The sequence below is a fragment of the Ruditapes philippinarum genome, unplaced genomic scaffold (genome assembly GCF_026571515.1).
Source record: "Ruditapes philippinarum isolate M1 unplaced genomic scaffold, ASM2657151v2 ctg1347_1_1_1_1, whole genome shotgun sequence".
NCBI classification, from domain to species: domain Eukaryota; kingdom Metazoa; phylum Mollusca; class Bivalvia; order Venerida; family Veneridae; genus Ruditapes; species Ruditapes philippinarum.
In genome coordinates this window covers 208,622-276,045 of record NW_026861002.1, presented here as the reverse complement: position 1 = coordinate 276,045, position 67,424 = coordinate 208,622, and the positions used below count along the sequence as shown (strand labels likewise).

Here is a 67,424-nt window from a genome sequence, read left to right as displayed (position 1 = left end):
AAAATCGTGTCCGGTCCCATAACTTCATTATTTAAAGTTGGATTTTAAAAATATTTCACAGAAATGATCACCATATTGAGATGACGTGTCGCGCGCAACATTTGGGTCGCTACCTTGAAGGTCAAGGTCACAACATGACCTTGCAGCAAAATCGTGTCCGGTCCATAACTTCATTATTTGAAGTCGGATTTTAAAAATATTTCACAGAAATGATCACCATATTGAGACGACGTGTCGCGCGCAACATTTGGGTCGCTACCTTGAAGGTCAAGGTCACAGCATGACCTTGCAGCAAAATCGTGTCCGGTCTATAACTTTGTTATTTGAAGTTGGATTTTAAAAATATTTCACAGAAATGATCACCATATTGAGACGATGTGTCGCGTGCAACATGTGGGTCGCTTCCTTGAAGGTCAAGGTCACAGCATGACCTTGCAGCAAAATCGTGTCCGGCCCATAACTTCCCTATTTGAAGTTAGATTTAAAAATATTTCACAGAAATGATCATCATATTAAGATGACGTGTCATGCACAACATTTAAGTCGCTACCTTGAAGGTCAAGGTCACAGCATGACCTTGCAGCAAAATCGTGTCCGGCCCATAACTTCCTTATTTGAAGTCAGATTTGTAAACTATTTCACAGAAATGATGACCATATTAAAACGGCGTGTCATGCGCAACATTTGGCTCGCTACCTTGAAGGTCAAGGTCACAGCATGACCTTGAAGCAAAATTGTGTCCGGCACATAACTTCATTACTTGAAGTCGGATTTTACAACTATTTCACAGAAATGATCACCACAATGAGACATTGTGTCGCGCGCAACATTAGGGTCGCTACCTTGAAGGTCAAGGTCACGGTATGACCTTGCAGCAAAATCGTGTCCGGCCCATAACTTTGTTACTGGAAGTTGGATTGAACAACTATTTCACAGAGATGATCACCATATTGAATCGACGTGTCGCATGCAACATTTAGGTCACTACGTTGAAGGTCAAGGTCACAACATGACCTTGCAGCAAAATAATGTCAGGCGCATAACTTTGTTATTTGAAATCGGATTTTACAACTATTTCACAAAAATGATCACCATATTTAGACAATGTGTCGTGCACAATATTTGGGTTGTTTTTACACTTTGAACTTTGTCTGTGACATAACTCTGACACAACAAGAGGTATACCTTCCTGTGTCCAAAACCTATTCGGGGAGCATCACCCGGTTCAACCGGCTCTTGTTGTTTGTTCTTTAAATTGTGACCTGTTCTTTGTTCTGAATATTAAATTTGATCCATGTATTTTAGTTTATTTATACTTGCCATCGGTTGCCCATTATGGGCAAGTCTTTCACAAGAGTATTAGACATTTTATATTTTGGTGGATAGTGCAAGACTATGCAACATTTCTAGAACCTTCTCTTGGTTCTTTAGGGTGCCAAGTGTTTAAGCACTCATACCCCGGGTGTAAAAAGTCCATGCTTTTCCAGGGATTTCCATGGAAAATAAGAGGCTGGAGTATTGGAACAAAATTTTCCAGCCTTTTCCAGCCTGAAGCTGAGAAAAAATGGGCTGGAAAAACAGGGAACATTTTCATGCTGCATGGAATATTTTCCATGTTTTCCATGGAAAAGCATGGACTTTATTCCATGCTTTTCCATGTACATGGAGTATTGGAACAAAAGTATGGATTTTTTTCCAGGGTATTCCATGTGACTGCCAACCATAGAGGCTGGACTTTTTACCATGGTAAATAGTCCAGCCTAGATGGAATAACATGGAAAAAAATCCAGCCTAATTCCAGCATCCCTGAATGTTCTTAAAATTTAAAATTCTCTGACGGAATTCAGCACAGGTTTATTTGGGGTGGAATTTTTATTGTTTAACATTGATCACATATTTCTTTCACAAAATTTAATACATATCCTTTTTATAATAGTCCAAATACAGAATAGAACATCCTACATTCACTATAGCACAAACAGTTTTTTTTTCTAGCTGCAGGTTTGGTAGCTAGGTTCTCAGGTTGTCTTATAAATTTTAGCAATTATTTTGCTCTTAATCTGTCAATGAGAAACTGTTTTAATCTTAAATTTGTTTCAAGTGCTTCTGATTATTTAAATTACTATTTCTTTTATTGATGTCCATTTTCAGTCCTCTGCCTGTGTTTCCTAGAACTTCTTGAGGTTGTGCTCACCTTTAAAGATAAAATTCATAATAAATTTAACACAGATGTGGTAATGACTTATGTTTTATTGCATATAAATTTTATGCAGTTATATTTCGTATCTTTTAATAACATCAAATCTAATGTATCAAATGTATTAACCATTAAATATTAACTATGCTTATGCATATTCAAAAATACTAAAGCAATGCAGTATATCTTATTTCAAAGTGCACAAGTGTTTAAGAATTTCTCTGTACATGTATAAGAATTAAGTAAATATGTGTGACAATATTTATCACCCAGTATGTATTTTTTCAAGAAAAGACATGGAATAAAAAAGTACACGTATTGAGATTTAAAAATATACCTTTTCAGGATTAATACTGCACATCATTATTAAACACTGTTGGTAATTCTCACAGTCACCACTTATGTCCCAGCCTGCAAGTTATGTAATTGTATAATGTAAAATGTTATTTTAGATTGTTCCATTGAAAACACAACACATACATGTAAATATAACAAATGATTATGATGACCCTGTTCAGCTGTACAAAACTACTGATTGTACCATTTAGTCCTATTTAATCAAATTGATTTAATTTGTTTTATTTGTAGGAAATGAAAAAGATCTACTAACAATTGTCATTTTAACAATATACATTATAAAGAAATCATTGAATAATTTATATTTTACATATTATACATGTATAGATTAAAAACAATTATCAGAAAAAACAAATGCATGAAGTTGAAAATATAAAAACAACCTTGATCTTGTGTTACAAATGTTGATAGTTTGATATATAACCTGTTTCTGCATTGATGTAACTTAAGGTTTATAAATACCTGATTCTGTTCTATATCTCTTTGTCCCAGGTGATTCTAATTGTTATCATACCAATACATGTACTTAAACACTTTAAAGTCTTAAACAAAACAATATCTCCAAAACTGCTAAAATATCAAGTACATCCTCTGTAATTTGCACTCTTTCTGACCCAGATATCTTAGAATTCAAAATTTACAACAGTTACTGGACAGGTCTATCATTATGTAAAGCAGGGTTAATCTGCTCATCATTTTAACTTTTATTCTTTGAGCGTAAAAGAAAATATCAAATAGCTAATAGATATATAGATTTTAAAGATCATTACAAATTTTTGTACAAAAAAGATTGCAATGTCCTTCTAGACACATTCTTCATATGAAATTTATAATGTTATCTCTCCCCAAAATAATCACATGGAACAGCCTGATCTGAAATGACCAGTGGAGTAAATTAGTCATGCACAGATGGTTAGAAAATGCTGGTCAATGAGTTTTATCAGAGCTCTGATCTGTGTAGCGTAAAATCTCAGTGGATGTAGTATTTATTTTCCTAAATACATTGTATTGGTCAATTTAATATAGAATATATATGAGATTCTTTCATGCACTGTTATTGTTTTGTTTATTTATTTATTGTTATCCAAAAACATGAATTCTTACAATTTAAAAATGGCAAGCAATGCAATCCCATCTTGATTATTATAGTGTCTGAATGATTTAATCACAGACTTTAATTAATTTATAGTTAAACTTAAAGCCTGTAATTAAATGGATATTATTTCATTGTACATAACTTCATGTAGATTTATTTAAATAATAATATGTATTTTGAACAATCAATTCATGAATTTTATGTCTTTAGCATTATAAGACATTTTTTCTGAGATACCCTTTTCCAACTACATAAAAAGTATAAAGTGTCAAATTTCAAATCATTTACAGTAACTTGCATTAAAATAAATGATGATTGTATATTTTCTTCGTAAATTTACAATATTGTGCTGAATATATAAAGTAAGATTTCTTATAATTTTTACAAGTTTTTTCCAGCATACTTAGAGAAAGTTTAACTCATTTCCAGCATCAAAAAAATCTAAGTTCCACTTTCCATGCTACATGGAAGTAAAGTCCATGGTTTTCCAGGCTTTTACCACAAATGTCCAGCCAATTTCCAGCCTATTTCAGCAATGCTGGAAATGGCTGGACAAAAAAAGTCCACATAGCATGGAAAAAATACCAATTTTCCATGAATTTCCATGAAATTCCATGCTTTTCCATAGTTTTCCAGGGTTTACCCTGGAAAATCTACACCCGGGACAGGAGACCTCAATTTAATGTCTCAGAAAGGTGCAGTATTATTGTCTTCACATATCTCTGCAGACGAATATTGCACCTTTGGTTTTCCTATATTAATGTTATGCTGTTAAAATATAATGATAATTTTTGGAATCTTTGCAGTTCTAGTATAATTTATGAATTTATGATATCAAAAAAATTATACATATTTATGATTTACTTTAGTTTGTAAAGCAGACCCTCGGCTAGCTGACTGTAACACAAAACAATGTAGCAATAAAATAAACAAATTAATTCATATTGAAAAACAATGCATCATAATAAACAAACAATTGTTAATCAATGCTTTAATGAAAGTAAACAAAATAAATCATATAATGTTAAATCATATTAATATCTATTATAAAATAGATACCAATTGGGTTGTTGTAGAATCATGGATTGGTGCAGTAATAAAACACAAATGCTGAGCCTGAGTAATTGATTACGAAGCTTGTATTTTTAGCTCACCTGACTACGAAGTGGTCAAGGTGAGGTATAATGATGGGACTATGTCCTGCGTCGTGCCTGGTCAATATTTGGGTTGTTAACACTCAAGCAGTCACAGTTTTAATATGATTATAATCAAACTTTGTCAGAATGTTTGTCTCAATTAAATACAGGTTAAGTTTGAAGATGGATCATCTTGGGTCAAAAACAAGGTCACAAGAGCTAAAAATAGAAAAAGCTTGTTAACACTCTATTTGCTACAGTTTTGATCCAAATATTCTTGAAATTTGTCAGGAAGGTTGTTTTGATGATTTCTAGGTAAATTTCGAATATGGGTCATCTCTGGTTAAAAACTAGGTCACAGGAGCTAAAAATAGAAAAATCTCGTTAACACTCTAGTGGCTGCAGTTTCAATCAAAATATTTTGGAAAGTCAGGAAGGTTGTTTTGAAGATTTCTAGGACAAGTTTCAATATGGATCGTGTCCGGTCAAAAACTAGGTCACACGGCTAAAATAGAAAAATCTTGTTAACACTAGTGGCTGCAGTTTTGATCCAAGTATCCTGGAAATTGGTCAAGAAGGTTGCTTTGATGATTTCTTGGTCAAGTTTGAATATGGGTAATCTCCAGTAAAAAACTGGTTCACAGGAGCTAAAATAGAAAAATCTTGTTAACACTCTAGTGGCTGCAGTTTTGATTCAAATATTTGGGAAATTTGTTAGAAAAAGTGTTTGTATGATTTCTGGGTCAAGTTTGAATATGGGTTGTCTCCGGTCAAAAACTAGGTCACAGGGTCTTAAAATAGAAAAATCTTATTAACACTCTAGTGGCTGCAGTTTTGAATAAAATATCCTGGAAATTGATCAGGAAGGTTGTTTTGATGATTTCTAGGTCAAGTTTGAATATGGGTCATCTCTGGTCAAAAACTAGGTCACAGAAGCTAAAAATAGAAAAAATCTTTTTTAACACTCTTGTGGCTACTGCTTTGATCCAAAATATCATGGAAATTGATCTGAAGCTTCTTTGAATGATTTCTAGGTCAAGTTTGATTATGGATCACCTGGGGTCAAAAACTAGGTCACAATGCCCAAATATGGAAAAACCTTGTTAATACTCTTATGGTAACATTTTTGACTCAATTCTCATCAAACTGGGTCAGGATATTTTTCTAGTTAATTGCATGGAGAAGTTTGAATATGGGTATCTCTGATGAAAAACTAGGTCACAGGAGCTTAAAATAGAAAATCTTGTGAACTTTCTAGTGGCTACTGTTGTAATTCAGATATCCTGGAAATTGGTCTGCAAGTATGTTTTGATGATTTGTAGGTGAAGTTTGAATATGTGTCACCTGGGGTCAAAAGCTAGGTCACACTGGTCAAATATGAAAAAACCTTGTTAACACACTAGAGGACACATTTTTGACTCAATTGTCATCAAACTTTGTCAGGATGCTTGTCTTAGACATTGCTCGGATGTGGTTGATGGGTCAGGGGCGTGATCTAGGGCCATCTTGGTCCTCTTGTTATGTACCACAACACAAACAACAAAAATGAATTTCTTTGTTAGAACGGGAAATGATCAAAATATGTTGAACCTCATTGAGCGGAGAAGTATAGTATACATGACGTTTATGATGTTGATAATATAATAATTATTCTAACATGACCCACATTTTTCCCTATTGAACATAGAAGAAACGAAAGTGTGTGTCATTATGCAACAGAGTCACAGTTTGACGTTCTATATTTAGACATGTGACGTAAACATTATACACGCGACGTAACCACCAAAAATCCAACGCGCTGAAAATAAGTACAGAAACAAATCAGGCGCAATTTTGCTTAATATCAGGTACGGCAGCATTTATTTGTTGATGTCGTGTTGGAATCGAAATAATATATCCAAAGCAGTGATTTTATCCCTTGATAACATCACTGTTTGTCGTTCAGAATGATGCGCTCGTGATATAATTCCTCGCATCCGAACTCCAAACAGTGATGTTATTGAGCAATAAAATCACTGTTTGGGATATATTATTTCTTAAATAAATTGTTTCATACAGTTTGTTTGCATTTAAAATTATTTCTCTGTAATTTTGCTCAGTATAATTATTTTTTAAATGTACATTTAATTTTTACATTGTAATGTTATGCGTGTCCTTCAAAATCTGAACATGTATATTTATAACACTTGACTGCCCTATGTCTGGTTAAATTATGGGTGTGTAAGAATAATTATTAGAAACAGAATCATTCATAATTGTTCAACAGACCAAACAAAATATCTTGGTGACATTATTCTAATTCAATCAAATTGCTTCATATTTAAATATTCAAAAAAACTCATAACTCACTAGTTCAACAGTTTATCATAATGGTAATTTAATAAGAAAATAATAATTCCAAATAAGAGGTAATTAAAGCTATATTGAATATTTAACAAATAAATTTTATAATTAAAGTAATGAAGTAACTTGCGAAATATTTTCAAAATCTCCAAAATGTGATAAGATGGTAAATGTTTCATCATGAGAAAATTAAACGGTGTTTGCATGGGAATGTATGTATATAACTGTGGTTGTACAGTTTACTATATGTACCATCTTTAAATAATTTTATCAAGATGTCTGTGTAACGAATACTTAAACGTACATCATAAAACTTTTGTTTAACAGAAATAAGGAAAATGAATGGTACGTCTTTTGATAACTTTCTGTTTCTTAAGTTTCATTTGTAATTATGTATTTTGTTGTATATAATTTAATTATCTAATGATATTTCTCACCAATTCTTGCTATTTTATTCAATTGTTAATTGTTTGAGTCGCTGGATAGATTAATTACTCTTAGTGTTAATTATCTGCATTATTTATATATGTACAATAATATAATATTTTTATTCCTTTATTTTATATTTTTCTTACATTGCCGTTTATAACGTCTTGAAATATTGTGAATGGAAATCTATTATGTGTCTATAGTCTTATATCATTTCTCACAATCAAACTTAAATAACTGACTGTATAAATTAAAAAAAAATCTGCCCACTTAGCTCAATATAGAGAGCATGGGATTTGTGATCCAGTCTAAGGTTGCTCCGGTTAGATCATTGGGCTAGGCAAAATATCTCCGTGATAATTGATCTCTGCCATCACATTTTACAATCATTTCACTCTTAGTTTTGATTTAGAAATTTAGTAATCATGTGAGATTAAAAAGTCCTTTGCTTGAGTTACTGATTAATCATCGAGTAATTTTGCCAGGTAGTTGGACCCACCATGGAGATATACATGGCCAAAAATGAGTTAAAATCTACACCCAACAAAGTATAAACTAAACAGTTCAGTATAATTTCTTGAGTTTTGGGTGACAATATTTCAGTGCACATTTTACTTTATGACCAAGTGTATTTCTGATGATTATAAAAATGAATATAACCTTTTCACTAGCATTCATAAGTACATGTAGGTTTGCTGTTTAGAATTTATATTTTGATAATTTTCACTATATATAATTATCAAAATATAATTTCATTGCCTTATTATATATATTATTATTTTTTTTTTATTTCAATTTATTTACAAAATGCACAAGTCCCACAACAGCGGGAAACATCAGCAGTATATACATACATAAACACAATACAAATACATAATGGTAAACGGCTATATTACATTCTTAGGATAATAGTAATATATTAAGTTACAATTTGGTGAGAAGAAATATATATTAAGTTAACAAATTTAGTATGATAAATTGATCAAATAGAATGTTTACACCTTTCATAATAACCTGAACAATACGAAACAAAAGCATATCGTAAAAACAAACACGAAATATATCCAGGTTATAAACAGGTTCTAACAATTTAACATGAGTGTAGGACAAAAGCCCTCCCGGACAAAAACCCTCCCGTCAAAAAGTGACAAGGCGGACAAAAGCCCTCCCGTGAAAATGACAAGGCGGACAAAAGCCCTCCCGTGAAAATGACAAGGCGGACAAAAGCCCTCCCGTGAAAATGACAGGGCGGACAAAAGCCCTCCCCTAAAAATGACTTGGCGGACAAAATCCGTCCCGCAGCAAAAACATATCTGTACGTTAAATACTTTATATTGACTCAACATATTAAAATTGTAATCATGAATGTTTTTGTTTTCCATTGGCATAACCGTGTTTGTAAAAAAATATTGAGCTTGAGCACATTTAATTTGCTAGTGAATACTGCATTTGAATAATTAGTGCTAAAATCTGTAAGTGCATATTTATTCACGTAGATATGAAGGATTACTCCTATGTGATGTTAGTATTAATTGAGAAATAAATGATGAAAAGAAGTTAAAATTGTCTAACTAAAAAGTTATAGACATTTATAATGTGCCTTGTAATGAGTCAATTACTTTTAGAGGTGACTTTGATTTTAACGACATTTGTGTAAAAAGTTACCTCGTTACACATTTCAGGAAGGTATATTCAGAATAAAAGATGGTTCTAGCTCATACACATACCGGTTCTTAGGCCAATTGAAAACAACAAGAAATATATGTAACAATTTTAATATGTTGAGTGCAATGAAAAAACACAGGTATTCAACATACATATTTATTTTTGTTACGGGAGGGCTAATGTCCGCTTTGTTAATTTCACGGGAGGGCTTTTGTCCGCTCAGTCATTTTCACGGGAGGGCTTTTGTCCGCCCTGATATTCTAACGGGAGGGCTTTTGTCCGCCCTGTCATTTTCACAGGAGGGCTTTTGTCCGCCTTGTCATTTATTTCGACGGGAGGGCTTTTGTCCGGGAGGGCTTTTGTCAGTTTCCCATTTAACATTTATTTTAGTATCAATTGTTTGTAATAAAACAGAAAGTTTCATATTTGAATCTTATATTTGCATTAGAAAAAAAATAAAATGTGCGCAACGTACTTATAGCATAAAGATCGTAATTTAATACTTTTTGTAATAGTGTGAAATTATACATATAGCAGAGAAGACATAGTATTTCAAATATCTTAAGATATTCTACTTTTCAAATTTCAACAAAGGTGATTGATAACATGTTGCATAATTTCAACATTTTTATGAAAGAGAGAGAGACTTATATTAAGTACGTATAACAAAGAAACAAATTTTCTTTTACATAATTCAAATGTCAAAAAAATAAATATATTTATATGCTTTACTCAATATATAATGATTAAAAGCATGTATTAAAGGAACCAATCATAATAACATTGTTTTATACACCAAAGTAAAATTTCTAACAATTAATAGTTCAGTGTTTACCATTGTGAAACTCGTTAATTTTGATTTGTTTCATACTATTGTCTCTAAGGTCATGATATTGCATTTATAACAGAAAAGTCATTGACACCTGAGCTATAGGTATTATTATATATATCAAGCTTAGTAACACTGTCCATAGATTTGACACACCTATAAGTAATTATATAGATAATTAATGTACATGAACTCTCCTATTAATTATCATGGCTTACATGATTCTCTCACTAAAGGCAATGTCCTAGAAGTTTTAGTTTAGAGTTAGTTCAGTTTGTTCAATGATATTTTAAAGGGACTGTACTGAGTTTTTTTTAGGAATTAATTATAACATTTTATTCCAAATCCATATTGTGTGTATTCTGTCCTTCTTTTTTCGTTAAAAATTTAACATAACATATGATTTATAATGAAATACGTTGGAGAATGATTTAACATGCAATGTGTCACTATAAATTGTGGTCTTAAACTAAACTAAAACAAAAACTACAACAAATAAACAAATAAGCATATAATGTACCTTTCAAAGAGAGAAATTAATTTTCAAGTCATTTTAATTTCTTCCAAATGACAGAATTAGACATCTTGTCTTGTCATTTGATTGTAATTTTTTTTATGAAGTGAAATTTATCTTTGAAGTGTGTTTATTTTTCGGAACTGCCCTTTCCATTTCAGGATGTTGCATTCATAAAATGATGTATTCAAATTTAAATTTAGTAAACTCCTTTTATGATGAGCTTCTCATTATGATGACAAAAACACTTGAATGTTATACGAGTATTATAATATATTGACCATGTTTTAAACAATTAAAATATAACTCAATCTGTGGGTAACATGTGTTAACTATTGCTGAATAATTGTCTAAAAAATCATCTTAATTATATATTTAGTATATAATGAACTACTAAGGGTACACATTCCATAAGCATTTCAAATATTGATAAAAGCACTAGAAATGTATTATTATTGATATTCATTTAATAGATTGCTTGAAAAATATTTTTTTGAAAGAGTTCTTAGAGTGTTTTAGTATGAACATTTGTCTGATGAATAATGATATGTTGTTCTACAATATTTTATTATCTAGTATATTATATAGATTAAAGGAAATTTATGCAAATTTTGAAAATAAGGTCTGAATACTTAATTTGCTTAACAAAGTTTGAAAATCCAACCATTTGTCTTTCCTTGTGTTCAAGAATACAGGATACTTTAAAGAATGACTGTTTTTATTATGCACATATTTTTGTTACAGTTTATTTTTTATTAAGGAAAATTTAATGATTATCTTATGTATATAATATAAAGGTAATTAAGTTGTTTTATGAGATTCTTAGAACGACTAATTACCTTATTGATCAATGTTGTTACAGATGTCACACTCACTATACAGCACTGTACTGAGCTGTGTCATGACAAAACCAAACATAGTGGGTTTGCGACCAGCATGGATCCAAACCAGCCTGCTCGTCTGCGCAGTCTGATCAGGATCCATGCTGTTCGCTTAATACCAGCTCTATTACAAGTGGAGAAACTGACAGCGAACAGCATGGATCCTGATCAGACTGTGCGGATGCACAGGCTGGTCTGGATCCATGCTGGTCGCAAACGCATTATGTTGGTTTTGTCATGATGAGGCTAATTAATTCCAGATGTGACGTCACAAAGTGGACCTTAAAGCTGCACTATAAGTTTTTTTCTTGTATTTGTTTACTGTATGTCACTTATCAAATTGCTTTCTTCTATATTTATCCAGGTAAGGCGCAGGAGGAGGTTGACAAGCTATTGGAGAATCCTAAATCCAACGGGCAACCGAAGATTTTGATAGAGCGATCAGTCTTCACGGAGCAACAATTTGATGAGAATTATGAGGTTGTGACTCCTCGTTCTACAACACTCAGACACGTTGTCAACAAGCAACTGTCAAGATGTGTATGCTCAGGGTCATGTGTAAAGAACTTCCTGTTTGGAATGTTTCCATTTATAACCATCTTGAAGGACTACAGTTTAAAGGAAGATCTTCCCAGCGACATTGTGTCAGGGTTAACAGTGGGAATAATGCACATTCCCCAAGGTTTGTTTACATAATTTGATTATAAATTTTAGTTTTATGTGGTATGAATGCCTTGACTTAAAAGTGATAAGGGACAGGTGATCCAAAATCAGTATATGACTTTAACCCCTGACTTGTCATCAGAAGACCCTGAGCTTATTATTCAGGTGACTGATTTTGTATAAGCTTGAGCATTTCCCATTTGTTTTGCTCGTCTGTTTGGAACAAAAGTCAAGCTTTTATGATTGCTGTGTTGTCATCTTTGTAGTTGTTGTCTTAAAACCACTGTAAATATAGCCCATTATTCAAACATTCAAAATATTATCAAGATGAAACTTTGCATTCTTGCTTATCATGACAAGGTGCAATTATCAGACAAGGGCCATAATTCTGAAAGCAGTATTTTTGAAGTTAAAATTTTAAATAGACAAGCACAAGCTCTTGTAGTAATAAGTCTTTATGTTGTTATACAATGTATTATTACTCGGAGCTCTGTCTGGTGTCCAATTGATGAAGCATTCTTATTGCTCTAGTCTTAATTTCAGATTGCCAATGACTTGTTTATCATCTATAATGCATAATATTTGTTTCTCAGTTTCCTTGATTAAAAGTTGATCATGGTTATACAAATTTGTGACTTCTTGGTAACTATTCTTTTTATTAACAGGTATGGCTTATGGTATGTTGACAACATTGCCTCCAGTCTATGGGTTATACATGTCCTTCTTTCCGGTGCTTGTCTATTTTCTGTTTGGAACAAGCAAACATATTTCTATGGGTAAGTGAACTTTCTTGTATCATTTTTATTTCATATTCTATCTTTTAATAATGATAATGATTTTATCAAGGCAAACATTTGTGAGGCATAGTAAATTCTTTCAGCTGGCTTGTTTGTTTGTTTGCTTATTGCCTCATGGTATACTCTAGTAATTCAGTTTAGTGATTTAGTTGAGCTCTTGTTCTTTAATCTTTTGTATTTGTTTTGCATCTCTTACACTTTATCATTTAGGCACTTTACAACTTTGTTGAATCATGCTTGAATGCTTGACTGTGTTTTTCATTGGGACAGGTACATTCGCTGTTGCGTGCCTTATGATTGGTTCAGCTGTTTCCAAGGGTATGGATACTGTATCAATACCTACTTCATCAGTTGGACTGGTTACTGTTGTAGCAAATCAGACAGGGAATCAGACTAATGTAACATCCTCTGTAGCAGACGACAGTTCCGCCATGTCTCCTGAGGAAGTGAATCTCAGACTTCAGTTTGCCATGTCAACTACATTTCTAGTTGGAGTCATTCAGGTTGGTTAATAATATATTTTTTGGTTTGATTTTAAAGAAATAGTTTTTTTTATAAATATAAGAGAATGTTTGATTTTGCTGTTATATTGATTGTAGCCAGTTGCTTTTGGAAAGGAAAACGTTTTTTGATCTCTCCAAATAATTTGAGAAAACGAAAGAAAAACAACAAAAGTACATGATATTCTAAATTCCATTCATTCCATATTGCTTAAGTTGTCATGTTTTGTTATTTTTATCTGCTACTGAACAATATTTGAAAGCTTTCTGTTTGGATTGCTGGAAGAGAAATGTGGTTTTCTACATGAGTGGTTTTGCAGACAAATTAAAATCAATGTGCATTCAAGTTTGAGGAGGTTTTGTGAATACCCGGGTGTAAAAAGTCCATGCTTTTCCAGGGATTTCCATGGAAAATAAGAGGCTGGAGTATTGGAACAAAATTTTCCAGCCTTTTCCAGCCTGAAGCTGAGAAAAAATGGGCTGGAAAAAACATGGAACATTTTCCATGCTGCATGAAATATTTTCCATGTTTTCCATGGAAAAGCATGGACTTTATTCCATGCTTTTCCATGTACATGGAGTATTGGAACAAAAGTATGGATTTTTTTCCAGGGTATTCCATGTGTCTGCCAACCATAGAGGCTGGACTTTTTACCATGGTAAATTAAGTCCAGCCTTGATGGAATAACATGGAAAAAAATCCAGCCTAATTCCAGCATCCCTGAATGTTCTTAAAATGTAAAATTCTGAGATGGAATTTAGCAGTGGAATTTTTATGAGTTTAACATGATCACATATTTCATTTACAAAATTTAATACATATCCTTTAGTCCAAATACAGAATAGAACAGGTAACACAAAAAGTTTTTTTCCAGCTGCAGGTTTGGTAGGTTCTGGTTTTTTTAGAATCCAACACTTTGTTTTTAGCATTTATTTTGCTCTTCGTCTGTCAGTGAGAAACTGTTTCAATCTTAAATTTGTTTCTGATTATTTAAATTACTATTTCTTTTATCGAAGTCCATTTTAAGTCCTCTGCCTGTGTTTCCTAGAACTTCTTGTGGTTGTGCTCACCTTTAAAGATAAAATTCATGATTAATTAAACACAGATGCGGTGATGAATTATGTTTTTTTGCATATATGCAGTTATATTTCATATCTTTTAATAACATCAAATCTAATGTTTTAACAGTATTAACTATTAAATATTAACTATGCTTATGCATATTCAAAAATACTAAAGCATTATGCAGTATATCTTATTTCAAAGTGCACAAGTGTTTAAGAATTTCTCTGTATAAGAATTAAGTAAATTTGTGACATTATTTATTACCCAGTATGTATTTTTTCAAGAAAAGACATGGAATAAAAAAGTATTGAGATTAAAAAATATACCTTTTCAGGATTAATACTGCACATCATTATTAAACACTGCTGGTAATTCTCACAGTCAGCACTAATGTCCCAGCCTGCAAATGTATAATGTAAAATGTAATTTTAGATTGTTCCATTGAAAACACAACACATACATGTAAAATAACAAATGGTTATGATGACCCTGTTCAGCTGTACAAAACTACTGATTGTACCATTTAGTCCTATTTAAGCAAATTGATTTAATTTGTTAAATTTGCAGGAAATGAAAAAGATCTACTAACATGTCATTTAAACAATATACACAATCATTATAAAGAAATCATTGAAAATTTATATTTTACAGATTATACATGTATAGATTAAAAACAATTATCAGAAAAACAAATGCATGAAGTTGAAAATATAAAAACAACCTTGATCTCTTGTTACAAATGTTAATAGTTTGACATATAGCCTGTTTCTGCATTAATGTAACTTAAGGTTTATAAATACCTGATTCTGTTGTATATCTCCTTGTCCCAGGTGATTCTGATTGTTATCCTACCAATACATAAATACTTTAAAATCTTAAACAAAACTGCTAAAATAGCAAGTACATCCTCTGCACTCTTTGCTGACCCAGATATCTTAGAATTCAAAATTTACAACAGTTACTGGACAGGTCTATCATTATGTAAAGCAGGGTTAATCTACTCATCATTTTAACTTTTATTCTTTGAGCGTAAAAGAAAATATCAAATAGCTAATAGATATATAGATTTTAAAGATCATTACAAATTTTTGTACTAAAAGATTGCAATGTCCTTCTAGACACATTCTGCATATGAAATTTATAATGCTATCTCTCCCCAAAATAATCACATGGAACAGCCTGATCTGTCGGAATGACCAGTGGAGTAAATTAGTCATACACAGATGGTAGGAAAATGCTGGTCAATGAGTTTTATAAGAGCTCTGATCTGTGTAGCGTAAAATCTCAGTGGATGTAGTATTTATTTTTCTAAATAAAAGCAATATATATTGATCAATTTAATATAGAATATATATGAGATTCTTTCATGCAGTGTTTTTGTTTTGTTTATTTATTGATTGTTATCCAAAAACATGAATTCTTAGAATTTAAAAAATGGCAAGCAATGCAATCCCATCTTGATTATTATAGTGTCTGAATGATTGAATCACAGACTTTAATTAATTTATAGTTAAACTAAAAGCCGGTAATTAAATGGATATTATATCATTGTACATAACTTCATGTAGATTTATTTAAATAATAACATGTATTTAACAATCAATTCATTTATGTCTTTAGCATAGACATTTTTTCTGATATACCCTTTTCCAACTACATGAAATGTATAAAGTGTCAAATTTCAAATCATTTACAGTAACTTGTATTAAAATAAATGATGATTTTATATTTTCTTCGTATATTTACAATATTGGGCTGAATATATAAAGTAAGATTTCTTGTTGTAATTTTTACAAGTTTTTTCCAGCATACTTAGAGAAAGTTTAACACATTTCCAGCATCAAAAAAATCTAAGTTCCACTTTCCATGCTACATGGAAGTAAAGTCCATGGTTTTCCAGTCTTTTACCACTAATGTCCATCTAATTTCCAGCCTATTCCAGCAATGCTGGAAATGGCTGGACAAAAAAAGTCCATATAGCATGGAAAAAATACCAATTTTCCATGAATTTCCATGGAATTCCATGCTTTTCCATAGTTTTCCAGGGTTACCAGCCTCTCTTCCAGGCTTACCCTGGAAAATCTACACCCGGGTAATGCCTTTCAGATGGAGAGGAAATTTCTTGTATTTTACATCTTTCTAAAGCAATTTTGTTATGGTATGTGTTAGACTAACTCGGGGGTATATTCAGTGAAAGCTTTGTGGGTGTTATGAAGATTTATTTGTTTCAAAATTCAGAAATTTGTATTTTGATAGGGCAGATCTTTACTTCTGGGTAAGGTAGTGACAAATTTGCATCGGAAATCAAAAATTCATTATTGAACTTAAATGTCCCTTTCCCTAATCCCAGTTAAAAGATAAAACATTAATGCTTGAATTTCCAAATGAGCAACCAACATAATGGGTTTGCCACCAGCATGGATCCAGACCAGCCTGCGCATCCTCACAGTCTGATCAGGATCCATGCTGTTCGCTTACTGATAGCGAACAGCATGGATCCTGATCAGACTGCGTAGGTTTTGTCGTGACACGGCTCAAATGTGTATTTAAAACAAAAAATGGTTGAATTTCCAAAGGTGTAAGTAATATGTGCCTGAAAGTTGAAACTTTAGGTAAGCCAGGGTCAAGGTCTTAATTCCATGTGAAAAATGCAGCCTTTATCCTGAGATGTTTGGGTCAAGTTTCATTGTTATAGTTCACAGACTGAAGATTTAAGTTTTCAAGGTTAATTTTTTTTGTAGACAAAAACAATATCACTTTACCTCATGTACTCTCCTACCTTTGATATGTAAATAAATATGGCAACAAGAAAACACAGGTCATCTCTACTTTGTAACACTGTGTACCTGAAATGATGTACAAAAAGGCACTCTTGGTCTTCTTTAAGCAGAAGTATTCGCGTTACATGATATATAATGATGTACAAAAATGCACTCTTGGTCTTCTTTAAGCAGAAGTTTTCACGTTACATGATATATAATAATGTACAAAAAGGCACTCTTGATCTTCTTTTAGCTAAAGGGAAAGAATGTGGATGTATAAGCCTATTTCAATGTTAGTATTTCTTGAATAACAACATGATTGATCAGACCGGCCATATAAAACATATTAAGATGTTGTTCTTATTTATATATAAAAAGTAAGGGCAGTAAATAATAGGGCAAACACTTGTTCAGACACTTGCTCAGTTTAATCATTGGTAAGTATTACAACATAAACATGATTAAGTTTAGTGTCAGCAAAAGCCACCATGAGTTATATAACAGTTAAGTACTTGTCACAGAGATGTCACATACCAGTGTTTCAGGTGAAATACAACTGATGTGAAAAAGTGTAATTAGTAAACAGTTTAATTTTAGACATAAGAGAAAAAGTTTGACATAATGATGTCAGAATATCACTTCATCAGCATAAATACCATTATTATAATAATCAAGTGTGAGAATATTTGTTTCCTATGCAACATTATCTTAATATTAGATTGTTTCACTTTTTGGTCTAAACTTTATATTAACTGGTATATTCATTGATATTCTAGAAGAAATATACCCAACTCTTTAAACCTGCTTAAATTTTGTAACAAATCTGCCATGCTTTGAATTAATCTGGACTGGGCAATTCATAGTTTAAAGGATTTCAATATCAGTTATATACATAACTTGAGCAACCATCAGCAAAGAACATGGTAGATCTGCACAACAATGTAGGCTGGGCTCTATAATTGGTGGCAAAGACTGATCATTTTTGTTTGCAGCAGAGTATGAACAGTTGAAATCTAGGGGCATCCGTGGCCAAGTGGTTAAGGTCGTTGACTTCAAACCACTTGCCCCTCACCGCTGTGGGTTCGAATCCTGACAGGGACTTAAGGATTCTTTCATGTGAGGAAGCTATCCAACTAACTTACGGAACGTCGGTGGTTCTACTCGGGTGCCCGTTCACGCCTGAAATAATGAAAGGAAGGGCACCTGAGGTCTTCCTCCACCAGTAAAGCTAGAACGTCGCCAAATGAACTATACTGTGTCGGTGTGACGTAAAACCCAAAACAATCAATCAGTTGAAATCTTGCTGAAGTGCTGAATGGGATTTGTCCATTTTCCAATTTAAGACAATTCCATTATGTCAATTTTAAGGGTATCATGAAGACAATTTTGAATTGTTAATCAGCTTGCAATTTATAGACCCTTCAAGAAAGGGAGCGGTGGCCTAGTGGTTAAGGTGTCTGCCTTTCAACTCAGAGATCACGGGTTCGAGTCCTAATCAGGTCACAACCATGTTTTTTCACATGACAACAGCACAGATTGGTTCCAGGAGGCGGACTCAAAAGTGATTAATATAAATTAAAAGAACTAGTTTCACAATTTACCTTAAATTAATATGTTTTAATCAATTTATAGAGACTTATAAGTCTGAATGGATGTACACGTTGGACTGGTTTTATATTGGTGGCAAAGTCTGTGTTATTTAAAAGGTTTAGCCTTGTTATGGTCAATGATCATGATAAAATAAAGAAATATTTGGTGATTTACAGATATTGCATGAAAGATATACATGTTTAAAGAATAGAAAATTCTAAAAAGAAAATTGGATTTAAACATAAGTACATATGTAAAAAAAGCCTAAAAAGCTATTAGTTTTTTGTGTGCGGTCTTTTAATATATTTTGTGTTTTACATGGCCAGATGTCAGGACAGATTTCCCCTTTATTCTGTTACGAAGACAGTTTTCTTTAATCTGATATGATAAGATAAACATCTTTATTTCCTGCAATTAATGCAAATGAATGTCACTTTAATTTACAGGATATGTATCATTGTTAAGTGAATTCTGTCTGTGTTTTTGTTGCTATGATGTATTTCAGGTTATAATGTTACGAGAATAACAAGAAGAATTTTATGAATCTATTTACATTCTAAAATTTCTGGGTTAGCTTTAAGTGTGTGACAGTGGTGGTGGTATAATTATCATTTATAAATTAGAGGACACCTGTCTATAGTCAGTATTCTTTGTTTAGCACTCTTGCTTTAATTCTTCAAATGAATACCAACTTCTCCACTTGATCACTTGGTGTGTTGGTGGTGAGAAGTTTTTACAAGTACCATCATACTAAATACCAGTGTATTGAAGGAGATTAGAAATTAAAAATTTCACTTTGTTCTTGAGGGCTGTTTCCTTGAATGCAATAAGTAGTCAATTATATATATATTGTTTAATATTTTCAGTTTTTTATGGGTGTTTTCCGACTTGGTTTTATCACAGTCTACCTCTCAGATCCACTAATAAGTGGCTTCACAACTGGAGCAGCTTGTCATGTCTTCACAAGTCAAATCAAACATGTGTTTGGTGTTCAAACTGAGAGATACAGTGGTGTGTTTAAACTTGTATATGTAAGTATGTTACTGAATGAGTGATACAGTGGTGTGTTTAAACTTGTATATGTAAGTATATTACTGAATGAGAGATACAGTGGTGTGTTTAAACTTGTATATGTAAGTATATTACTGAATGAGAGATACAGTGGTGTGTTTAAACTTGTATATGTAAGTATATTACAAACTGAGAGATACAGTAGTGTGTTAAAACTTGTATATGTAAGTATATTACTGAATAAGAGATACATTTGTGTGTTTAAACTTGTATATGTAAGTATATTACAAACTGAGAGATACAGTAGTGTGTTTAAACTTGTATATGTAAGTATATTACTGAATGAGAGATACATTAGAGTGTTTAAACTTGTATATGTAAGTATATTACTGAATGAGAGATACATTGGAGCGTTTAAACTTGTATATGTAAGTATATTACTGAATGAGAGATACAGTTGTGTGTTTAAACTTGTATATATAAGTATATTGCTGAATGAGAGATACAGTGGTGTGTTTAAACTTGTATATGTAAGTATATTACTGAATGAGAGATACAGTGGTGTGTTTAAACTTGTATATGTAAGTATATTACTGAATGAGAGATACAGTGGTGTGTTTAAACTTGTATATGTAAGTATATTACTGAATGAGTGATACAGTTGTGTGTTTAAACTTGTATATATAAGTATATTACTGAATGAGAGATACAGTGGTGTGTTTAAACTTGTATATGTAAGTATATTACTGAATGAGAGATACAGTAGTGTGTTTAAACTTGTATATGTAAGTATATTACTGATTGAGAGATACAGTAGGGTGTTTAAAATTTATATGTAAGTATATTACAGACTGAGAGAAACAGTAGTGTGTTTAAACTTGTCTATGTAAGTATATTACTGAATGAGAGATACTGTAGTGTGTTTAAACTTGTAAATGTAAGTATATTACTGAATGAGAGATACAGTAGTGTGTTTAAACTTGTATATGTAAGTATATTTCTGAATGAGAGATACAGTAGTGTGTTTTAAATTTATATATAAGTATATTACTGAATGAGTGATACAGTGGTGTGTTTAAACTTGTATATGTAAGTATAGTACTGAATGAGTGATACAGTGGTGTGTTTAAACTTGTATATCTAAGTTTATTACTGAATGAGAGATACAGTGGTGTGTTTAAACTTGTAAATGTAAGTATATTACTGAATGAGAGATACAGTAGTGTGTTTAAACTTGTATATGTAAGTTTATTAATGAATGAGAGATACAGTGGTGTGTTTTAAACTTGTATATGTAAGTATTATTACTGAATGAGTGATACAGTGGTGTGTTAAAACTTGTATATGTAAGTATATTACTGAATGAGAGATACAGTGGTGTGTTTAAACTTGTATATGTAAGTTTATTAATGAATGAGAGATACAGTGGTGTGTTAAAACTTGTATATGTAAGTATATTACTGAATGAGAGATACAGTGGTGTGTTTAAACTTGTATATGTAAGTATATTACTGAATGAGTGATACAGTGGTGTGTTAAAACTTGTATATGTAAGTATTTTACTGAATGAGAGATAGAGTGATGTGTTTAAACTTGTATATGTAAGTTTATTAATGAATGAGAGATACAGCGGTGTGTTTAAACTTGTATATGTAAGTATATTACTGAATGAGTGATACAGCGGTGTGTTAAAACTTGAATATGTAAGTATATTACTGAATGAGAGATAGAGCGGTGTGTTTAAACTTGTATATGTAAGTTTATTACTGAATGAGAGATACAGCGGTGTGTTTAAACTTGTATATGTAAGTATATTACTGAATGAGAGATACAGTGGTGTATTTAAACTTGTATATGTAAGTATGTTAATGAATGAGTGATACAGTGGTGTGTTTAAACTTGTATATGTAAGTATAGTACTGAATGAGTGATACAGTGGTGTGTTTAAACTTGTATATGTAAGTATATTACTGAATGAGTGATACAGTGGTGTGTTTAAACTTGTATATGTAAGTATATTACAAACTGAGAGATACAGTAGTGTGTTTAAACTTGTATATGTAAGTATATTACTGAATGAGAGATACAGTAGTGTGTTTAAACTTGTATATGTAAGTATATTACTGAATGAGAGATACAGTGGTGTGTTTAAACTTGTATATGTAAGTATATTACTGAATGAGAGATACAGTGGTGTGTTTAAACTTGTATATGTAAGTATATTACTGAATGAGAGATACAGTGGTGTGTTTAAACTTGTATATGTAAGTATATTACTGAATGAGAGATACAGTAGTGTGTTTAAACTTGTATATGTAAGTATATTACTGAATGATTGATACAGTAGGGTGTTTAAAATTTATGTGTAAGTATATTACAGACTGAGAGAAACAGTAGTGTGTTTAAACTTGTCTATGCAAGAATATTATGAAATGAGTGATACAGTTGTGTATGTATGTTAAGACTGAAAGAATCACATAATATTATATGGTATTTATCTTGAACTTGTTTTTCTAGTTTTTATTAAAACATGTTTTTTGTGTAAAGTTACATTTATTTATGAACAAGTAGTCAACAGTTCATGTTTCACAGGCCTTGAAAAGTCAGAATAAACAGAATAAGAGATCAGTTTCAGATAAAGATACTGTTATTATAAAGTCACATACTGAAAGGAATACAATAAATATCTCACAAAATGTGAAGAAAAAAAGTGAAATTAAAAGTGGAATGATAGACTCTGTTAAGCAAAAACATGGTAATAAAAAAAAAACAGAAGATAGATCAGTTCTACTATTAAGTGTTATTATCTTGAGAAAGTAATCACAAACTTCCCAGCTGAGTACAAATTGAAAAAAGTCAGGGTTTTTATAGAAATTAATAAAATTCTTGTAAATTTTTTTTTCAAGATTTTTTTTTTAATTTCATTATGGAAAACAAAAAATATAACTTCATGCCACTTTAGATGATATTACTTTGGTTTGCTATAATAAATCAAGAGATGGAGACACAGCACTGTGGCTGAGTTTATAGTGGGATTGAAATACTAAACAAGATTATAAATTTCCACTTTATTAATTGCTTTTTTTAAGTATTATGGTATTTCTTTAATTACCTACCTTGTATTATGAACCTGTCCTGTTTTGAATTTTAAGCATTCCAGGTGAATATTTAAAAAAAACCTGTTAGTTAGTCCATCCGCTTTTCTTGTGCGGGGCATCAGCCGCATCACTTTGAAACAACAAGAGGTACCAACATAAAACTTTGTAGGTAGATAGATCTTATTGAGTAGGTGTGCAGTGCACAAGAACCGTAACTCTGCCTTGCCCAATTTTTGAATTATTGCCCTTTGTTTATTTTTACACTTTGAACTTTGTTTGGGACATAACTCTAAAACTATATAAGAGGTATTAACATGAAACTTTGTAGGTAGATAGATCTCATTGAGTAGGTTTGCATTGCATAAGAACCATAACTCTGCCTTGCCTAATACTTGAATTATTGCCCTTTGTTCATTTTTACTTTTTGAACTTTGTCCGGGACATTACTCTAAAATTGTAAGAGATATCAACATGAAACTTTGTAGGTAGATAGATCTCATTGAGTAGATTTGCAGTGCATAAGAACCATAACTCTGCCTTGCCTAATACTTGAATTATTGCCCTTTGTTCATTTTTACATTTTGAACTTTGTCCGGGACATTACTCTAAAATTGTAAGAGATATCAACATGAAACTTTGTAGGTAGATAGGTCTCATTGGGTAGAAGTGCAGTGCTAAAGAACCATAACTCTGCCTTGCCTTATTTTAAAGTTATTGCCCTTTGTTTATTTTTACTTTTTTGACTTTTGTCCAGAACATAACTCTAAAACTATTAGAGATATCAACATGAAACTTTGTAGGTAGATATATCTCATTAAATAGAACTACAATGCTAAAGAACCTAAACACAGCCTTGTCTAATTTTGGAGTTATTGCCCTTTGTTCATTTTTACACTTTGAATTTTACCTGGGACATTACTCTGAAACTATAAGCGATATCATCACATAACTTTATAGAGAGAGATAGATCTCATTAAATTGAAGTGCAGTGCAAAAAACTATAACTCTGCATTGCCTAATTTTAGCAGTTATTGCCCTTTGTTCATTTTTTTTTATACTTTCCTGTGTCCAAAACCTTCTCGGGGAGCATCACCCGATTCAACCGGTTCTTGTTTTTGTCATTATCAAAGACCCATAAATCTAGCATTGTTTTCACTGATTTTTTTCTGCTTTTGTGAACTGAAGTATTCTGGTGTTATGAAGGTTCAGATCAGATTTGGAGAATAGCAAAAACTGGTGCCATAGACTGGTTGATTTGTCCATTGATTTAGTTTGTAAAAGAATTAAATATGAAATTTATTACTTATTTTTCAGACATACAGAGATTTCTTTGCAAACATCGCATCAGCGAATTATGTAACAATTTTACTGTCTGTTGTGTGTATCTTAGTACTATATTGTACAGGCAGGTTTATCAACCAGAATCCGAAACTCAAAGCCAGGATGTTTATGCCAATACCTATTGAACTTATTGTAGTAAGTATACTATAGTCTGTGTACAGGAAATACTTGAATGTTATGTATATAGGTAAAGTACAACTTCTGCAGAAAGTCCCTCTGCCAAGCAATAACCTCTTACAACAGCAGTATCATTTTTTGCCAGCATAAGGCTTCACAATATTTGTAACCTCTGTTTTTACTGCAATGCTTTCCCGCCAAGAAATTTCTAACATCGGCCAATATCGTAATAAATCCAAAACGTTGCTTTTCACAATCTTTAGTATTCAATAAGCTTTTCACAATCTTTAGTATTCAATAATTGTTATCTGTTTATAACAAGAATTTAGTACATAGCGATAATGGATGAGTGACTGTAAATAATCTACTGCCCATGATTTTGAAGAAAAAATGTTCCGGAAATAAGCGATTTGCTACAATATTGACCGATGTTAGATATTTTTGGCGGGAAAGCATTACAGTAAGGCTACCTCTCACCAGCAACCAAAATCTCTGTCTCCCAGGATATTACTGTACAGAAGTTCTGTATTATATAACTGTATGTTTTATGTAGAGAAAAGTTAAAGTTGAACACTGAGAATCATTTGCTATTCTGGTTTAGAATATTAAATTTTGTGCAAAAATGCAACCAGCTATTTAAGGGATGATTGATGGTTCTACTTGCATACATGATTATTACTGAGATAATGGATTGTGGCTTTCATAAATGCTAGAAAGACACCTAATATTACTTTCTTAGTGTCCTTGTGGATGAAAATTATGGAATAATACTAACAGAGTTTATTGTATTTCCTTTTGCAGTATTTTATGTATTTTTTGGGTTGTAACATTTTCTGTGCATTTCAGGTTGTTTTGGGTACAGTGATTTCCTATGCAATTAATTTAGAAGAGAACCATGGGGTGGTTGTGGTCTCAGACATTCCAACAGGGTAAAACTATGTTTTATTTCATATCCATCATATTTAGACAAATTCTAGAATTAATGTTAAAATATTATTGTTAAAAATTTTTTTGGAATGTCCCAAAATATGTTTGCCAAAAAGGCATGCATGTTTGAATTTTGAAAGTAAAGTTCTATATAATGTAATAGGTTATATAGATATTTATTAAACAAAGAAGTTTTATTTAAAATTTAATACATCTTTCTTGTGTCAGCAAAATCAAATTTTAATACTCTTTTTTAAATATTTTTTAAAGGAAAAGGCAAAGGGAAAATTTCTTTTTAGTAATTGCTTAAAAGGTAAATATTTTTTTATTTTGAATAAAAAAGGTGCTTTTTTCAAGAAAAAATTAAAACCAGATTTTGGGATAACAACTTTAAATTCTATTTTTTTAATTATATTTCAAATTTTAATTTTTAAATTACTTTTTTTTAAAAAAACCCCTGAGCCAAATTTCTAAAGGGGCCTACGTCGCATTCCTGCCGTAATCTCAGATGCTATAGCATTAGCTATTGTCATATTTGCCATTAAGTGTAATATTATTCCCCACGATGGGGGAAAAAAAAACTGGACTTTGCCAGAAACCCCCTTGACTATGAAGTTCGGATGCTAACAGGTTTGTTTTCACCATGGTTTCCCCTGAATTAACTGGTAATATTTAAACCTGTTCAACAAGGAAATTAGTTAAAGCTTTAAAGTTTTACTTGAAATCTTTGTCAGTTCAGTCAAATGCTAATAGGATAAGCTATTAAAAATTTTTCCTTTAACTTATTTTATTTTTGGCAAATGGCTTAAAAAATGGGGTATTGTGTCACCAGGGTTTTTAATGATTAAACTAAAAAAGGGTTTAACCGCTGGGGGAAAGATTTTGGGTTTTTTTAAAAATTTTTAATTTTTAATTGGTTTTCTCCCCAAATTAATCCATATAAACCCCAAAGGCCATGAAAAACCAAAATTTAGCGTTTTTGCGACCAAAATGGATCCAGACCAGCCTGCGATTCGCGCAAATTTTTTCTGATAAAGGAAATCCATGCTGTTTTGCCTTAAAAACCCTTATAACAATTTAGAGAAACTGATAGGGGAAACAGCTTTAAAACCCTTTGATCAAATTTGGGGGGGAATCCGCGGGCTGGCTGGATCCATGCGGGTCTTTAAACCCCTTTAAAGGGTTTGGGTTTTTCTAAACGGGCTCATTATGTTTCAGGAAATGGGCTTTTGTAACAGGGAAAAAATGTTGTTTTAACAAGAAACCCAGCTTTGAGGTGGATGCTAATTCAATATGTTAAAAAATTATCTCAAATGAAGGGAGGAAAAAAGAACATATACTTAAAAGAATTGGTTAACAATTTACATTAGAAAGATCTTAAGTGACTAGATGAATGCATAAAGATAAAAAAAAAAAAAAAAAAAAAAAAAAAATGAAGATTATACAGACTTTATAAAACGAATGAGTTTTCTCAAGTATTTTATATAAAAGATAAGCATATAAAAAAAGATAAGGTTTTTTTTGTCATTTTTTGCAATGTCTTTAAAATTTATTTGCTAATGGCTCAATTAGTGTCACCAATTTTTTTCCTATAATGTTTTAGGAAATTGGATAGCCTTGTTGGTTTGTCCAACAGTTTTTTTTTCCTCTTTCCTTTGTGTCTGCTGCACCGTCTTGCTTCATTGTCCACGAAGTCTGGTACAAGAGAGAGTGGGAGGTAAAACCCAGGTTAGTAAAATACATATTTCTATGAAATAAATGACTTAAGAGCTAGATGGGATAGGTTTTATATTTAGTAGACAGCATTATCTGATGCTGTTATATTTTACCACTATATCTGCTTGCACTAATTTAACTTTGTAAATATAACTTTTACAATGTTTCATGATGTCTATAATGACTAGCTTATGCCATGGTGGTGTACTTTTGAAACTCTCTAACTATGGACTGTTCCAGCATGACAATTCCATATCACAAAGTTAGAAGATTTCAATATCATAATTAACTGTTGTTTACAAATGTCATAAATGATTGATAGTTCACCTTAATTTCTTTTGTATTCCCTCTTTTGTAGTTTATGATTAAAAACTACAAAAATGTATGGTCTTTCACTTCAGCTGATTCTGTAGTTAAATGTGATACAATAGAAAAAGCAAAGGTCTTTCACTTCAGCTGATTCTGTAGTTAAATGTGATACAATAGAAAAAGCAAAGATAGTTAGCAATAAAAAAAGCAAAATTGCCTTAGTGCAATAAGTGATTAACTGCTTTTAAATTTAGAAGGACTTTATCTGTTATTGCACTAAGACGACAAAATGTCTTTTATTGTATTTGAGATTTCTTAAGTCTTTAGCACACATTTAAATGTATATTATTTTATACATTTTTGTATATAATATTTTCAGATAGCAGGGCTGGTTTCTTGTTGTCTGCTGCTAGTGGTATTGCTGGCTATAGGACCTTACTTTAGAACATTACCCAATGTAAGTATGTCAGTCTTTACCCATTACGCGATATACACGCCTTTTAACGCCCTTTTAACCCCCACCCCCCCTTTTTTGTTGTCTCAAATGGTGAAAAAATGCCATATTCAGGCCCCCAACACTTGTTTTTGTTTGAGAAATGTTGTTAAAAAAAGTGACCACTTTTTCGGCGCGGCCCCCCAACCAAAAGATACATCAGGGGGGTGCCAGAAGGGGGATATCTCAATTTTTCACAAAATGCTCATGAAGTAATGGGTTAAGATGCTTTTCAAGTAAATGTATATTTAACCAGTGTTTATTTCATTATTTACTGAAAATAGATATGTATTGCAGCATCATTAAGATGTGTGTTGATCTATGAACCATATTGAGTTTGTTGTTAATAATGATGTCTTGGTGTCCATGGCTAAAGTGTCAGATTTAAAGGGGCACTTTTTTATTGAAAATTTTCCTTTGCCAAATAGTTTGGGTTTTATTCTTTTCCCCAGGTTTTGAAAAGTTAAAAAGGTAAAAAGCTTAAAAGTATACTTGGGAAAAATTAAATTTTACGTTTCCCCTTTAAACCCGGTTATTTTCAATTATTAAATTGGAAAAAATTTTTAATTTTTGTTAAACGTGAGATGTTTTAAATTTGTTTAAGGGAATAAGGGGGGAAATTTGGGTTTTATTTAATTTGAAAAGATTTGGGGGGTAAATTTTCATATTGAAAATACATCAAACAAAAAAATATAAAAATTTTTAAATTTTGGGTTTTAATATCAAAAACTTTTTTTTTCAGTGTTTATGGCCCCTACAGTTATTGTAGCTTTTAGATGGTTTATTTGCCCAGATTTTTACAGTGCCAGATCTCTGGTACAATCGTAGACCAGACTTTGTAAGATTTGCTGACATAACAAACACTGTTCCCAATACTATACATGTCTCACTGATTGGCTAACCATGTTTTAGTTCCTTATATACTAGTGTTACTAACAGTTAGATACGGCAAGAATATGTCTGTTTAAATATGTCTGTTTATTTGTTTCCTTTTCAAAAACATGTAGTCAATTTAGTTTGTTTTTTTATTTAGAAAAATGCAGTACTTTATCTGGTTATCTTTGTTTTTGAATTATTGTTTTAATTGCATGCTTACTTTTCATGTCCTGAAAGGAAACAAAGTAACAGACATAGATATACATTATGTAGGCCATTGCTAGTGTTTTCTTGAAAATGAAAAATATCTTTGATAACACTTCTTTTTCTTTGTAGTTGAAGTTTGTTGCTTTATGCAGTTCATCATCTTTCTTATTCTTTTTAATTTTAGTATACTTACTCTATGCTTTCTTTTTCATCTATCCTAATTGATAATAATATTTATTACAAAGGGAGACAATCAGATTATTATCTTTTTTCTGTCATATATAGGGTTTAGGCCCTTGTTGAAGATTATTTTATCTGAAGGTTGAAATAACATACTGTGATATTTAATTTGATACAAATTTAAATTTTATCAGTGTATAGAATAAATATTTTTGCTGTGTGAAATTATGGAAAGTTATAGTATTTGACAAACAAGAAAATTACATTCATTGTGGAAACACCATTATACTTTATTACTGTATACTTATATAATATTTGATAGACCTTAGAGGAGAGATTTCCTCTATGTATGGTTAAAATATTGTTGTTATTTCAACCTCATCTGAATATTCTAATATGTCTCATATCAACATGCTTCAACTTTTATCAGCCTACTTTATTTCTTCTGTTTTACTTTTGCTTTTATTTTTAGCTCACCTGAGCATATGCTCAGGGTGAGCTATTAGGATCACTCTTCGTCCGTCGTCTGTCGTACTTGGTCCGTCGTACTGTGTCCGTTGTCCGTTCACACTTTTCAAATGACATCTCCTCTGAAACCATGAGGCAGATCATAATGAAACTTCACAGTGATGTTCCTTGTGTGAAGCCTTAACAAAGTTGTTCAAAGAATTCCATTCCATGCAGAACTCTGGTTGCCATGGCAACCAAAAGAAAAAACTTTAAACATCTTCTTCTAAAAAACCCAAAGAGCTAGATCTTAGATATTTGGCATGAAACATCTTCTAGTGAGTGTCTACCAAGATTGTTCAAATAAAAGCCCTGGGGTCAAAATTGGCCCCGCCCCAGGGGGTCATTGATTTTCCCTATATGCATATAGTAAAAACTTAAAAAAATCTTCTTTTAAAGAACCCAAAGAGCTAGACCTAAGATATTAAGCATGAAACATCTTCTAATGAGTGTCTACCAAGATTGTTCAAAATAAAAGCCTGGGTCAAAATTGGCCCCGCCCCAGGGGGTCATTGATTTTCCCTATATGCATATAGTAAAAACTTAAAAAATCTTCTTCTAAAAAACCCAAAGAGCTAGAGCTTAGATATTTGGGCATGAAACATGTTCTAATGGATGTCTACCAAGATTGTTCAAATAAAAGCCCTGGGGTCAAAATTGGCCCGCCCCAGGGGGTTTATGATTTTCCCTATATGCATATAGTAAAAAAAAAAAAAAAATTCTCTTAATGAACCCAAAGAGCTAGAGCTAAGATATTTAGCATGAAACATCTTCTAATCAGTGTCTACCAAGTTTGTTCAAATAAAAGCCCTGGGGTCAAAATTGGCCCCGCCCCAGGGGGTCATTGATTTTCCCTATATGCATATAGTAAAAACTTTAAAAATCTTCTTCTAAAAAACCCAAAGAGCTAGAGCTTAGATATTTGGCATGAAACATCTTCTAATGGATGTCTACCAAGTTTATTCAAATAAAAGCCCTTGGGTCAAAATTGGCCCATCCCCAGGGGGTCATTGATTTTCCCTATATACATGTAGTAAAAACTTAAAAATCTTCTTTTAAAGAGCCCAAAGAGCTAGAGCTAAGATATTTAGCATGAAACATGTTCTAATGGGTGTCTACCAAGTTTGTTCAAATAAAAGCCCTTGGGTTAAAATTGGCCCTGCCAGGGGGAGGGGGGCAAAAGCCATTGTTTTTCATTATTTATGTATAGTAAAAACTTAACATCATGAAACATCTTCTAATGGGTGTCTTCCAAGTTTGTTCAAATAAAAGCCCTTTGGTTTAAACTGGCCCCGCCCAGGGGGCCTATGTACAGGTGAGCGACCCCAGGGCCATCATGGCCCTCTTGTTACATATTGGTCTTTTGTTTTTGCTAATATTATATGATATTTATCACATGCTAATGCCACTTTCATAACTCTGTGAAAAATAGTGTTATACATGTACATGAACATGTATTTTGATGAAACATAATTTGCGTTATACAAATATAGTGTCAAATCATTCTACTTTTATGTATGTGATAAATAGAATATTCGTGTAGCTTCATTTATACTAAGTTTATTGAACTGGTTAAATGAATTAAGTAACATTCTAACATGCTTCACATTATTCTGCTATTAAACAGTTAAGACTTTCACTTGTAATATTACACAATATATGCATAGCATAAAAATGAATGCTTACACGACATCAAAGAACCAAATGGGGTTAGGAAAATTACTTCTACCCTTTATATAGTTCAACATATTTTTATAAATATGGAATGGAAATAGATATTCATTTTTCTTGTGTTGAATTATATTAATGCACAGTTTACTGATCAAATTCTTCGTAATTTATCACCCAGGCCTATCTGCTTCCCTGAAAATAATTATTCCTGCACATTTGAACTCTCACCATGCAATTTTCAGCAACAAGGTTATGCAAACCTCTGGCTTCAAGTTGTTTAATAAACTCAGTATTGTACTTACACTCATTCAACTATCCTCTTCATATCTAACACACCTGTCATACATTCACAATTTCTGTTAGTATTTCTGGCATCACCATTAGTTATTATTGTAGTGAGGTGATGGTATAACCCTAGTTTAGCTAACATCTACATATGTTTACAGAGTGTGCTAGCCTCTATTATCATTGTTGCCCTACGAGGGATGTTCCTTCAAATCCTCGATCTTAAAAAACTCTGGCACGTATCACTCATAGACTTTGTAAGTGAATAAGATTTTTCTGTCTACATTCTTAATGTAATAACTAAAACTTGAATTTTAGGAAAAAGATCATATTATAATTATGATGTGGTACAGTAAATAAACATTGTGTAATGTTAAATATTTTTGTATAGCTAGTATACATTTGTCCTTCCATTTGAATTTTGTTAAAATTCTCCGAGCATATTTATCTCTTGTAAAGCGATTTCATCGGATGAAATTTTTTTTAAATTAGCTAATAAAGCAGGTGTTACTTAACTTAGTATATGTATAAAAAATTCATGACAGTTTCTTTACAACTAAATAAACATGGAAAATATTCTTTTATTTAATGAAAAAATGTCTTTCCATACTTCCAAATTTTAATTTTATGTTTTATAGAAATTTGTTACTCAATAAACAGTGTAAGCCAAACAATATTTTGACATATACCTTAGTTGTGTTTCTCTGGGCCTGTATCTGCTGTATGTGATATAAATATTTTATTCATTATATTTCACAGTTTGTATGGATAGTAGCATTTGTCGCTACAGTGTTACTGGATGTTGATCTTGGCCTTGGTGCTGCTGTCATCTTTAACATTATAACTGTTGTAGTGAGAAGTCAGAGGTTTGTATTTTCTCACTTATAACACACATTTTAGGACTTACCGGTAAGTTTGTCAAAGAATTTACAAGGGTCTTATATTGTAAGTATAATAAGATGATGACCTATAACAAGCCATAATAGACTTGTTTTCTCTCTGGTCTAGAAATGGGTCTAGGGATATCTTATTTTGTATGCCTGCTATGCTCAATTGCGCTTTGGATTTGTAATTCAGACGGCAGAGACTACTTGTTCAATATTGGGGTGATGAGGAATTTCATCATGACAGTTTGTCTCATACATTGGGTCTAATGGTTGTTTGTCTCTCATCTCTCACCACTGCTTCAGAAATCAGCTGGTAATAGTCAGTCAAATATTTACTGGTTTAAGGGATGCTCAGGCAAATTAACCTTTTCCCTTATATAAGCGTGTTTCGACGGCTTTTTGCCCCCCCCTTTTGAGGCCTCAAACAGTGAAAAAATGTCCTATTTAGACCCCAAACACTGTTTTTCGTTTGAGAAATGTTGTTAAAAAAAGTGACCATTTTTTCGGCGCCGTCCCCCATCCAAATAATACATCAGGGGGTTGCCAGAAGGGGGATGTGCCCCCTTCTTTTTGGGGGGTTTGGAGTGGGGCGGAGTCCCCCTCATCGCCAAGAAAATTTTGGACTTGTGAGGGGCTTAAAATGTCCCCAGGTTGATCATAAGGTAACGTGTAACCAACGCTGAAAAGCCTTTGACTCTATCTCAATCCCTTGAGAAGTTGCAGCACTTTGAAATAAAATTTGATGAAAAAAATCGAGGCAAAAAAGTGATTTTTGGCAATTTTGAGATGTCCCCTCGTTGCCATGGTAACAGGAAATTTAAGACTGAGCATGTCGTTACAAAGGCATTGGTCCAGTCAACATTTGTGCCAAGTTTGATTAGTATTGAAGCATTTGTTATAGTTTCATAGCAGTTTGAACTTGTAAGAGGAGGCTTTTCAGTGAAAATGGCCATTTTTCACAATATGCTCATGGGGGAAAGGGTTAATGACAAAAATATCAAAATTATCTTATGTACTCAAATCTCGCTAAAATGACATTTGTAAAAGTCACAGCATGAATTTCTGTATAAATTCTATATATTTTTGGTTTTAAGCGTACATATTTCTATATATGTTGAACGAAATTTAGAAGCCGACAGAATCACTTAATAGTTTTAAAACTAGCCATGTAACTTGAACAAACCCTGGAAGTTACAATAATAGATACTTGGATATTGTATGATTGACAGAAATCATTCATTTGACATGTTCTTTAACTTTTCAAGAGTTCACTGTGACAACTATTGTGAAAACCTAACCCTCTAACCTGATGCACGTGGGTCAAGTTAGGAAACCATCATTTTATTCTTTATTAGGAGAAAAGTTTTGATTCTGTGACTGCCTAGTGTATTCATTTTGAAGACATTTACAGATTGATGAGTGAAATATTCAAAATGAGGAAATGAGAATTTTGCCTCTGTCTCCCTTTAATTATCCAGAAAATCAGGTTAGAAACCAGTTTACTGTCAGTTTTCCAGGCTGCAGGATAGGTGGATTAAGTGACAATATATGTGCAAAACTGTGTTAAAATTGGCATAGTTGACAAACAATTAAACCAGACACACACCATATTACTTTATTCTATCCTACATATTGAGCCAGAGAATTTTAGAATTTCTATTTGATATGTATGTTAGTATATTAGATCAAATGAGCCGCGTCACGACAAAACCAACATAGTGGGTTTGCGACCAGCATGGATCCAGACCAGCCTGCGCATCTGCACAGTCTGATCAGGATCCATACTGTTCGCTTACCAACTAAGACTATTACAAGTGGAGAAACTGATAGCGTACAGCATGGATCCTGATCAGATCTGCGCAGTCTGGTCTGGATCCATGCTGGTCGCAAACCCACTATGTTGGTTTTGTCATGACACGGCTTAAATGATTACATATTACAGACCGTATGGCTGTGTATTAGGACAGATTCCAGGGACAGATTTATATAGAGACATGCATTCTTATCATGAGGTAAGTAATAATCAACCAGGTTTTGAAAATCCTTGTTATTAGATTTGGAATGGCAGGCTGTTGGTGGGTGTTAAAGAGTTGTTTTATGTATAAGTATAGAACAAGTATTGTAATCAAAGCTGGTATATAGCAAGCTTAAAATGAGACCTCACTAGATTGCTTTTGGGCTGTCTGAGTCAAGGTCAAGGTCACTGTTACTAAAAATAGGGAAATGGTTTCCTGTTTGAAAACCTTGTTTCATGGCATTGCCATATTTCTTGAATTTTAGCATTTTAAATAAAAAAATCTCTGACATAAGTGGACAACTTTTCACATTCAAATAAATGACACATCACGTCCATACAAAGTTAGCATGGTGGAGTAGTTATTGCTAAATCGTCTTGGAGAAAGATAAAATGTCTCTGATGAATATTTTTTTGGTCACAAAATATTTTTTTATTCTATTTTATGAATTTGAATACACAGATGAGTTTCAATAAACAAGGCATCCACTGAATGTTAAATGTTTTCTTTCTATTTTCAGGCCAAAGAGATACCAGGGATAAAAATATTCAGATTTGAGCATTCCTTATTCTTTGTAAACACTGAACACTTTAAAACGCTCATTTTTAAGAAAACTGCTAACCCTAGGAAACTGAAAATTGCTCAGAAGAAAAGAATGTCAAAACTTGAAAGGGAGAAGGCAGAAGCTCATGTATGTACATATATTTTATTTTCCTGAAAGTAATTCAATGGAACATATTACAATTTGGTCATAGCTTCGATCATTTCTCACATTTGTTTTATAAAATTTCATGTGAGATTATGTATGGACTAATGTCTTAGATATTTGGTGCGTAAGTACCTTGTGTGGACCTTCATGTCTGTTTGATGTGTATGGAAAATTGGGCCAAGGCCATTGAGACTTAACGGAAATAACGCTTTTCTTCTAAGTAAGGTAAAATTGCTTTGTCAAAACAACATTCTTGATTATAATGAGAAAAATATCAGTATCATTGTATTTTCTTTTTGCTGGTCCTTTACATGTTATGGATATTGAATCTTACTAATTGAAACTTGAAGAAAAATTGAAGAATTAACATGTGATATCTATTTTCCCTTTAATATTTATTTTCTAGAATGTGTCAATTGTGATAGATAGACAGGATTCTTCAGAAGCTTCTGAAGTCAACGTACTGTCAAAGTCAGGAGATGTCAAGGCCATGGTAGTAGCAGACGACAAACCAAAATGTCCGCCGGGTGTAAATTTTCACACAATCATTCTGGACTGTTCACCCTGGAGTTTTGTTGATTCCATGGGTGTGAAAGTTTTAGCTTCTGTAAGTGTAAAAGGAATATAGAGTGTATTGTAAGAAATACGTCTCAATATAATTGACCCCATGTCAAAACCAACATAATGGGTTTGCGACCAGCATTGATTCAGACCAGCCTGTGCATCTGCGCAGTCTGATCAGAATCCATGCTGTTCGCTACCAGTTTCTCTACTTGTAATAGGGTTTGTAAGCGAACAGCATGGATCCTGATCAGACTGCGTGGATGTGCAGGCTGGTCTTGATCCATGCTGGTCGCAAACGCTCTATGTTGGTTTTGTCTTGACGCGGCTCTTTTTTTCTTTTTTCATCAGTTGTTCTAGTCGTGATTCTTTATGGTAATGCAAAAGTCTAAGAAAGTCTCTCCGCTTGGCTAAAAAAAAACCCTGAGAAACAATTATACATAGTACTTTCATAATTTCAGGCAATATGTGAATACAAGTCCGTGGGAATAAATGTCATCTTGGCAAACTGTAAAAGTAAGTGTTCATTTTAACTGCTGCAGGGCCGGCAAAATCTCAGAAAATTGTACTTGTCCACGGACAAGTAACCTAAGAAATTTACTTGTCCGTACTCAATGTTCACTTGTCCGTATTTATATTTAATATTTACTGCAAATGTCAATAAAAAGAGCAATATGATTATGAACTTTCTTTCAATTTTATTAAACATTCTATGCCATATGTTTAATAATATAATATATTATGATTGTAATATAATATATTTATAAAATGTTAACGGCAGTAGATTAAAGTAGAACGACAGTGATGGACAAATTGTGTATATTTTACTGGAAGGAGCATTGGTCTTTTGCCAGCACTTTTTCAGTTTTCCTTGCACCCAAATTGCTCTAAAATATTATCTTCATTGTTTTGCACTCTGGTATCATTTCTTATTTATTCACTCCTTATTCTATTCATCTATATAATATTCATTTCAATGATTTGAATCCTTTTAAAAAATCATATGTACTCTTGAGTTAGATTTGTCAAATTGATGACATCTGGCTTTTTTTTAACGATATAATTATGATTGCCACAGAATGTAATATCATATACGTACATATATACGCTTGGTTGCAGCGGATGAATTGTGAAAATTTTGACATCATTACCATCGGCGACGATGAAACTGACATGTTTACATTAACACCAGTATTAGACATTCAAAAACAAAGGCATTTTCACAAGAAATCTTTACATAAAATAAATTATAAAATGACTTTGTCCACATAAATTCAAGCAGTCAAATTGCCGATATGAGCGTAAATATTCCCGAATGACCTGGAAAAGCTATACAATGTATTTAAATTTCATTCTACACAGCGGTATTTCAAAGACAATTGTTGCGAGATTGATGCTGTGTCCGCTATCTAAACAATAAATGCGATTGAAAAGACCACAGCTTCCAATTCAATTTTATGGCAGAACCCCGTTGCTACCGAAAATATTTTATTGCAGAGGCTAAGTCGGCAGTCATAAACCAAAACAAACATATACCCTCAATAATTAGTTAATTGCCGCGCGCATGCAGTAACTGCATGACGTAAGGAAAACCCCAAGCCTGGTTGGTCGCTATTTATGTAAACACTTAAAATAGTAACACCCTAATATGCACGGAATGCCCTCATGACAGACACCACACTTCACACGCTAGTTTTCGTATTAAATGTGTGATTTTCCTTCTGATTTAGATCTATTAGAAAAGAACTAGATTTTTTTCTTCAGAATTCCTCTTTTAGCCGCCGAAATTTACTTGTCCACGGACAAGTAAACTGCATAATTTTACTTGCCCGGACCTACAATTTTACGACTCGGGCAACTCGGACAATTGATTTTGCCGGCCCTGTGCTGGATTTTACTGTTGTTTTTTGTGTTTATGTCAGGTCTTTGCCATTATTATGTACAAAAAAAATAGATTCTTCATTCTATGCTTATTGCATTGCATAGTTAGTAACACAATATACTCTTTTACAGAACAGAGACTATATTAAACATAAATATGAAATATCTGTGAAGAAGAAAGATAATAAAAAAGTGTTACTTTGCAACAAATCAAAATATAATATCAAGTGTAGCCTGAACAAGAAAATTAAATATGCTATTATGATGGGTTCAACCTCTTTGTTTTTAAGATGATACAAAAAAGCATAAGGGTTTAATGAAAGTGGATGTATTGGAGCATTTTTAAGACAGCAACCTGCCAGTGTCCAGAGAAATCTGTATTTTTTGTATATTTACTGTATACTTTGCATTTCAACAACAATAGTTACTAGTGTAGAGTTTGTCCAGCTTGAATATCCTTGTAGATTGACCAGCCTCTGTATTGTTGGTTATGTATTGAATTTTAACAATTTTGATATCATAAACCCTTACATTAGGAAAAGTCCATTTAATTCTCTGTGATTGACAATGATATTGAACTTTACAAGAGCTGAGAACAATTGTATCAACTAGAAAGATAAATTGGGAAAAAGAAACTAAATTAGGTATTTTTATCTGTCAAAATTAGATAATTCAACATGAATCATTGATTGTTTCAGGTGGTATAAGGGACATGTTTGAGAAAACAAAGTTTTATGACACAGTTGATCATTCTAACATCTATGTATCTATACATGATGCAGTTCTACATGCCTTACATATAGAATATCCCAACGACGTAGACCAGGTATTTTTTGTTAAACCTTTTCTCTGCCAGAGCTGTAATTGTATATTTATTGTGTATTCGCAACGAATTACAGGAGTTTGTTATAAAAGACAGAAAACGATGCTCCAATATAAGATAAAATTATTATTATCCAACCTCACAAGGATGTAAAACATCAAAAATGTAAAAAGAACAAAATCCATAAATCAGATGACTCATATTTTATACTTACCAATGAGATACATAGACTAGAGGATATTGAACGAGTGTAGTTTAATACTAAATTTATTGAACGAGTTGAATAAAATCATATTATGCGAGCCTCTAGCGAGCATAATATTGTTTTATTCAACAAGTTCAATAAATTTAGTATTGAATCTACACAAATATAATATTCTATTTATCACATATATAAAATAAGAACAGTAAAATGTTAAAATGAGTAATTTTTCAATGACGCGCCTATAGTCTAACATTAGCGTGCTTTAAGCTATGTTTATATATAGTGCAAATGACGTCACGTCAAAGTGTTATTACACTAGTGTAATATCGTTTTTATTAAATGGCTTTATTACACTCCTGCGCCGCGGTTTATGTGATAATGGGTTTTATCAGTGTGATAAAATCCATATCAGCCACAGTATATCACCCACAGTATGGTTGATATAGCTCTGCTAAACTATTCTTTACCTATGTTTTACTTTTTATGATTCTGTTAATTTGTGAATTTACATAAAAATTAATTGGTGTATTTAATTGTTCTAAATGGCATATTTCTCAATTCAAATATCATAATTTCTTTAAAATTGTTTAAAGTTACTCCACAATAATGACTACAAACATGAATTACTTTTGTTTTCACAGTTCCTGTGACTGTTGAAGATCTGACATCTCCTTAATGTTTCATTTTTCTAGTACTTAAATGACAACAGTAGAAAGTTGCTGTTATTATACTTATAAGGCATATAATAAAATCAAAATTTGTTTGTTTTTCGTGAATATTCTAAATATCACACACCAAAGGAAGAAAATATTGAAGACTTCACTTACACTTTGTGCTCCTTGAAATATTGCATTTGTCTCACTTTTCAGGGTGATATATAACATATTCACTCAAAACAAACAAAATTTATATCCTTCATATCATTAATACATTTTGTATCCAGTAAAGACCTGTTTGTTTCATACATGTATATTGTGTAACATATAATTTGACATATGCTTGTAGGTTGAAGACTCGCAAACAGACATGTATAAAGACAACAGAAACACCAGTATGGTTAACTTTACTATCGCTGAAGACTCAGATGAAGAAAAGGCATAAGCTTCATTTACATGGTATAAAATGTATATAACTTTTGTTTAACTAAGCTGAGTACACAGTACTCAAAGGTGAGCTTTTGTGATCACATTATGATTGTTGTCTTGTTGTTATACTTAATTTCTTTAAACAACATTTCCTCCAAAACCATCGTATTAATTTTGATCAAACTTCACAGAAATGATTCCTCTATGTATGTTCTATAAATGATTCAAGTATGATAAAAAAAGAAGTCACATAAACTATGTATAGACTTAGCCCTTGGGTTAGAATTAGCTCTGTCTCATGGGTCACTTTATAGACTTATATAGGAAAGCATGTTTAAAGTCTTCTTGTTTGAAACTACAGTATCCATGGCTTAAACTTTATAAGCATTGTCAAGTGGACCTCTGTAATGTTTTTTTAAAATTAATACACCTGGGGTAAGAAGCCCAGATCTGTATATTTGGCTGGAGACCACTATTAAAGCGGTGTAGATCAGGTCCCTTGGACTAAATACAGCCTAGTCTAGGTAATCACTTAGTTTACATAGAGTTATATTGTAAACAAAACTGAACTTTTCTTTAAAAAAAATTCTCCTAAATAGTAATGCCCAAAGCATGGATATTTGGCAAGTAGCATTGCCCAGTGGTTCTCTACAAAATGTGTATGAATTTTGACAATTGGGCCTGGGATTCAGACGTTTTACATAGACAACAAATTATGTCATAAAACTTTTCTTCAATGAAGCTTCAGTGCACTGAGCTAAGATATTAGTTAAATGCATGTTGCATTTCCAAGTGGCATTGAAGAATTATACATGTAATAGCCATTTCTAAAACCTCAGGTGAGCAATCAAGAGCCCTTGCACTTGTTTTGGACAATCTTGACACTGTAGATGTCAAACTGGCAGATGTTGCATTTTGCCGGTGGAAGAAGACATTCTTTAAACTAGCTGGATAGCTTCCACATAAGAAAGAATTCCAGGGTTTTGAAAAATTGATTGTAAGAGAGAGTTAATTGGAAATCAGCCTCAATGTCCATGGAGGGAACAGACAATGGCAGTAGAGAGAATGAACTATGCCCATGGATAGAATGGACATCGTGATGGAGAGTGTGGTCAACAGGCTGGGCACATCTCCCAATCGGGCTAAATTAGCTCAATCGGGGTAATTTAGCCCGATTGAGCTAAAATCCAATGAATGAAAATGATAAAATGTGTCGGAAATTTATGGAAGCGTATAAAATCGAGTACTCTCCCTTGTCTCGATGTGATCCAGTTTCTACAATAACACATCTGATACATTAAAATATTCTGTACTCGCTTGATCTTATTGCGCAATTTGGTGTAAAAAATACCGAATTTTGAAAATCTGATCAACATATACCCAAATCTGTTATATTAACTCCAATACTGTACAAAATTCTTCGCCAATTCAACGCAGCTTCATCATCGACGCCATCTTGGAAAGATTGATTAAAATCCGTCATGCACGAAACACTTTTATCTATTGTTTTTCATTAATTAACCAAAATATATACAGGGTGTGTTATAAATATTATATATGTGGAAACTGAAATAAAATAGTTCATATTTATTAACGAAAGTGTTAAAATGGTTTGCATAAGCGATGCACTCGACTGAATCTGATACACATTGCTTTCATGAAACACAGTAAAACAGGTCTTACGAGTATCTGACTGAATTATCTAAAATTATGTTATATTATATACATTACATTGAATATTAAAATAAACGCAAATTTCGTGAAAAACGTGTTTTTTTCTTATATATACCCCGTGTGTGTTTGTATGTAGATACTTGAAAGTCGCTGATGTAGATATACAGCCAATAACAGCATTTGGAGCTATAGAGGATATATACAGAATATATCATAATAATAAACGTTTTTGAAGTAAGTTAAGCTTATTAACTTTTTTTCTTTTAAATTTGTCGCAGTATGCTTAATTTATTCGTGAAATGTGTCACAAAAAGTAATATATATTGTATTTTCGTTAGTCCATCCTGTGATATTGAAACTATGTTTTGTGGGTTTTACTTTATTTTTTTAAAATTCTTATTTCGTATAATAGTTTCCTATAACGTATCATATAAACCATCATGGATGGCGCAAACATGTGACTTCTTTTAAAGTATAAATAGTGCGATATTGGGTTATGCTTAAATAAATATGAAAGACCCAAAATTAATTCCAGATTTTATGATAATTATATATCAAGGTATTTAATAAAAAAAATATTTATTTATTAAAAACATTCAAAGAGGCGATTTGACTTACATTTCAATTGACCGTTACTTGTCATATAATATAGTTAAGATTGCGCGTATAAAAATAATTATAATTGTTTTTAGAATTCGTTAAATTAAATTAAAAAATAATATGCAGCGTAATTTTTTGCAGAGAATAATGTCAAAGTGTTACTGCGTGGAACATGCTTCCTTAAGTGAAGGGAAAGCGTGGAAGCTAATAAAGATCGCAAACAAAAAAATAAAAGTTGGGACGTTAACGTTCATGAAAAAACAATCCATTTTACCGGAACGATCTACAGCCATATGCGATATATGTCTACACTATGTAGAAAACACTTTAATGTCAGAACCCCCCAAAAAGAAAAGAAAAGAAACTCACGATCATTTTTTGGATGAATTGAGAAACGATAATGTATCAGAGGAGGTTTTGATAGAAGTAGTAAAACTTATTGGAACCAAACTATCTTCCGATATTTATGAAGACTCGTTAACAATTAGTTCATTATATAAAAGTGATCATTTTAAGGAAGACTTTGAAGTTAAAAGTTGGATTTCCAAGAGAAATAAAGTCCTTACCACTTTTCTATTAGCTACAGCTAATGTTAAGTCATTAGAGGAGAATCATAAAAAAAACTTGTGTATAGCTGGTTCCGTAGACTCACTATTGAAAGCAAGAAATTTGTCAACAATTTCACCGATACATTTCTACAAAAATTTGATATCATACTACATCACTGGTAGTAAATTCATTACACGTCTAAATAATGTTCATGCCCCAGCTGGAAGCTATTCATCGATAATCGAGTGGCTTAATAATATGTCTTGTAACTCCTTGAAATGCACAGACAATGGTGACATTTGTACCTTTTTTGACAACAACCAGGTTGTTGCCAGAAATTGGCGCGTTAACTATAATTATAAAACCAAAGCCAGTGTTGTGACTACCGTAATAAATATCCATCCCTCACTGAGAACAAACATACAAGAAAATAATGACTTAAACCCAACTAACTGGCTTTATAGTAATGAACATGATTTAACAGTAAAAAAAATAAAATCTTGTATTTCTGAACATGTAAGCTTTTTTAACAATATAAGGGACCAATTTATCAAAAATAGATTAGAGAAAGTTCAGAAGGACATGAAGGAAAGAAATGGATGTTTGATGGACCATATCGATTGTAAAATTTCAGGTAAATATATGTTAATAGAGCTTATTATGAATAAAGTAATGAAAGAATTTTTAATTTCAATTTAAACTACCTTCATGCATGTATATGATATATATGATATAATGTTTTTAAGAAATAAATGCTATCTGATATTTCTTCATAAAATATATGAAATTAATAAAGTATGATTTAAATGCGAATAGGTTATACATCAATTATATACCTTCATGAAATTATAATAAAACAAATAATGAAACTGAATTTTTACAAAAGACGGAGTTGATCCAATAACTGAACATGATAAATTTGACAATTACCACTGGGTCCCAAGCCTCCATCCAACAGAATCGCCAAAGGTTGCTGTAGCGGAACCAATAATGTGCAATCCGTGCTCTTACGCTTCTGTGAAAAAAGTGCTACAGGTATGATCAATTATGACATATAACACATAGTTATAATATACCCAACAATTTGATTCTAACATGACATCAAAACAAAAATGTTGCCGTACCGTATATGTAGCTTGATTGAGCCTTATTTGTTTTCCTACTTATTGTGAGCACGTTGCATTTTTAATAGTTACATCAAATGTATAATTGTAAAGTGACATGTCTTAATATAGAATATCAATAGTTATTTATTTAACACAATATATTTCCAAAGTGAATTTAATTTTTGTATGTAACACATATTTTGTTTATTAGAAAATAAGAAAACCACATTCATTAATAATGTTTATATTGCTTTATTATATCAAGGAAATCCAAAGTCAAACCATTACTCAAGGAAGACAATGGAATGTTGTAGGGTGTGACGGATTGCCATATAATTTGGCAACAAGACTAAGTGAACAAAATGAGGAACTTAGAAACCTTTTAATCGTGCCCGGTGCAGGGCATATTGAAATTAATGCTGTTAAGGCAATATTTAAATTGCTTTGGGATGTTTCTTTCAAGGAATTAGCGAAGTTGTTGGGTTATAGAACACCTAGAGCTCTTGTATGTTGTTTCAAATGCACTGACCACCATAAAGCTTGGCAACTTTTAAAAATTTATTTTTTTGGGACCATGGACGAAATATTGAGACAATTTCTATGTGACAGTTATAAAAACAAAAAGCAGCAGTCAATAAATGAATTCTATAACTACATCTCTGAATCCGGCCCAAGCATCCGATTCATGTGTGACTCTCTCTTCAATTACGTGTTCCCAATTTTTTTATACAGATGTGCAATACGAAGAAATAACAGTCGATATATTTTGGCTGGAAGATCAATGTTTATGAGATTATTTTTTGTTACTAACATGACAAATTATCAAGAGTTAATTTTTAAAGACTTGAAAGCACGTGTTTTGGCACCAGCTGAAGTAAAAACTTTTCTCGAAAAAACAGAAAGCTTTTCCGTCAGTGGAAATATAAGTAAAGGTGAGGGTGGGGATTTTGTTTTAGAATCTGTAAATGGTAAAACAAAAAGATGGCTTCCACCTGGTATACCCACAGAGAAACATTGGCTGAAAGTTTGCAGGAACGTAGACACGCTTGACAAGGTAAACAACTTCTTCTTAAAAATCTATTCAATGCAAAATCTGAAGAGTTATCAATCATTTACAATAGAGAGATGCACTTTACAGTAGTTAATTTGTATTAGAACAAAGAATAATTTTCTCTTCAATCAATATTGATAAAATCAAATACATTATAATTTATTCATAGAAACATTTATATTAATTTTTTTTTAAATAGTGCTTAACAAAATAAAATCTCATTTTTGGTTTCGTAGCTGAAACGTCCTTTATTCCTATTTAGATAAAGGAAAGTTTAAATGATGAGTTCAATGTCAAAGATACAAATTCGGACAGCGTGTACCAAAGAGACATTAAGAAAGAAGTACTTGAGTGGCGCGTATTTTTGAGGCAAAGCGGATATTTTGCCATTGGAAACTATGCAAATCCGTATGTTTACAAGTATTATTTAACATATATCCAAATATTATGATGTTTCTGTATTTGTCAATTGTAATTTCAGTATAATTTCGTTTATATTTAATAATCTTAACATCCAATATATGTTCAGAATCTCAATAGCAATTCTTTTTAAAAACTAAAATTCTTTTGAATTTATTCCTAAGCATTAAAATGTTTACATTGTTTATAGGATCAATGTAATCATTACATACCTCAATATATGCAAAATGAAAAACAATTTTTCATAATTTTTCAGTAAACACATATCATTAAGTGGTGAAAGATTAGATGATCAACTTGTTTTGTTTGAGAACAAATGCTTATCAAATTTAGAAGACTATTTAAAGCGTGCATCTGGTGGTGATATACCTAAAAGAAATTTGCGTTTAGAACCAGTGTTTGTTACAATAAATGACAGAGACAAGTTTTTTGATATAAACAGAAAAACAAAGGACCAGATATGTAACATAATACATGAACTTATTGAAGAAATCAAACAGTTAGGGAATGTGAGTGAAGCGTTGGTGTTGGAGGAAGACTGGGCAAAGATAAAAGGTATTAATTACATAGTAAAATAATTCAAGCGACAAAACGTTTCACATAAATTTTTTAATATGCACAGGGCAATAATACTTTACATTTTTCACATCAGACTCTTTTTGATAAACAAATCCTACACAAAGTGCATGGACCCAGTATGAACAGGTTGACACTTCACAATTCAACCAGTTGCATGTTTTCTTTACTTTGCCGCTTTTACCTTTTCCAACATGCTCTTTTGAGCACACCTCGCACAAACTTTCATCATTCACTTTCTTTCGTCTGCGGGTCACGCTTTCTGTCTCTGATATTTCAGATGTATTAACAGCCGGTGGTTCTGGGTACTGTACTTGAGCAGTTGTTGCTTCATTTATAACTGGTGGTACTTCGTTGTTATTTTCAGACTCAAATTGTGTATCTAAGAAGCAAAAAGGATTTATTAAATTTCATAATTTTATAAAATATATCATTGTTTTCCGTGTATAATCTAAATATATATCACAAGAGTGAACAGCATATGCAACATTTTAAATGATTGAAATATATATATACTTTTGATATTAAATTCAAAATATGCAAATACGCTTTTTAAATAACACCTCACTTAATTCTTGTTTAAAAAATTTAAATGATGTTTAGACTATTGTATAATTGTATAATTATGAGTTTACCATTATTGTTAATTTTTTGTCAAGAAAAATTATTTATATGAACAAAGTTACATTCATTTATGATATATTATTTTCATCCACATTCAAATATAGTTCATTTACATCATATTTTGATAATTTATCTTGAAAAAAAAAATGGTTTAAACCAAAAAAAAATTAATTTTCATAATCGGAATATCCAAATGAAATTTTAAATTATAACATTTTCAATTCATGAAAAACATAACATACCTTTTTCCGGATCTTCAGTGCTAAAAGTCCCTTTTTGCCCACTCAAAGTCTCCCATTTGGCCCACCATTTCGTACCAGTGGCACTGCGCATTTCTTTCATCTAAAATTTTTTTTTTATATAATGTAGTATCAAGAAAGGACGACATGTTACAATTCTATAAAGAAGTTGTAGTTGCACACGAAAATGCTTCCTCAGAGAACACAGCATGTGAAGAATATGATACAGATTCAAATGGTAAACTTACTTTTTTTAGGATTGTAGGTTTTCGTTTAGCTATAGCTTTTGATCTTGCTATGCTGTCCTTTATATATGTATTGCTTATTGGACCTGTATGATGTTTTCTCGCTCTACATTGCTGACCTTTGAGATTTTTTCCGGGATTGTTTCCTTTAGTTTGTTTATCCTGAAATGATCAAAATTATAGAATATACAACCTATAAGTAAATTCACGTAAATTTATTTAAAAAAATAATCAATATTTTCACTCTATAATTTCAGACTGTATTGAAAATTCAGAAAATGAAGATGAATAAGTGGTTTTACTTACGGACATGGCGATGTCTTCTATTTGACCTAGCTAGGTTTGACCTCAAGCGAAATACTCGTGCATGGAGGTCACGTGGTATTTTTTTTTTTTAATTTTTGTTAATTTATAATTTATATTAAAAAATACATATAAATTTATAATTTCGTAAAATTAATTTGTTCACACCCCGTATCAATTAATGAAAAACAATAGATTAAAGTGTTTCGTGCATGACGGATTTTAATCAATCTTTCCAAGATGGCGTCGATGATGAAGCTGCGTTGAATTGGCGAAGAATTTTGTACAGTATTGGAGTTAATATAACAGATTTGGGTATATGTTGATCAGATTTTCAAAATTCGGTATTTTTTACACCAAATTGCGCAATAAGATCAAGCGAGTACAGAATATTTTAATGTATCAGATGTGTTATTGTAGAAACTGGATCACATCGAGACAAGGGAGAGTACTCGATTTTATACGCTTCCATAAATTTCCGACACATTTTATCATTTTCATTCATTGGATTTTAGCTCAATCGGGGTAAATTACCCCGATTGAGCTAATTTAGCCCGATTGGGAGATGTGCCCAGCCTGGTCAATGTCATGGAGAATGTGGTCATGGAAAGCATGAGTATTGTCCATTCTCTCCATGGACATTATGCATGATCAGGTATTCAAGGACAGCATGGACAATATCCATTGACTGTAAATTTTGTCCATGGACGGATGTTTCAATGCTACATGGACAATTGACCATGCTAAATCTATGATAAACTATGGACATTCTACAGCAGGGTAATCACTCATCTATAGTGTCTCACCTGTACAACCTTCAATTCATGATTTATCCCTTTATTAGCCTTGTTTATGATGCTCTGTCATGATATACAGTTTTGAATTTACCATATACATCTGTACTAGTTTTTGTTTCATGACCATTATTACCTGTAGTTCCATAGGTCAGAGGTCAAGATCATTGTTCAGTTCAACAAATTTATAGTTCTGATAAAGGTTGAAACAGAATGTCATAATAGTGTTTGTTTGAATTGTCCTTTTAGTAAATTTGTTTTTAGTAAATATTTGAAAGGAAATTTTAAGGTTTTTCCTTACTAAACCTATATATATATCAGTTATAGTTTTAAACTTAATTGAATTGAAAGGGAAGTGAATATTTATTTATTCAAGTTGATGATAAATATATAGTTATTTCTCTTTGTCAAATATAATTAAGATTTATGTAAATAATATGTACATTTAGCTGTCAAATTTAAGAAACAGTTAGATATTTTTCAAATAAATCTTAGAGAATATGTTGTTTGAAATAGTTGGTACTTTAATACATGACTGTGAAAACACCTGAAAGAACTCCTCCCACTATTAATAGTAAGATTTGTCAACCTGCTTTGCTGAATAGGGAGAGTATGGGATAAGCAATCCAGCAGTCACTGGTTCAATCCTTGTGGGAGGGAAATATTCCTCATGACAATTTATATTGTACATGATTGTAATTGTCAATTTCCTCTCACCACTGATTCAAAACTGAGGGATTCACAGACGGACGTACACTTGTTGAAAAATCAATAATTACTGGTTAATCATTCAGGAATCATAGTTAGTAGGATTTACTGCCAAAATATGACCAAGCATTAAAAAAACCCAGAAAAACAAATAATGGCAAGTTTCAAGTGATCCAATTTGTTCCATAAAACTTTTTTTCCTGATGATAGAGAGTTTATTGCTCTAAAACTAAATTTTGCTTATATCTGATTTTGAATTGTAAACAACAAACAGCGAATTTAACAATATTAAGTACATGTTAATAGTAAGTAAACAAAAAATATAGAATTTTAGGCTCTGAAAATTATTTTTAACCCAGAGATATTTGACAGCACTTCCTGTAAATGTATGTTCATTATAATAGAAGATTCTTTTTAGTTACAAATTAACAGCTAGAATGTTAAAAAAATTACTTCTGTGATAAAAAGCTCAATAATTTGTCTAGACTTGACATCATTAATTTTGAAATTTTAGTATAATTTAAGATTAAGATAGGCTTATGGTTGACTTAATATAATAATGACATGTAATGCAGTTACTAGGCAATTTCATTGTAGATAATAAACATATGCCTTATGGTTCTAGTTATGACAGCCTTTTGAAAAGAAGCCTAATTTATTGTTAAGTTGAATGCACATTTACCATTTGCTCTGCGTCATAAATAATGTAAATTCTGAACCTAAATTCTTAATGATACATTTTTATATAAGTGAACAAAATCTGTAATAGATCGCACACAAAGGGTAAAAAATGTACATGTACTTACATATTATTCATAAGAGAGAATTTCTGTAAAAATCTACTTGGACTAGTGAGTGACTACAATTCCTAGTGCTTAGATATTTGGCACTATATCATATATAAGATTTTCAGAAATCAAGCTGTTGTGGTAAAAAATCACCTGCCCAAATTTGGCTCGCTTGCCGTCCTATGCATTTAAAAAATTTGACTTTTTTTCAAGCATTGAATCTCAGGTGAGTGATCTAAGCCATTATGGCCCTTTGTTAACTGTTTATGTCATCTTGTGGTTTGAATAATTGTCTGCATCTGAACTAAAACACATAAATTACAGGATCACAACCGCATGGTTTAATACATGCAATAAATGTTGCTCTTCATTGATTGTTTTTGAAAACAATGTACTCAAGCAACTGTTTATTTCCAAAATCTTATGTTATGTTATAATGTTTGAAAGGTTTATATTTGTGATACCTAAAACTTCATCAAACAATTAATAATAAAAGAGTACATTTAAAAAATTGCATTGCTTGAAAAAGTAAATATGCATGCTTGCATATTTTGAAATTTAATATTAAGATTAAAATGATTGTGGTATGAGGGTTCTGAATTAATACCATGGTACATATTGGTTGATGCTGCTGCTGCACTCTGCTGATATACTGACCTTGTTGTACCATTAACAAATTATGTTCTAGTCAATTTTATGGGCTTTAATGTTGCACAAACACTGTACTGTTCATATGGCAACTTTCCAGCCTTACTGATGGAGGAAGACCTCAGGTGCACCTCAATGCATTATTTTATGAGTTAGAGCAACGGACTTGATGTAAGCTAGCTCGATAGCTTCCACTCATGAAAGAATCCAAAGTCGATGGTTGTATTCGAACCTACAGCAGTGAGGGGCAAGTGGTAGGAAGTCAACAACCTTAACCACTTGGCCATGGACACCCATACCAGGTTGAAGTGTACTGAGTAACTTTCCAGCTTTCTCAAACTTGCATGGTTATGAAAATAATAATTCTAGATCTTATTTCTGTTAGTTTTAACTGGTATGATGACCTTTGAATTCATCAAAATAATGGAATTAATGAAAAATGTATCACTTTTGTTAGTTTTTAAGCAAAGATTATGTTTTGTTAGTTTTTAAGCAAAGATTATGTTTTGTTAGTTTTTAAGCAAAGATTATGTTTTGTTAGTTTTTAAGCAAAGATTATGTTTTGTTAGTTTTTAAGCAAAGATTATGTTTTGTTAGTTTTTAAGCAAAGATTATGTTTTGTTAGTTTTTAAGCAAAGATTATGTTTTGTTAGTTTTTAAGCAAAGATTATGTTTTGTTGGTTTTTAAGCAAAGATTATGTTTTGTTCTTTACAGGATGATATTCATCTGGAATGTTGCAGAAAACATTATGCTGGATTACAAAATGGATTAAGTTAAAAAGAAATGGAAATGGGTTTAAGATATTATACATATACAAGCATGTTTATGACCTGCTTTATTATCAAAGACTCTTATATATCAATATATCATATATAAAAGCATATACTGTGTGAGTCCAAATGCTTTCGATGAGAGATATAAAAAATCAAATTATTTCCAGATATAATTTAACAAACATAACTAATTATTTGAGTCGCGTCACAACAAAACCAACATAATGCATTTGCGACCCACATGGATCCAGATCAGCTTGTGCATCCATGCAGTCTGATCAGGATCCATGCTGTTCGCTTACCAACTCTATTACAAGTAGAGAAACTGATAGCGAACAGCATGGATCCTGATCAGACTGCGTGGTTGGCAGGCTGGTCTGGATCCATGCTGGTCGCAAACGCACTATGTTGGTTTTGTTGTGACGCGGCTCAAATTTTGTTATCTTGAAAAAAAACAACAAACCTTTGCTAATGAGGTTAGTAATGTGGTTATTTAAGACAGCAATGTTATTTTAGATTAATTTTAGACATTTCTTGTTGTTAAGATTGCAATTGATTTTTTTTGTATGTTAATGGTTAATTCAAAGTGTCTTACTTATTTTTGTGAATTTTTTTCCCAATAAATTTGCTTTGAGACTTTTTAGCATGTTTCAATCTTCCAATGTTCTTTTTTATTTATTTTTTTCTAAGATTTTCTATTGTGGTATTATAGGAGAAGAGTTTTTTCAATGGTGTTTGCTAATGGTATTGACATATTTGTCTTAATAAATCAAAAGATATATTGAATGTATCTATAATGATAAGAGACATTTGGTATGTGTTTATTTTCTACTTTCAATGGCAACTTTTATGGGCTTTTAAATGATTAATACGAGTATAGTATACACACATTACTGTTTTGTGTAAATGAATATTAAGGGACCTAGAAAGAATTTTTTTTTATATCAATAATAATACACTCGTATATTTTGTTTGTGAACAATGATTATAGTACTTTGTTGTTACTAATTATATTGTTTTTATACACATGCAAATTTGTTGATGTTTTCTACGATATAATTGTCACTGCCTGGTTTACAGTGTTTAATTATAATGCCATGTGATACATGGATTTTTTACAATTTGTTTGTTTGTTTTTCATAGTAGAAATTGCATTTAGTGTTATTCAGTGTTATCTTGAAGGGTATTAGGTGCTATTCTTTCTGTTCACTTTCAGTCTCTTTTTAAATCCTGAATTTTTTTTTAATTGTCACGAAAATAGTTTCATTTTCTGGTTTGGTTATATAAGATAAACATATTTTGCCTATGACTTATTCCATGCATATGTCTCTGGCATACATTGTCAAGAGGATTGTCTTGTAATTTTTAAATTGTGTCAGCTTACAGGTAATATTTTCCAGAATTAGCAGTAAATTTTCTAGCTTTAGTTCACACACATACACGCACACATAGTCGATAAACAAAACCACTGTAGCCTGTTTTAAAAGCCTATACAATTCATTGTGTACCCTGTCTTGCGATTACAAACACTGTCTTGCGATTACAAACACATGTTACTACCGACCACTGTACATTTCTTGGGACCCTTTATATTTTAACATCAACAACAGGCAGTAGACTTGTTTATGTACTGTAACATAGTTGTTTTGATGAGTTAATCTGTGCATTCTTCAAACATTCTTTGACACTTTGTAGAACATGAACAAAACATTTAATGTCAACAACAGTGAGTGGTTTGGGATATAATTAAAAGTAAGGAATCGTTGAAGGTGAAGTTGACACAATCTGTGTAAAATTCAATTATTTTGACTTTTTAGCTCACCTGTCATAAAATGAGGGTGAGCCTTTGTGATCGCTTTTCGTCCGCTGTCAGGCGTTTGATGTCCGTCCGTAAACTTTTACTTTGAACAACATCTCATAAACTGCTAAGCCGATTTAATCCAAACTTCTTAGGAATTTTCCGTTGGTGGTCACCTTTAAAAATTGTTCAAAGAATTTAATTCATGCAGAACTCTGGTTGCCATGGCAACCAAAAACTTAAAATATCTTCTTTTTTTTAAAACTAAAAGAGCTAGAGCTAAGATATTTGGCAATTACTAGAGATTGTCTACCAAGTTTGTTCAAATAAAAACCTGGGGTTAAAATATGGTTCGCCACTAGGGGGCATTGATTTTACTTATTTGTCTATACTAAAAGCTTAAAAATCTCTTAATCAAACCCAAAGAGCTAGAGCTTAGATATTAAGCATGAAAAATCTTTTTGCAAGTGTCTACCAAGTTTTTTTTTAAATTGGCCCCGTCCATGGGGTCATTGATTTTTCTTTTATGTACACATCTTTTGGAACTGTTGTTTTCCCTTATATCAGTAATGTTGTTACACATGCATTTTTTCAGATGCAAATATGAACTTTGTAATATCAGTTTTAGATTAAGATTTTATATCCGTTTTGTTTATAGATCACAATATTACTTGTTCCTTGTCATGGAGAGTTTTATATTCAGGTGAGCAATTTCAGGGCCATCATGGCCCTCTTGTTATGCGTTTTTTTGAGTGTGATTCAAAACATTTCTATCTACGTTTAATCAAAAAGTAAAATACTTTTAAAATTGATTTACAGACAGAAATAAATTGAACTTAATTTATTGTCTGTGAAGTATGCATTTAGAATCTCAGTTACTAGTTGTATTTCATTGTGATTATATTTTCTGATATTCTATATTTGACATTTATTTAGAAACTTTGTTTTTATATTACATGTAAAATTATGTTTGAACATTGTTTTTTTTTAAGATTATAAAGCTTTAAACAAGTTCTACAAAATAAGCATGTAGCATGCTTTATATATCTTACATATGTTATTGATACATTTTGTACTTGTTATGTATTTATGAATAATTAATGTATTTTGTACATATCTGACAAAAATGTGCATGAAATTTGGAAAAATAAAATAAATTGTTGCTTTATATTTTTTATATTCATACTCCACGGATATCTTTTAATAAAAAATAATGGTGATATTTATTTGTTTTCTTGTTTTGAGTTTCATCTTAAGGGAAAACATTTTCATTTATGGTATGACTAAAAATGGATTTTTTTCTTAATCTCCTGTCTTGAAATGAGGTGAAAGGGTCCATGTAAAATCATGGGTATATTTTATATGATACACTAATTATAGGTTAAATAAATGACCCATGCTGATGCATAAGCAACACCAATTTTTAGCTCACCTGTCACAAAGTGACAGGGTGAGATTTTGTGATCGCTTTTCATCCGGCGTCTGTCCGTCCGTCCGGCGTCCGTCCGTAAACTTTTACTTTAAATGACATCTCCTCATACACCACTAAGCCAATTTTATCCAAACTTCACAGGAATGTTCCTTTGGTGGTCACCTTTAAAAATTGTTCAAAGAATTTAATTCCATGCAGAACTCTGGTTGCCGAAAGAAAAAACTTAAATATCTTCTCTTAAAAAACCCCAAGAGCTAGAGCTTAGATATTTGGAATGAAACATCTTCTAATGAGTGTCTACCAAGTTTGTTCAAATAAAAGCCCTTGGGTCAAAATTGGCCCTGCCCCAGGGGATCTTTGATTTTCCCTATATGCATACAGTAAAAACTTAAAATATCTTCTTTTACAGAACCCAAATAGCTAGAGCTAAGATATTTAGCATGAAACATCTTCTAGTGAGTGTCTACCAAGTTTGTTCAAATAAAAGCCCAGGGGTCAAAATTGGCCCCGCCCCAGGGGGTCTTTGATTTTCCCTATATGCATAAAGTAAAAACTTAAAAAATCTTCTTTTAAAGAACCCAAAGAGCTAGAGCTAAGATATTTAGCATGAAACATCTTCTAATGAGTGTCTACCAAGACTGTTCAAATAAAAGCCCTGGGGTCAAAATTGGCCCCGCCCCGGGGGTCGTTGAATTTCCTTCTATGTAAATAGCAAAAACTTAAAAAATCTTCTTTTAAAGAACTCAAAGAGCTAGAGCTAAGATATTTAGCATGAAACATGTTCTAATTGGTGTCTACCAAGTTTGTTCAAATAAAAGCCCTGGGGTCAAAATTGGCCCCGCCCCAGGGGTGTCATTGGTTTTAACTATATGTGTATAGTAAAAACTTAAAAAATCTTCTTTTAAAGAACTCAAAGAGCTAGAGCTAAGATATTTAGCATGAAACATGTTCTAATTGGTGTCTACCAAGTTTGTTCAAATAAAAGCCCTGGGGTCAAAATTGGCCCCGCCCCAGGGGTGTCATTGGTTTTAACTATATGTGTATAGTAAAAACTTAAAAAATCTTCTTTTAAAAAAAACCAATGAGCTAGAACTTAGATGTTTAACATGAAACACCTTCTTATGGGTGTCTACCAAGTTTGTTCAAATAAAAGCCCTTGGGTTAAAATTGGCCCTGCCGGGGGGGGGGGGGAGCGGAAGGAGGGGGGTAGATTGTTGTTTTTCATTATATGTGTGAAGTAAAAACTTAACATCGTGAAACATCTTCTAATGGGTGTCTTCCAAATTTGTTTAAATAAAAGCCCTGGGGTTTAAACTGGCCCCGCTCCGGGTGCCTTTATACAGGTGAGCGACCTCAGGGCCATCATGGCCCTCTTGTTTAATTAAAAAATTTAAAACTCTTTCCCACTTTAACGACTATACCCTAAGCTCAGTAGGTTGATCTGTTGCATAAACCGTTGTGCAGTCTGTCATCGGGCTGTAATTTTGCTGTCACATATTTGACAAGATTTCTATATAAAACACATGTACACTACATGACTCGGAGCTGATATATTTGCCATATGGACTAATACAAATGTTTTTCAACTTTTGCTACAGAAGAAGTGGCGGCGTGGCCGATTGATTAACGCGTCGGACTAGTAGTCTAAGAATTGCTGGCCACGTGGTTTCTATCGGAGACAACAAAGCGAATGGCTTAGACATTTGTTTATAGCATAATCTTGTTGTCATTCTCCAAAACATAGATCATTGCCCTGGAGTATTTAGCACTGTTTTTTTCGAGATGTGTGGTTCTCTACAAAATTGTTATATATTCTGCCATCTGGCAATAATTACCCCGTTTCTTATTTCACAAGAACATTTCCGTTATGAAGCATCTGTGAATCTTTGTGTGAAACTATATACATAGCTTGGAGCACATAGATTTATTTTTGGCCTGAAAAAATTATATATATATCATTCCAAATAGTTCGGCAATACCCTACCATGATGCCACTTTATTACTTTGACTTATATCGAGAATTACAATTCAAATGGTTCTGATACTGTATGTATTTGATATGCAGCGTAACCTTTTCGCCATCAAGAGCATGTCCTTAAGTTTTAAATTGTCCTTCCTTAATTGACACAGGCTTTTATAGGATAATATATTTGAATCTTTCGTTAAATTGTCTGTCCGAGATCATTTAGCTTTGCCTTGTGGTTTTTAAAGGCAATGTTTTTTGTTTTGAGTATTAGATGCTGGCATGAGTGAATTGACTTGTAAAAAGTCATTTATAGTCACATTTGACACCTTACAAAATAAAACGATATCCCTCGAAAAAAATGTTTTACCGCCCCCAAAACTAAGCTTTTTGTTTTTTGGAATTACTTTTTAGGCGTTGTCAAACCGGGGAAAAAATCAAAAACCGTTAAGGTCGTATCAAAGTATGCCGAGCAAGAAAAGATATAGATATGAGTAAACGTGGTGATTTATAAAAGAAAAAAATAAGAAAACTAAATATTTTGAATTTGTTGTCAAATGGCTATATACTTTCGATATAGGAAATACGTTTAGGGGCTTTAACGATATTTACTCGTATTTCCTGACAAATATGTGTTAAGTGTATCTGTTTTAAAAAGTTATTTTTGCAATAAAAATACTCAATAAGATGTCTAGACTTGGTTGTTTAGTTTTGATATCTTTAATTTTAAAATTATTGTATGGTATTTAAAGTTGACATGGGCTTATAGCAGACTTAGCATTATTATGAAATGAATTGCATTATGACGAAGATTATAAGTTAACAGCACCGATTAAAATATGTTTGTTTTTGGACATATTGATATAAAGTGCTAGCGTCACATTGCTTCGGTATTGAGGATTAGAAAGGCCTATTGACTGAGTAGTGAAGTTTATTGAACTTTTTCCTTTTGCTTTTCACGGTATTTAATATAATTTCCAGACTTGACTAATGGAAAACGGAATCCCTCTGTAAAGTAAGCACACAACGTTCTCATTTAAGCTGTCCCTAGCACTGGCTTACGGCTGTTGTCATGAAATTTACAACCTCTGCGTTATTTTCAAGGAGGGTATTTAATCGTAATATCGCGGAATATAAGCAAACGTTGTTTTTTTTAAAAAGACGTACATCTTCTAAACATTATAAAATTTGAACCAATGAAATCTCATAAAAAATGACAAAAACAGCCCGGATTATTGACGCAATTTCGCCACCACCGCTTGGGGCGCTTTGACGTCATAGTTACGCTGTTCATTTATAAAATACTGCCGCGGAAGTGAACCTAATCATCAACCTAATTGTCAAATTTTGGTCGAAAAGTAGCGAAGTACCTTAAATCAAGGTGCCAGAAAAATGCATTAATTTGGTATTTCATATGCTTCGGAAATCAAGATATCAGTGCCAAAGATCATTTTACCTAATATTACCTGATTAGGAAATTGGCACCGTCCAAGAACACTTAAGTAATTCGATGAAGACTTGAGAAGAATTATAGCAAGTGTTTATGGTTATACTTATTGCATTTCGGAGACACGAAATCTAAAACAACCAAGTCTTAAAATTTACGAGCAATTTTTTTTATTTAATTCTGAAATGTTTCATGTATACGAGATTAATTGTCTGCGTCTGTGCTTCACGTTATAAATTATTCTCAAGTCAGCCTAATTTAATAAAACAGATGTTCCTAATTGTAATGGACCGGATTACTTTGTAATTTTTAAAATTATATAATTTATTTTGATTTATGAAAGATTAATTTTTTTCACAGGATGATATTAAACCGAAATGCTGCATACAATCTTATACAGAGTTATCAACATATAATGCATTAGTTACTACATGCCTTATACAAATTCTTTATATCAAACTGGTATATCAATATTTCAACATTTAATTACATAAGATGTGTCGTTATGCTTTAACACATGAACTGGAATAAAAATAAATAAAAAGATTTTCAGATTGAATCGGACAGATATAACTAATGAATTTGTTATTATGGAAAAAACAACATTTGCTAATGAGATTAGTAAGGTGGTTATTTAAGACACTAATGTTATATAAGGTTAATAAAGGACATATTCTGTTTAGATTATAATGTATTTTGTTTGTATGGTAATGAAAAGTATCTTGCCTTTATAAAATTGATATACGACTTGATTTCTTATAGTTTAAACTGCTACAGAAGATATATTCCTGATGCGTTGTTGTTCGTTTCTTATTCTTGTGATATAATATATTAAAGCTTTCTATTCAGCGATGTTTGCTTATTGCATTGGCAAAGGTTTAATGATATATCAACGGATATGTGATATCTATAATCCTGGAAGCCTTTGAGGTGTGCTTTACCTGGATCTGTTCTTTTTTATGACCTATGACGTGATAAATCCAAATCAATGTTTCCGTCAATAGATAATAGGTAATGTAAACCTTTTGACATTTTCACTCTCACGTTTACATTGTCTTATTATTTCATGTCTTACGTGGATATTTTTCTTATTTGTCGTTTTTGTTTACAATAAAATATGCATTTAGTATTGTAATGGAGGATATTAAATGTTATTCCTGGACTTGTTGTGACTTCTCAGTCTCTTTTTAGAAATTTATAATCAATGTTGTCACGGAATAAGTTCATTTCCTTGTTGATTATAAAAGACTATCTATTGCTGATGTTCTTTTCAAGAGGATTGTCTACGTTTTTAGTTTGTTTGTTTCTTTTTAGTTATTTCAATTTAAAGTTAATCATTTTTACAGGCTTCGGTATCTTGTTTGGCTTTTGTTTACAACAAATCATATCAAGAATTAACCGTATTGGTCTTACAAATATATTCAAATTAAGTGATAGAGAACATCCCAATGAGCCTAACCATATGAGCCGCGTCACGACAAAACCAACATACTAGTGCGTTTGCGACCAGCATGGATCCAGACCAGCCTGCGCATCCGCGCAATCTGATCCGGATCCATGCTGTCCGCTATCAATTTCTCTACTTGTAATATAGTTTGTAAGCGAACAGCATGGATCCTGATCAGACTGCGCGGATGCGCAGGCTGGTCTGGATCCATACTGGTCGCAAACGCACTATGTTGGTTTTGTCCTGACGCGGCTCATATATAATTAAACTACCATTATTTTTTTTCTAAATATGAAGCGGAACAAGGTATAGCACTGAAATTTTCTTATTTTATCATTTTTCTTTAATTCTGATTCAGAACATTTCTCTCCTTTTATATTGCTGATGTATTGTATGAAGTGCCTTTTATATTAATAATAATTAATGAATTTGATAAGAGAGACAAAATATGAAAACTAATATCAACAAGGCAGGGCGGCAATGAACGCATCTTCCAACAAAAAAAAACAACAAAAAACCCCCAGCAACACAGGACCACCGACAAGGAGCCCAGACCGACACCAGACGCAGAATTAACTTACTTCTTTGTCCTCTTTTTGAAAATGTGAAATTAACCCCCCCCCCACACACACACGCGCGCGCGCACACGCGCACGCACGCACACCCACACACACAAAACAAATAGCAACAAAAAACAAATGAAGAATTTATTAAGAATCTCAGATGTCAGTTGTACATAGCAATTGTGTTTATATTGCTAATATTCTATAACAGACATTTATTTTGAAACCTTTCAATATCGTTTTATTCAGATAATAGCATTTAAACAAGTTTTACAATGTATATCTGTTGCATGTTTTATATATGTGTTTGTGGTACTTCTTTATGTTTTTTGTATAATTAATATAAATCAGAGGAAGATGAGCATGAAATTTGAAAAATGAAATTTATAAATAATGGTGACATTTTCTTCTTGTGTTCTATTTTCCTTTTATAAAATAAAACATTTCATTTCAGGTGATTGACAGTAAAAATATTTGTTCTTTATTTCAAGGTATTTTCTCAACAATTTAATCAACCTTTTGCAGACGCCTCCAGATTGATGATTTTTTTATGAAAACCTAGAGTACACATGTTGTCACGTGAACACAATAAGTGAATTAACCTAGCCTATAGCACTTTTGTTTCTACAGGAGCTACCATTAGCTTTTAAGCAGACATTTTGCTTAGTTTCGTTAGTAATGGTGCTTATTTTGTATGACAAAACTAATTACATTTTGTACTATCATTTTAATAAAACATTCAAAGTCTCATCAGGATTATGAATATTCATGTAAAATACAAGCTCCTCCGACGTTCAAAATAAGTTACAGCTGCTAGTCATAATGAGAAAATACATCCTTTATTGTTGCTTAGATTATAATAACACAAAATATCGAAATGTTTGGTTCGAGACTACATGACTTGAAGCTAAAATATTTATCTTTTGAGGCCAGTTTTAAAATATCTTTGTTCTCCCTTCTGCGACCCATATAATTTACCAGTAACGGTAAGAAAAGTAGGAGGATAAAATCTCTTTTTTTATCTCAAATATTTTCTATTGAACACATTATTTTCATCTGAATTACATGGATTTCAATATTTTATTTTAGGCCGGAATATTATGTAAATCTTGCTATAGAGATCGACATTGACTTGTTCGGGAAACTTCTAAGAAACTTAAATGCGAAGAGCTTACATATATATGATATGTAACATAATCTTGTTTTCATGTACAAAACTGATATCTATCATTCTAAAGTATTTATAAGTTTAGAATTAGCCCGACCCTATGGAATACTTTGTTCGTTGACAGATAACATATTTTTATCTCTTGTAAAATTGCCTGGTCTAGGTAGCGTTTAGATATTTAGCATTTATCATTTTCTAGTGGATCTTAAAAGGTAATGCCTTTTAATTGTGAGTATGGTATGCTGACATAAGTTGACTGACTTATTTTATTGGCATATTTCTACGGTAAAAATTTATTAAAAACAATAAAACATAGTTTTTCTCCTATGATTTTTCTTGGGTCAGTATTTTAGCGGTACATTCTTTATAAAAAGATATAAGCACCTTCAAAGGGGGAAATAAAAAATTTAAATTGTGGTTTCTGTAAAGTGCATTTTTTCCTTTACAAAAATTCATGATTCATTGTAAATAATTGATATATTTAGATATAAAATCTTAGAATACAGCCGAATTGTTGTCATTAAATCATGGAATGTAAGCTTCTAAACTATTTGTTTGAAGAAACTTAATGGTTCTTGATTGTGCAAATCTCTAAAATAAGTGCCTTCTCCTGTTGACAAATAGAAATAAACTGTTTTTGCCAAATATTCTTAAAGGGGTCAACAATTTTTCAAGCATTTTCATTGAGACCCTTAGTTCAAATGGGTGCTAATGGAGGTTTTTAATTAACCTCACGAACATTTTGAAGTAAAGTGTAACATAAACGAGCGCATCAGAACACACAATTATAACAGATTATAATAGTTACGAAATAAACAAATTAAGGAAGTGTTGAACATGTATAGGTGTCTCATGCATGTTTTATTGTTTTGCATAAAATATAAAATTTTGGCAGGAAAACGCACGTGACATGTCCAGAAACATATATTTCCAAATAATTCAAATTTTCAATTTTATCACATTCTCAGAGAACACTGTTTTAAAACGGACATAGTGGTGTCCAAAATTCGTCCTTGACCTGACAATGTGATTTCCTATATAATGTCTTGTTGTTGTTTCAATGTTTAGGCTGCATCCAAACTTCGGATATATCTGGAATATACGGAAGCCAAAAGGTGCGACTTTCGCGATAACGCTTTAGAGGAAAAGATATACCAACATTTGCTTATATCTGATGTTAAAAAATAATCAATGGAATTCGGAATTAAATATAAACATAAATGAGTATTGTTTATTGTATGTAATACAAACTAAAGATCTTAAACCTTTGAAATTGTTTCTTATTATCTGACAACTTTGTGTTTTTTTTATTAATTTCAAGTTAAAGTGAAAACAAATTATTATCATAACACCAGAAATAAAAGAGTCAGTATGTTGTTTAGACTTGCCTGTTTAGCTTTTTAAAATTGTGTTGTATTTGATATTGACATGTGTTTATATTAAAGTTAGAATTATTATGAAATGTAATGCATGATGACAAAAACTGATTTCATTATTACAGGACATTTTGATATACAGTGCTAGCAATATATTGCTGCTCGTTATGTTACTGTATAAAAGGGAATCTTTGATTGAGTCTTAAAAATTGTTTAATTTTTACCATTTGTTTTTCGTCACATTTAATTTCATTTCCAATTAGAAATATTTTGAAATATTATTAAGAGACTTATCTACTTAAACCGGAAGTCTGTAGTCTCGTACATAACTAAGACAAGATGGGGGATCTTATATAATGTTTTAGAGTTGCATCTTTGGGGTTGTCATCAGCAGTTAGGCTGAAAAAGGGTTCATATGCAGAATATTTGTGTCGGCCTGTGGAATATAAATACTAGGAGTTTAAGGTATATTTTATTGATGATATTCAATAATTAATATATTTTAGAGTTTGCAGATCTACAAGGATGACGTCAAAAGCAATATTTTCCACGTGTTCCCTAGTTAGAAGTCATGCGGAAAGTGTTTTTTATCAAAGTTTTGTGCAAATAAATAATAAATAGGTTATCAGAAAGCTATATTGTTTTGGTAATATTTATTATGCACTTATATGTACTATTGCAGTTATGCTGATTATGAAACGTTCCTGGTTGTTTATATTTGTATTCAGAAAGTACACTTGTCTAGTCATTTGTTTTTCTACTTCAATACAAATTGTATTTAGTTTATTTTGAAGGGTATTAGGTGCTGCTATTTCACAACTTTTTGTGCACTTTTGTCTTCATGTGAATCCTGTCAAGTTTTAATTTGTCACGAAAACAATTTTTATTTCCTTGTTGGTTATAAAAGACAAACATATTTATGTCTATAATTGTTATTTACCATTGCTGCATGCACATCATACCGGAGGATTGTCTATAATGTTTTAACGATGTCTGCTAACAGTTTCAGAGTATGCTGTACTTTGTTTATGTCGCATTTAGTGCGGGGAATATTCAAATTTCCTGAAATCCAGATATGAGCAACCGTAGATTGTTTAAACATTTATCAACTCATTTGTAGGACGTGAAACAAAAACTTAATGTTAACAATCATGAGTGTTTCCAGATATAATCAGAAGTTACGAAGCACTTAGGATCAATTAGACACCGTCTATGTGTTGTATCTGTTTTAGTTTGTTTCAATATAATTCCTTTTTTCCTGTTTATTTGGCTGATGTCAAAAGTTTTTTTTAGAAAATAAAATGAAAAATAAAATTCGTTTGATCTGTAGTTGTTTCCGTTTTGTAAATTGATTTTGTTCTTTTAGTGTACAGAAATGAACATTTTCAATATTTAATGAAAATGTTTTGAAAATTCCTTCAGTTTTGGTAGTCTATAATCACTTTAATGACAATTCTCACTACACAGACATAAAGAACAAATAGGTTTATACACTTTTAACAACAACTCCTAAACCACATGTAGATTTTGACCTAAATGTCACAAAAATGTTTTTTATTTCAAGTGAAGTGCAACTAAGCAAAGCTTAGCGAAGTAAAGCAAAGCGTAAAGTAACTTAAAGCAAAGTAAAGTAAGTAAATAAATCATTTGATCGTTTTAGGGGATATAACATATAAAGTAGATTTATTCTTAAATAATATTTTCATAGACAAATAAAAACGTAAAGCGTGAATCCTCTCGAAATATTTCTGTTAGTTTAAATCATTGCTGGACTAAACGTTATTTATTATGATTCCTAAGTATGTTCATGCTGATATGTTGTCTACAAGTCGATGCTTTTTAAGTCAGTGACATGGCTGCAGTCATATTTGTTTGATGTTAATAAATAAATCAGTCTAACAATCTATATTTATATATCGTTTTTCATTCAATTGCTGATACAAGTACGTTTACAAAAGCTATCTAAACTTTGTGAACGTTTGCATTTGTGTTCAGAGGTTCCAATTATAATGAATGTTCTAAGTAAAACAAATTGCTTGATGTTTATTAGGATATTGTTTAATAAATCATGAATTTATAATAGGATTATTTCAATTGGGTCAAACTTTCTCCTAGATTATTTAAAGAAATGGTCATTAGAAAGAAATATGGTACATTTGTAAAAAAATAATAATGATAAAACTAAAAAAAATGGCCATTAGAATGCGCAATACTGTAAGAATTTCAAAAAAATATATTTTATATTTGAGCTCAATTCCTGGTCGCCTTATTTGTGTCAAATAACATCTTTTTGATAACTAATGTTCTCAACTAGTTTTATTAAATTTGTTAAAAAATCCAACAATGGGTTGAAAGTTTTAACATTTTTATTGTTTAATAGTTTTTGAACAATAGTTATGAAAAAGCATGCTCTAAAATTATTTCTATGTTATCGTAACACTATTTGCCAGAACTCACTGATACATATATGCTAGGTATATTACATCATGTTTTACTATTTTTTAAGAGATCAGTGTTTTTTAGAAAGGTTTAAACTTACGGAAATAATGTTAGATTATCATGTTTATATGAAATCATATATATCTGGCATGAAATATTCAAAACAAACGAAATTCAACGCTTTATACAGCCTTTTATGTAGTTTTTTTGTTGAGTGCTAAATTAATGACATTTCCATTTACTTTTCACCTTTGAAAAAAAAAAAACAAAAAAAAAAAAACAAAAAAAAACAAAAAAAAAACAATCAAAATAAATTACAGGTTTTCTTAAAATCATGTTGCCAGTTTTTATCCTCTCAGAATAAAAAGATCATTTAACATAAATATGCACAGACCAAACAGATAGAAATTTCTGACAAAGGTAACCTTGCATAGGAAATACGGGCTTTTTAATGTCACAAAAATAGCTTATAAAATAGCTTGTTTTCAGTCTCAAGAATCATAATAAGCAAAAACATAAAATCCTGCATGACTTTTCTTAGTGCAACATCGGTTACAGTGTAGTACATAACAGTGACATTTTTTTTGTTGTAAAAATTACATCCAGACCTTATCTCTAGTTTATAGCTCCCTTGCATATAAAATAATTTGTCTCTGTCTGAACATTAGGGCATAAATTGTTATTAAATCAACCTAAATGACCGACACAGATGTGTCTGATTCACTGTACTGAGTTACTTTATGTTCCCATTTCATATGGTTATTCTAGATCTTATATCTGTCAGCTTAATACTGTTATAATGGATCTCTTATTTCATCAAAATGAAAAAAGAGTTCATCGTGTTTCAGATGTAAATTATTCCATATAACGGTTTTACGATAATACTTGTATATTCCTTATTTTACAAACGACTCAATTTTAATCACAAGATACGGAAGGTATAAGGGAAGAGGACACGTGAAAATAAAAAAAACAACAACAGCAACAATAACAACAACAACAACAACAACAAAACAAATCTATATATTATTAAAAAGAACGTGATATGACATGTTTGCAAGAAAATAGTGTTTTATTGTATTAATCATTACACACGTGTGTCATAATTGTACAACTTTCTATCTAAAGTGCCACAAGACGATATGATTCACATTATTTTGCTTATTACTAAGTTATAAGTGAACAATTTTTGTTTCAGAATTTAATAACATAGATTTAATTGTGCTACAATACATACTACTCTGAAGATTTATTTCTTTTTTATTGAAACGTTATCGCCCTATTTGTTGGATTTGATCTACTTGTCCTATCATAATCACTGTTGTATGATATATAAATATCAATTTCAATTGCTCGTGTCAATTTCAATTACAAGTTTTCATATCAGTTCAATAAATATATTTTATATCTATATGCTCTATAATAAGAAAGAGCATATGTTAGAAATAAGCTTATTGATTTGATGAGTTAGTTTCAAAATAAATACATGTAGTTGTATAAAATAAACATGTATATATATTGAATAAATGACTATTATGTACTGTGTATGATAATGAATAAAATATGTTTAAACTAAAATAAATAATTGTGATACACGTCATATTCGTATCAAATATTTATTTTAATCATTCTTATTAAATAACAATGCCTAAGAATTTTTGTACTATCTCATAGCTCTTTACACTTACAAATCAGTAGTAAGTATCTTGTTCATACTTTTCATATGTATTAATGAATTGCTCAAATATTTTAATATTCTTTGATATAAAAATTGTTTCATTCTGTTTTTGCTGTCGCCCTGTAAGGTGCATTGAGCGTGACCATAAATATTTCTTCTAGGTGCTACTCCATTACTTGTTGTGATTCTTTAGTCTTGATTTGAATCCCTTCAAGGTTTAATTTGTCGTGAACTAGTTTGCATTTCATTATCTGGTAAACACATCACTTTTGTATTTATAATATACCTGTCTTTTAACATGCTTATTTTACTGACGGATGTTCTCAATAGGATTGTCCTCATTTCTCTGAAATTTCTGTCGTAATGACTTTAACATGTTACGGTAACTTTTGTTTTCACATCAAGTTATATCAATATGCAGTGTTAAAATGAACATGACGGTAAGAAAGGAATAAAAAAAATCCTTTTTTAAAAAGTGCAAACATGAGTTTGATAATTTTTAAATAGCAGTTTTAGAGCATGTTTAACACCTGAAGTAAATAGTACTGAATGTGCATTATTTGTTTTAAAAGAAGCAAAATGTAAACAAAAGAGTACCTAGACTTCCATACAAAATACTAAGTCACTATAATTGTGCTAATTGCCAAAAAGCAACAGAACCAAAGGATAAGTCGCCAATTTATACAACTGGCCAAGATTAAGTCTTTGAAAATTGTAAAAGGACAACAACAATAAAAAAGTATTTGAGAGATAATAATAAAGGCATTTCTAAGTTCAGATTTACTGACGGTAGAACTCTCAGCCTATTCTTGCATTGTTCCCAACATAATCTGCTCTTTGATAGAACCAACAAATTTAATTGCGATGTGTTATATTTAGCTCTCATTCATCTTCATTTATGCCTGATACTTAAAATCTGAAATACACTTTTATCAGTATTAAGTAGAAAATGGAGAACAAATATAAACAATTTATTTTAGTGTTCTTCTGAAGATACAAAATCTAAAAATCTTTGTATCAATTCTCAATCAGTAACTGTACCGTGGAACTGTGCATTTTAAATGAAGTTATTTTTAGGTTAAAATCCTTTTGTGCAGGTTGCAGCTTGCCGTTTACATGTTGCAGCGAATTTAACCTATTGCTACTAACATGATAAAGTAATATAGTAATTATATAGTAAACGGAGTTTATTGTTATTCTATGTGTTATTTTAGATATGAAACTAATATTGTTTGTGCATGAAACTGAAGTAAAGTCAATAAAACTATTGCTTTAATAAGTTCTA

The 67,424-nt window shown here is 31.6% G+C and overlaps 3 protein-coding genes across 3 annotated transcripts; 2 read left to right on the top strand and 1 right to left on the bottom strand.

Annotated features, from left to right (window-relative positions):
* The first annotated feature begins 7,314 nt into the window (after window positions 1–7,314).
* On the top strand, window positions 7,315–52,882 carry LOC132714196 (prestin-like). Its single transcript, XM_060696986.1, has 19 exons — window positions 7,315–7,474; window positions 11,812–12,129; window positions 12,776–12,886; window positions 13,178–13,410; window positions 19,692–19,856; window positions 24,249–24,410; window positions 25,239–25,321; window positions 25,950–25,984; window positions 26,923–27,047; window positions 27,724–27,801; window positions 31,725–31,820; window positions 32,323–32,429; window positions 34,393–34,462; window positions 34,986–35,156; window positions 35,581–35,781; window positions 36,197–36,251; window positions 38,315–38,442; window positions 39,650–39,759; window positions 50,770–52,882. Exons 1-18 carry the CDS (start codon window positions 7,468–7,470, stop codon window positions 39,743–39,745), a joined length of 2,241 nt encoding a protein of 746 aa, XP_060552969.1. The 5' UTR covers window positions 7,315–7,467; the 3' UTR covers window positions 39,746–39,759; window positions 50,770–52,882.
* On the top strand, window positions 42,106–47,191 carry LOC132714194 (uncharacterized). Its single transcript, XM_060696984.1, has 6 exons — window positions 42,106–43,587; window positions 43,924–44,712; window positions 44,972–45,117; window positions 45,386–45,684; window positions 46,699–46,806; window positions 47,071–47,191. Exons 1-6 carry the CDS (start codon window positions 43,543–43,545, stop codon window positions 47,103–47,105), a joined length of 1,422 nt encoding a protein of 473 aa, XP_060552967.1. The 5' UTR covers window positions 42,106–43,542; the 3' UTR covers window positions 47,106–47,191.
* LOC132714195 (uncharacterized) lies at window positions 45,503–47,076 on the bottom strand. Its single transcript, XM_060696985.1, has 3 exons — window positions 46,817–47,076; window positions 46,572–46,671; window positions 45,503–46,087 (listed from the first exon to the last, which is right to left on the bottom strand). The coding sequence occupies exons 2-3, from the start codon at window positions 46,669–46,671 to the stop codon at window positions 45,726–45,728; spliced, it is 462 nt and encodes a 153-aa protein (XP_060552968.1). The 5' UTR covers window positions 46,817–47,076; the 3' UTR covers window positions 45,503–45,725.
* Window positions 52,883–67,424: the final 14,542 nt, after the last annotated feature.

Coding starts and splice junctions, on each gene's coding strand:
- LOC132714196 (XM_060696986.1), top strand. Junction 12,887..13,177: donor AAGCAAACATATTTCTATGG/GTAAGTGAACTT, acceptor TCATTGGGACAG/GTACATTCGCTGTTGCGTGC. Junction 38,443..39,649: donor ATCCCAACGACGTAGACCAG/GTATTTTTTGTT, acceptor ATATGCTTGTAG/GTTGAAGACTCGCAAACAGA.
- LOC132714194 (XM_060696984.1), top strand. CDS start 43,543: ATGTGCAATCCGTGCTCTTACGCTTCTGTGAAAAAAGTGCTACAG. Junction 44,713..44,971: donor ACGTAGACACGCTTGACAAG/GTAAACAACTTC, acceptor ATTCCTATTTAG/ATAAAGGAAAGTTTAAATGA. Junction 45,685..46,698: donor AGACTGGGCAAAGATAAAAG/GTATTAATTACA, acceptor TATATAATGTAG/TATCAAGAAAGGACGACATG.
- LOC132714195 (XM_060696985.1), bottom strand. CDS start 46,671: ATGAAAGAAATGCGCAGTGCCACTGGTACGAAATGGTGGGCCAAATGG. Junction 46,088..46,571: donor CACTGAAGATCCGGAAAAAG/GTATGTTATGTT, acceptor TTTGCTTCTTAG/ATACACAATTTGAGTCTGAA.